General features: G+C 30.6%; 5 protein-coding genes across 7 annotated transcripts; 3 read left to right on the top strand and 2 right to left on the bottom strand.

Annotated features, from left to right (window-relative positions):
• The first annotated feature begins 3,559 nt into the window (after nt 1-3,559).
• LOC129289336 (LOB domain-containing protein 22) lies at nt 3,560-4,309 on the top strand. Its single transcript, XM_054926096.1, has one exon. It carries the CDS (start codon nt 3,560-3,562, stop codon nt 4,307-4,309), a length of 750 nt encoding a protein of 249 aa, XP_054782071.1.
• An 11,327-nt stretch (nt 4,310-15,636) lies between these two features.
• Nucleotides 15,637-17,829, top strand: LOC129289335 (LOB domain-containing protein 22-like). Its single transcript, XM_054926095.1, has 2 exons — nt 15,637-16,406; nt 17,674-17,829. Exons 1-2 carry the CDS (start codon nt 15,637-15,639, stop codon nt 17,801-17,803), a joined length of 900 nt encoding a protein of 299 aa, XP_054782070.1. The 3' UTR covers nt 17,804-17,829.
• A 21,087-nt stretch (nt 17,830-38,916) lies between these two features.
• LOC129288352 (receptor-like serine/threonine-protein kinase ALE2) lies at nt 38,917-44,270 on the top strand. 3 transcript variants are annotated; one of them, XM_054924875.1, is made up of 10 exons: nt 38,917-39,208; nt 39,320-39,402; nt 40,448-40,699; nt 40,806-40,919; nt 41,027-41,134; nt 41,248-41,619; nt 41,733-42,026; nt 42,331-42,723; nt 42,814-43,057; nt 43,275-44,270. In XM_054924875.1, exons 2-10 carry the CDS (start codon nt 39,324-39,326, stop codon nt 43,918-43,920), a joined length of 2,502 nt encoding a protein of 833 aa, XP_054780850.1. In that variant the 5' UTR covers nt 38,917-39,208; nt 39,320-39,323; the 3' UTR covers nt 43,921-44,270. The 3 variants fall into 3 exon arrangements, with proteins under 3 accessions (XP_054780850.1, XP_054780849.1, XP_054780848.1); XM_054924874.1 differs by having other exon boundaries at nt 39,317-39,402; XM_054924873.1 differs by having other exon boundaries at nt 38,917-39,402.
• On the bottom strand, nt 44,261-51,157 carry LOC129288353 (protein HOTHEAD). The gene is given in 8 exon segments (XM_054924876.1): nt 44,261-44,564; nt 45,201-45,405; nt 45,408-45,768; nt 46,033-46,220; nt 46,223-46,417; nt 47,015-47,325; nt 49,583-49,967; nt 51,023-51,157. Coding segments are annotated over 8 exon segments (1,773 nt in total). The 5' UTR covers nt 51,102-51,157; the 3' UTR covers nt 44,261-44,515.
• Nucleotides 51,158-59,708: 8,551 nt separating this feature from the next.
• Nucleotides 59,709-69,426, bottom strand: LOC129288577 (protein ROOT HAIR DEFECTIVE 3-like). Its single transcript, XM_054925219.1, has 23 exons — nt 69,203-69,426; nt 68,312-68,461; nt 67,871-67,937; nt 67,685-67,787; nt 67,392-67,462; nt 67,185-67,248; nt 67,034-67,099; nt 66,871-66,918; nt 66,725-66,787; nt 66,568-66,624; nt 66,229-66,387; nt 66,075-66,143; nt 65,888-65,979; nt 65,487-65,565; nt 64,790-64,955; nt 64,388-64,512; nt 63,179-63,441; nt 62,993-63,089; nt 62,742-62,906; nt 62,254-62,358; nt 61,615-61,709; nt 60,781-60,877; nt 59,709-60,126 (listed from the first exon to the last, which is right to left on the bottom strand). Exons 1-23 carry the CDS (start codon nt 69,204-69,206, stop codon nt 59,866-59,868), a joined length of 2,466 nt encoding a protein of 821 aa, XP_054781194.1. The 5' UTR covers nt 69,207-69,426; the 3' UTR covers nt 59,709-59,865.
• Nucleotides 69,427-72,089: the final 2,663 nt, after the last annotated feature.

Below are 72,089 nucleotides of genomic sequence, written 5' to 3'. Positions count from 1 at the left end.
GTATTTCCAGCAGTCCAACATTGTTGCTGGTTGTTAAATTCGTAACTTTAAGTAAATTTATTATAAAAATATAAACTCAAAATCTAGATTTGGATCGCTTTTGTTAATAAAAACCTTTCAAAGTGTATAATTAAATAATTAAAATATAAATATAACTATAATTTAATTTAAATATATTTTAAATATAAATCATTAAAATTAAATCTATCTATATTTATAAAATTATCATACTCAATATAGAAATTTTAAAATTGGACAATTTATTGTAGGTATTTTTTGTTTTTTTTCTTTTATTAATTTAGTTTTTTTTAGTTTTATTTTTTTTATTAAACTAGATTCTACTATTTCTACAAATCAAATTCTACATAATTTATATTTATCTTGTTCTATGAATTTATAAATAAATTAATATGATTTTATAAGTTAGAAACGTAAAAATAATAAACTCATAGAGTCATCTTATAAATTTAATTGAATTTTATCTAGTTCGAATTTATAAGTAAATTAACACAATTTTATAAATTAAAAATATAAAAATGATAAATTCATAGAGTCAACTCAAGAGTTTGATAACAATAATTACAAGTATTTTTATTCAAAACACTATATTAAATGTGCGCACTTTTTTAATAAGAATTGAAATATTAAGGTTTATTAGAAATACAGTACATTAATGTATTAGACTGGAGATTTGAAATTTAGTTCATTACATTATAAGATCCCTTCACTCCTTCAATTTTATTTTTAGTTAATAAGATGTGAAAAGAAAATTTTTTTTAAATTCATAATATTAAAATTTAAATTAATAATATCATGTCATAGCAAGTAGATAGAATTTGAATTTTAGCATATAATATTTAATTAATACAGTCTACGCTTTATGCTAATCAAGAAAATCCCATAAAAGAGAAAACCACATGTGTTTAGCATTGTAGTGACATATTATACATAAAAAAAATATATTAAAATTAATAACCATTCTATCCCATTCATTCTCCACCCCCCCCCCAAAAAAAAAAAAAGAAACAAATTATATTCCATTCATAATTCATTCTCTTGTATCTACATTGCCTGCCACACAGTACTCAATCAGCTCTTTTGGACAACCAATATATGCCCTAGATTGATATTTGATATTTGATATATTGACTTTCTTCGTCACACACACGCATGTATATTTCTAAACTTGAATACTTCATGATGTGATTTCTCGGCCCATTTCTGTGGTAGTATGTAATAGACTTCCTTTGTCAATAAAAAAGGCTGAGAAGTGGGAGAATCTTTTCTGTCTGAATAAAATTCGGCAACTCATTATTTTGCTTTTGTTTTTTTGGGCCTGAAACTCATTGATAAAGTTTAATGTGATAATAAAAATGCAATCCTTGGTTTTTTGTTTAAATAAGTTTACTTTTCTATTTACTTTAAACATGGTTGATACTTTGGTTCAAAAAAAAATGGCTGATTCAACTAATTTTTCTTTTTTGGAAACGAAAGTCAACTTTATTAAATTCAATTTAAAAATTGACAAGCCGTTAATTGATGATAATATCTGAAACTCAATGAAATATTAAAAACTGATAAAAGCCCGTAACAAATTGATAGTTTAGTTGGAAACTGAACGGATCGCAAGGAACTCAAACTGCAATTTCAGGTGATTAATTATATTAGACAGAAGACTTTAAAAAAATTGAGTTTAATTTGCTTCTCTTCTTATATTAAATATTAAAATATTATGTATCCGTTCTTTGACAAATATTTCTATAAATAATTAGAAAGGCGCTTTAGAATTCTGTCTTACGTCCATCTCAAAAAAAAAAAAAAAACCGCGAATGAGAATTGAGAAGGAAAAAAAAAAAGAATATATATAGTATTGTTATTAAAATATTTATGTCATTTAATTTTTACCAAAAAATATTTATTTAATTATTCAATTAATACAGCTTGTTTGATTACCAGTTAGATGACCCAGCAAGCTTTGGGCCTGTTTGGATACTCATTTAGAATCAATTTTGGGTTCAAAATCATGGTTTTAAAAATTTTTATCCAAACACCCCAATTTTCCCAAACTCCATTTGATTTCCAAAACTCCATTTGGAATAAGCTAAAATTTGTTCCATTTTAAAAAATCAATATCATAATCAATTTTTAAAAATTTATCCAAACACCATCACATTCTAATAATCAATTTTTTCCTTAATCAATTTTTTTCAATTAAAATCCAAACACACCCTTTCTAGTTTCTACAAACCCAGTTGTTAAGAAATTGGGTTTTGGATAACAAATCATTAAATACAATTAAAAAATGAAAAAAAAAAACAGAGAGAGAGAGTTAACAACCATAAAAATACTCCCATTAGTCCTGTTTACTATTTATAAGATGGAAAAAGAATGATATTTTAGTCATGTTTATAAAGCATGTTATTAATATTTTATTACAAGTCTTTCTTTTACTCCTATTAAATGTTGGAGAAAGGAAATATATTATTAAAATGTGTATACTTATTTCTTAAAAGATGGAATTAATGGTAACTAGGCTCAAAAAAATAAAAACAAATAAATTTCAGGGTTTCAATTGCAAATAAACGTAATTTTTTAAATCAATATCTGCAACTTGTTCTTTTAAAAATTTTTGTTAGAAACCTAGCTGTCATTGAGTCCTTTTTCTAGGACTTCATTGTAATTTTTTCTTAAATTTTTAAATATAGTTAACAAATTTTAAAGTTTTCTCAAGAGTGCCTTATAGAAAAAACTACGAATAGTTAAAAAAAAAAAAAATTTGCACACGTGTCCGTCTAGTGAAAGCAATCAAATTGCAAATTAGAGTACTGATTAAATGTAAATATCTCTTCCAAATAAATTTAAATATTGATTCATTACATTATAAGTCATTTAACCTTTTCTACTAGACCCAATTGGAGTCTTGGAGGGGAATATGGGGAAGCCGGATATTATATATTACTTGTTATGTTGTTGTTGTTTTTTTTTTTTTTTACTTATAGAGACCTGGTAACAAATTTAAAATATTTTTTTATAATATATATGATCTCAAACAATGAAAACATCAAATCGAATTAGTTACAAACTTGAGCGATAATTTGTGATTATAAACGTTAGCAAAAAAAGATAACTTGTGATTATATAGAATTTGAGAAACTTTTTTTATTTTATTTTAACGGTCATAATTAAAATATATGTGTCTTTAATTAATTAATTATTGTGCTTTCCCTTAATAAAAGAATATTGTGTGCCTAAATTTATCCCATTTTCAGAAGTGTGAGAAAAGAAAAATGCTATTTATAAGTAATAATGACACAAAGCATATAATAATATAAACAAACAAAGCAATAACCAGCCAATCAATCTGTCCCTCTGAATCTCTCTCTCATTATAATTGTATTATTCCCACACAATTATCTCTCTGAGAGGTTTGTCTTCAACAAAGCCCAGAAATTTCAGGAGATCCATCTCTGATCTTCTTCTTCCTCATCCTCAGCCTTCCCCGCCGGAGACGCTCTCTCCTTCTTTCTCTCTGAAACCCTAAAACCTTCTTCGCTCTGCCATGAACGTTCGCAACACCAACAATAACACCATCATCACCAATAATCAGGCCTGTGCTGCTTGTAAGTACCAACGTAAGAAGTGTGCTCCTGACTGTATTCTCGCACCTTATTTCCCTCACGATCGACAACGTCAATTCCTCAACGCTCATAAATTGTTTGGTGTCCGTAACATCACCAGAATCATCGAAAACCTTGACCCTCCCCGCCGCAACGAAGCCATGAGAACCATCATTTATCAGTCTGACATGCGTGCCACCGACCCTGTTGGAGGATGTTTAAGGCACATTCAAGACCTAGTAGCCCAAATTCAGTACCATGAGGCCGAACTTGAACTTGTTCTTCAGCAGCTCGCTGTGTTTCGTGCTCAAACTCATCGTCATTCTCATTATCACGAGGTTGTCGATTCTTCTCCCGATCCTTCCAGATTGTGTAGCCCTAATATTAATATTATTGCGCCAGTACCATCACCGGTTTCTCATTATCAATACATTCAACAACAAGGGCCGATGAATATGATGGTAGTGAATAAGGAACATCATGGTAATAACAATAATAATGTTCCTAGTGATTTGCGAGACGATGTTAATTATTGTATTGCCCAGGATTCAATGTCTTTGTCGTCCTTGTCGTTGCAGAACAGCACTAAGAATGGGGATGAACATAGTGGTTATGTGGGTGATGAATTGTATAGTGATCATAAGTCTTCGTCGTCATCTATGCTTGACATTCATCGTGATGACAGGTTTTGAATTACCTCAAGAATTATTATTATTATTATTAGTGGAATAATAATGTTGCAGGTGTATTGTGTGTTTTATCATCGTTAGTTTTAAATTAAGGAACACAAAGTTTTGCAATTTATTTGAAATTTTCCTTCAATTTCATTTTAAAATTTGTGCTTTAACGCATTGGTCTTCTTCAAATTTGGTTCAGAAAATATATAGGTTATGCAACATCCAGGTTAATATAACACTAGCCCCTAAAATATGGGTTTATTTGGGGACAACATTGTTTTAGTTTCTGGGCAAAATCAACCTTTTACTTTCATTGATTCTTCATTCTCTGATTAAATTCAAATTTTAGAGTTTAAAATGGATCCCTAAGCAACACGTACGAGATGCTAGATCTAGTTAATTAATTTCCATGATCATTCAGTTTATGATTATCGATCAATAAATAGTGGTGCAAGTTGTACTGTGAAAGCATCAAAATTAAAGTTTCTTTAAATGTTATCACAATCAGGCTCCAAAAAAAAATGTTATCACAAAATTAAATGATAATATGTGTGTGACAGGAAGATTGAGCTTTAGCATCGATTAGTATATTTGCATCTCCAATTAATTATGATACAAATCCAATCCAATTGAACAAATTAAAATAACCTATAATGTACAAATTACAATTATGATACATTGATACTTTTATTTTTAAAAAATACAAGATAGGGTTAAAGAACAAAAATGTTCAAGAATTATTTTCAATAGAAATGTTCAATATTCTTAAGTTAACAAAATTTTGCATGAGCATGATGAACTCTTTTAATGGCTTAACATCCGTTAAGATGAAAAATTGAAAATTATTACCCTTTAATCCTATAATGTATAGAGTTGGATAGAAAATTGAAAATTATTCTTGTATGGGTCTTTCTTTGTGCCAAAGAAACTTCGTTCCTACCTTTTTATTTAATCAAACATAATATTTATTTTTTAATCATTTCTAAAAAGATTATTTTCTAAAACAAATTAATCCTTTTGCTTTAAATATATTAGTTTTTCCATGTCATATAGAAGATAACAAAATATAATAAAAAAATCTGCAAACAATTTACAACCTAAAACCATGAAGTATTTTAATTTAATAGTAAAATATATTAGCAAAAAATAAAATATTTAATTTTTGGGAACATAAGAAACTTATTTTATAAAAAAAATATTTTTTGGGCAAAAAAAAAAAAAAAATCTTTTATTTAAAGGAAAATGATAAAAAGATATTATGAATAAAAAGATTAAGAGGTAAATAACTTTTATACCTTAGAATTTCTCTCAATTATTGATTTAATTTTTAAACTTGAACTTAACATAGCTCAGTTCATCCTTGTGATTTAGTATGTTAAGAAATTATAATAATTGAATTATATCAAATACAAAAAAAATATAAGAATTGAGTTGTTCATCATCAAAAAATTATAAGTATTGTATTATTACACGTCAACATTTAGAAATTGATGAATTGATAATTGAGGAAAAGTTTAGAAACAAAAAATTATATTTTTTTCAAAGATTACTATTGCAACCTTGATCAGAATTTAATCTTAAAAAATCTTGAAGTAACAACTTCAAAAGATAGATTTATAATCTAGAAGTACAGAATACATATGAAAAATTAAAAATAACATGTTCATACCTTTTATATGTATATTGAAAAAATATCGGTGCACATTGATATCAAATACAACACTAACACAAATATGTCAAGCAATTTAAAGTATCAACGCACAATAAAAAATAACTATATAAGTCTTTGGGAGCTACCACAGTAAATATATTTTTTTGGTAGAATATCACTTTAAATATTTAACTTCCCTTAAATGAACTTAATAAATTATAGTAAATGCAATAAATTATGGTCACAACTCAATAAATGATTTAAAGAATCGTTTCTTATCATCTTATTTACCATACCTTATGACTTAAAAATTATAGACTTATAATATTTTAATTACGAAATTAATAGTAAAAATAAAAAATAATATATTAATTTAGACAATAATATTTATATCAGGCCAAATTATTTTCACACCATAAACAAAAGATTATCTACTCTCATTCTTCAATTTTTGCATAATATACTATTAAATATTCACACAAAGAGGATTGAAAACAGAATTTGTCAAATTGGGCACAAAAATAAGAGGGGGAAAAAGAACTTCACAATTTCCTCTGGTAGCAATCTTTATCTGCTGTACCATTTCCAAATCTTGAACCTAACGTCAACCTTGTACTTGGTGTTAGAAGTCATTGCCATTGTCAACTTCTTCTTGGCGGTCGAAACAATAGCCCTGATTCCTTCACAAGAAGCTTGAAGTCCTACCTTTGGTGTGATCAATCTTTCCATCTTTGGCTTCACCTTCATGTCCAAGTTCACCTTCATGTCCAAGTTCACCTTCAAGTCCAATCTATTTTTGCTCTGCAAATCAACCTTAAATTAGCTAGCAGATTCACCATCCAACACTATACCATTGCCCACAATCAAAGCCCTCAAGAGCATTGTTTGTAGCATCCTAGAAAATTAACCTCAAATTAGCAAAGTTAAATGAGGTTGATTTAGTTAATTAATGTGGCATGTGGTTATAGAGAATTAATGAATGTTTTGAGTTTTGGTTTCAGCCCTAGAATTGAGTTTAGAGTAGATTAGGACACTTAGACCACAAAATGGGAGAAAAATAAAGAGAAATGGATGTATATCATATACCATAGCACGTTGCATAAATGTGAAGAGGAGCTCTATACCATATGCCATGGCACGTGTGACATGCACCACGGTGTACAGGCTAAATTTGACAATAATAAGGTCTAGTTTTAGTTTAAAAAACAAAGAGAGAATAGAGGTTTAAGCAAGAGAACAAAGAAGAACACTAAGGGCTCTACTAAAGATTGAAGATTTGAAGCTTTGTGAGCATTTTGGAGCTTTCAATCATTTAAGGTAAGTTTCTCAACCCCTAATTTTCCTTTCTCTTCCTTATAACAATTTTGAAAGTTAGAGCTTGATGGTAGAAGTGATTTTCAAACCTTTGAGACTATAGATCTAAACCGATTGACCTAAATAAAATGAATAAGAATTGTTTAAGGTATATAAACTTAAGATTTATGAGTTTACAAGTTTTGATAGCTAGGAAGGCATTAATGCCCAAAATTTTAAAATAAATAGAGAAGTTGGAGTTTATTGGGAGCCATTATGATGGTTTGAGAATTTAATAAAGCTCGTGGGAACTCAAGTGAGTTAATGAGCCCAATGGTTGAGCGTAAATGTTGGACACAAGGGCGTTGGAATATTAAAATATTGAAATAGGAAATTAAGATATTGTAAATGATAACATTGATGATTATGGACTTGATTAATCATCCCTTGCACAGAATGGCTTGAGGTCAATTTTTAAAAATATTTATGAGAGGTAAACCTTCGACCACTTAAAGGTTTAAGGTAACTGGAGGAATATATTTTGTGTAGTTGTGTGTCAATTGATTATTTGAATTCCTATGTGATATGTTTTCAATATGGATAGTTGAAATTCCTAATTTCCATTATGTAACATGTTTTATAAAGTACAATTGAGGCTATGGTGATTTTGTAAATTATGATACGAGGATAGCATGAACAAAATCATATGTTATATCATGATAATGAGAAATTTATAACAACTAATTGATAATGATGATTGTGATATGAGAATGAGGGAATATGTGATGGTATATGTGTATGGAGTAATGTTGATATGTGAAAATATATGTTGATTATGTTGACAAAATGGCATGGATTTGCACATTATGCTCACATGTTATAACTTGAAGAATATCTATAAATGAGCTTGCTATTATGAATTGTAAACATGTGAATATGTGAGTATGAGTCATTTGTATGATCATATTAGTGAGAGTTCGCCTAATGGGGAGTAGTGATAAAATTCATATGGTATTGGCTGCTTATCATTAAAATCGAAAGCTAGTCTAGTTACTAACTATTAGATTGGGAGGTAGCCATTGTCTCAATGTTTGTCGAGAGACCATCTCATTATTTGTTGAGAAACTCAAACTTAGCTATCTTTTCTTGTTCCCTGAGGAGACTAGCTTAAGATTTACGACATCTCAGAGATTTAAAAATGGAGAAAGTCATAGTCCAAGAGTAAGAGTAGTAACTTAGTCGAGTTGCTCCTCACAATTGGTGAGCTTGAATAGTCCATTCACATGAAAAGAACCCTATTTGATTTATAGCCCATGATTTCAATGGGTATAAAGAGCATATAAAGTTAGTTCGATCATGCACATTATCTGACGTGTCACATAATTGTTAAGTTTGTGACAAGTTGTGATATTTGATTGTGCTATTATCACATGGTTGTTATTATTATAACAATGTGCATTGTGATATTTGATTAGGCCATTATCATATAGTTGCTAGTTTATGGCAATGTGCCTTGTGATATGAATTTGTGAAAAAATAAGGATATTATGATAATATGAATTTATACAAATATAACTTGAGATTTATGAAATTTGTGATTGTATGCATTATACATGTTTTGTTTTAAAAAATGTCAATTAATATCTAATTGTATAGGGTAGAGAAACCTTAATTACTAATTGATTGTACTCACCTCTCTTTCTTAATATTTTATAGGCTCTAACTCATGTGTAGATAAAGAGAAAGCTTTTGAGGCATAGGGATTGACATTCTTACTATATAGCCTCATTTTATTATTAATGTGTAATTTATGATGATATTTACCAACTAGGGATTGCATTTTGCTATACTTGTACTATGTTATTTGCATGCCGTAACTGTTGTATTTTGGGCCCTGGAATTGTTGTATGAGAAAATTGGTTATTTGGAATAGGGCCAAAGATACTAGTGCTAATAGAGAGGAAAATATGATATTGAGGTAATTAGAGTTAAGAAATTAAATGCAAAGTTAAACCTCCCCCTCCTATTTTAAGTATTAAAGGGGTTGAGAAGTCAAAATAAGATTTTGTTGTCAGTGTGTGTATGTGGTGTGTTGCACAGGTGATCCTAAGTTCATTGAGTATGGTCTAAGTGTTAATAGTAGCTTTTGGTACATGTGTAAGGTTTTGGACACTCTTGTTATGTGAAAAAGTGTGAAAAGTTGAGAAAATATATTCGAGTATCCAACTTCCTTCAGTAAAATTATTTGGGAGAAAAACCCATGCCACTAGCTAGGTTATAAAAAGCATTTTCTATAAACACCTAGATTGCCTCAGTCAGTGATAAATGATAATTTTATATATTTTTATCCTTTTAATTTAGACTTTTAAATATGTATTTGAGACTAATTAAGTTTAATTAGATATTATTTGATTTTATCAGCCAATATTCAATTTTTGGATTTTAATTAAATAAATCTTTGATTTTAATATATAAATAATATCTTTAATATTTTTGGATAGTTGCTATTTAATTTTATCTTATTTGTGCAAATTTTTTTAGACTCAATTTGAAAGATATTGATAAAAATTATTTTGGATAAGAAGAATATGAGCATACTTGGATATCAATTCAAGAATCAAATCTTTAAAATTTTGTTTGAATTTATTTTGGATTATTTAGTATAGTTTTCAATTAGGGTTCTTTAGGGTAATTTAATATTTTTAATAAATTATTAGGTTTCATTAGAAAATAAAGAAAGAGAGACGTAACACAGTGTGTGTGTGTGTGTGTGTGTAAAGCAAGCCACAGAGGAGAGGAACGACTGGGACAGGAGAAAAGAAACAGTTAGCGGCGAAGAACAGTTCATGAGTGATGGTCCCTCATTTTCTGGTGCAGTGCTATCTGGTTTTTAGTTTTATGAAGAGCTAAATTGTTAGTGTGATCAATCACAAACCATAATCTTAAATTTTAATCAGAGTCTTTGATATTTAAGAAAGATTTTATTTTAGTTTTATTCTAATTTACTCTTCTTCACTCTACCTTTGAATTTTATGTTTTAATTACTATTATTGTTTAGGGTAGTTTTATTACATGATTTTTGAGTTATAAATTTTATCTAAAGTTTTGCTTATTGATATAGCATCGTAAGAGTAATTTGCTCTGACTTAGGTGATTATCCATGCTTTATTTCTAGTATGGTTAACTTAGAATAGTTGTTAAGTTGTAGGTTGAGGGAGATTTCAATTAATCAATAACCTAATTTATTGTTTAATTCTTGAATGATAATTTGAGAAATATATGATGAAACTAGAATAATAAAGTTAAATAAAATTAATTTATTTTGTGGACAAGAAATATTAAATTTAGGTGATTGGATTATGATTGATTGTGCTACTTGTGCTTGATAATTTTCTCAATTGAACTTGTTTTGATTATTTAATTTTAATTTACTTTTTTTAATTAATTTCAGTATAAAAAAATCCCACCATTATTTACCTTTTTATAATTATAATTTAAATAATTACTCTGTTGACTATTAGGGAGACGACCTAGGTTGTGCTTTGCTGCAAAATTTAGTTTTTATTAATTTTGGTGCTATTTAACTATAGTGTCAGTCAAACATTAGACAAAGAAATAAGGTATACCGAAAGTTGGCCCATTTGACAACAGCATTGCTGTCAATTCTGTGCAGCGTGTTACAACATGTTACACTAAGAGAAGCATGCTACGGTGCATACATGCCCTGCCATGGTGCCCACCTTTATTTCTTGATGTCTTGTTTTTCACAATTTTCTTGCAATACTTTTGGTGTAAAATGGCATCCTATGCTTCCGCATTTATTTTAAACACTTAATTAGATTTATTAATGTCCCTCTGATGATTTGAAAACTTGGGATTCTAAATTTGCAAAAGAATACAACTTGATATTTAAAGTGTTTTGAAATGGTTAACTATGGTATGGTAATTCGTTTAAGGTTTAATCCCATGATTACTCAGGAGTATGTAATAAGAAAGTGAATTAGTAAGGGTGATCTTACACTTGTTCTTCTTGCCATAGTCAAATGACAGTAATCTCCCATTGTCGATGTCAATAGCACTGAGGATTACCGAAATTGAGATCATTTCAAACTCAAAGGTGACCTTCTTGTTATGGTTTCTCATGGTGATATTGAGTTTGAATTTGGAGTTAAGTGCAAGAGAGGATCTATTAAGGTAAGAGAGTTTGAAGGAGTCGATAGTGAAAGAAGGGCATTTTTGAATCAAGTCATTTGATATTCCAAAAATTCATGTAAAATGATCTATATTTAGAATAAACTTCTTTCAAAACATGACTTTTAATTTAACATTTGAGAAAGCATACTTTATATAACCTAACTTGTGAACAGTGTTATGTTGCTTGCATTAATGGATTGTGCTTTTTGAGTATTTCAAAGTATAATTAATATGATTTTTCTACATGTGAAATTTTTTTTAATTAAGATGTTCTATTAAATAAGGTAAATTTGAAAAGAATGTATAATTTTAAGCATCATTAACCAATTTTTTGAGAATATATATAAATTAGTTAAAATTGCCTTATAATTATTCTAAATTGATGGAGTATATTATGAGTCACAATCAAGGAGCTTTACAAGTGAAATGTGATTTATAAGTTCAAAAAATTCTTCTGCCCAATAGACTAGTCTCTTAGTATGGCTCCTCTTTTGGATTGTTCTCATAATGTTAATATACTTTCATTGAGAGGCCTATCTCAACTACTTATCATAGCATTGGCATTGTTATGATCAGTTCATACCAAGGAGCTTCATAAGTCACAAGTGAAGTTTAGTTTATAAGTTTAATGACTTTTTCACCTAATAGACTAATTTTTTAAGATAGATTCTTCTTTTAAACTTATGCTCATAATTACAAAAAAGTAGGTTATGTGATAGGTGTATATTTTATAATTAAATAGGTATAGATATTGGTTTGGCTTTGATTATATTTATTAAGATTTCATATCTATTTAATTAATATTTATATATTTTCCTCTTATCATTTAATTATAGGATGAGAAATAATTTTGCTATATATGTGTGTGTAAAAGAGGAATGACGTTATCATTTGAAATCTCATTGTATATACATATATATGCTTAAAATAGTAATGAAAGAGGAGATGCGGGAGACATGGAATTCACAAAAAGAAAGAGACATACCCTACATCAACTAGAAATAAAAGGAGGAGCCTTCACTTTAACTATAAATAATCCCCTCCATTAAGAGGAAAGGTATCCAATCACTTATCTAAGTATCTTAAGAACTTTCTTTGAAATATTTGAAGCCCGTAAAAGCATTTTAAAGGCTAAAAGTAAGATCTTATTGATGAGTTCTATAAATCATAATTTTTTCTTTTCTACTCCTTAATTTTTTGTGTGATCATTTTTCATAACTAAAAATTTTAGAACGATGTTATTTAATTTTATTATATGTTTCTAAACATTCAGGTAGGGATGTAGCCCAACTAGGAGACTATTTTTTATTTTCTTTGTTTTAACTCTTTGCATTTATATTCATGAATATTTTTTCTTTTTTTAATTATATTTAAATCTATTGTTCTTCATATTGATTTAACTGACCATCATTTAATTAAATCTATAGGTAATTTTGATGAATTGAGAGGTAAAGAGAGAATCTAAATCTAAACAAATATAATAGATATAAATAACTGGGCTATAGATAGTTATAAAAATTTATGGTAACTTAAACTATAGTTTCATGATTTAATTAGTTATTTGGGTATTGTGGAAATAAATTTAATGCTAATTAAAAAGGGACTAACAATTTGAGAGAATATTAGAACATTTTAGAAATAATTGTCACTATAATATTTAATTAAAGAGTCAACTCAAATAGTAGAAAACTAGTAACCTAGAGGATGTATCCTAATTCTCAACGTTTCAAGTGATTATATTTTTATCATCATCATTTTCTTGATTTATTTTCATTTTTATTTTTTATATTCTAATCAAATCATCTATTTTATCTATTTTTTGAACTATTAATTATTTATTACTTGATCTCGTCCACTTGTGAGAGTGATCATTCTACAAGGATGAAAATGCAATGAGAGAATGGATGCAAAAATAAGAAAAATGCAATGTCTTAACATGTGAACCCTATTTGAAATCTCCTAATTAAATGGCCACTCATAAGTTATAGTTTGTGTGAAAGGCTGTCAAAATTTGAGGTAGCTTCCATTTGATACTCAAAATACATAGACCAATATACTATCCTTTAAAGGAGGGCAAGATTTGATGGAACAACTCCAATGAAAAAGTGAAGTTACCATAAACATATTTCTTTAAATATTTGAAGCCTATTAAATTTTTCATAATATTTTTATTTCTTTTCTGTATAGATAAAATATCAATATGTTCATTCAAAGTTTCTATGCATTGGAATCAATATCATATCTAGGTTTTTGCTTCACATTCTAAACAAGTGATATCAAAGTTTGATTTCATCTGAATTTTATGTAAAAAAGACATCGTTAAAAGTTGATAATTGTCTATATGGTATCAGAACTTTATTTTTTTAAAAATTATGTAAAAAAAGGCATCGTTTCATATAAGTTTGAAAAGAATTTAGTATCTGATACTACTCATTCAACTTAAAATATTTCATTTAAAAAGTTTCCTACTAGAATGTTTGTCTCAATGGCAATTTGCCCTAAGTAACATATTATGATTTGAGTAAATAGGAGGAGAAAATATGAGACAATTAACTAAGATAGACATCCTATTAAATATGAGTAAATATAAAAATAAATTGTAATTTTAATTAAAGACAATGAATTAACTCATTAGGGAATATGATTTAATCATATAAAAGTACTTTATAATATTGAACAAGGAGAGTATATATTGGGACTGCATCATAAGTTGTAAAGTTTTATATGCTAGTATATCATAGTATTTTATTTTATTTTCATTACATTTTCTTCTGAAACAGCAAATTAAATAAAAGATCAACTTATTATTTGTTGGCCTACTTTCCGTGTCACGCTTGCCTATATTCCCAAGTCTTTGAACAAATTAAAACCATATATATGGTAAATGAGAAATGGTCTAAATTAACTAGCTTAATAATTTGTATTGTAAAATTGAAACATAAATGTAAAAGAATGGAGATCTATCGGTCAAAATTCTAACCAATTTGACCAATTCTCTTTTTGATTAATTCTGAAAAGTTTTAAATGGATACCAATTAATTAATTTTCATTTGATTCAAATTTTGATGACGATGTGTTATATACTAGTCTTGAATGTTATAGTATCACTTTTTATCATATCAAAACAAAACAAGTTATATCATAATTTTTTTAATTAAAATTGAATATATTTTCATTTTTAACCCACATTAACACAGCAAATGTTCTCTATATATGCTCATTGGAAATTGCAATAAGAGCGTTTTTGAATTAAAGGCATTTGATATTCCAAAAATTCATGTAAAATGATCTAAATTTAAAATACGAAAAAGTATGCTTTATATAAGCTGACTTATGAACAGTTTTATGATTTAAAATATTCAATTTGATGGTTATTTTATTATGTAAGACATTTTGAGTATTTCAAAGTATAATTAATATGATTTTTTTAAAAAAATATCTTTAACTATGGAGTGTAATTAATAATTATTTCTAATTTAAACACTCTAATAAATAGAGGTTAAATTTGAAAAGAATTTATAATTTTAAATTTCACTAATGAACTTATTGAGTATGTATATAAATTAGGTAAAATTGCCTTATAATTATTCTGAACTGATGGAGTATGTTATGACTTCCAATTGGGGAACTTTACAAGTGAAACATGGCTTATAAGTTCAAAAAATTCTCTACCCTATAGACTGGTCTTTTGCTATGTCTTTTTTTTTTTTTTTTTTCGAATTGTGTTACATAGGGAGCTACTCATTATCACATTGGCATTGTTATGAGTTCCATACCAAAGAGCCTCACAAGTCACAAGTAAAGTTTAATTTATAATTTCAAAGGCTCTCTTATCTAATAGATTAGTCTTTTGAAATGAATTAATTTTTTATATTTATGCTCATAATTATAGAACATATATGTGTATAAGTTTTTTTAAAAATAAATTGACCCCATATTGCACATGTAAAATTCAAGTATAAGTGCTATGGTTGATAATTATGATTAAGATGTATAAGTTAAAAAATTAATTAAAATGAAGTGATATACATACACGTATTAGGTGTCCCATCTCATTTCACTCCATCCATGCATCTGCCATCCTCGAGTTTGCCTACTTTTTTTCTGTCTAACAAATTAAAGCCCAGAAATTTTAGGAGAGATTACACCCAAGCCTCTCCCGCCGGAGCCGCACTCTCTTTCTTCTTTTTCCTTTGCCATTGCCATGAACCTCTCTCACACCTCCAACACCAACAACAACGTTAACACCTCTAACAACCAGGCTTGCGCTGCCTGTAAATATCGTCGCAGGAAGTGCACTCCTGATTGCATTCTCGCTCCTTATTTCCCTTACGATCGCCCTCGTCAATTCCTCAATGCTCACAAACTGTTCGGTGTCCGAAACATTACCAAAATCATTGAAAGCCTTGAGCCTTGTGACAAGGACCAAGCCATGCGGACCATCATTTACCAGTCCGACATGCGAGCTAATGACCCTGTCGGAGGTTGTTTTAGATACATTCAAGAGCTCGAAGCTCAGATCCATTTCCACAAGGCTAAACTTGACCTTGTTCTTCAGCACCTCGACGTTTTTCGCACTCAAGCTCATCGTCATTATCATTGCCATCATTCTCATCATATCAATATCAATATGGATAATTTGGATTTATGTAACCCTAATGATAATAATATTGCATCGCCGCTACCTCCTGGATGTTATCATCATCAGTCGCCTCAACAACAAGATCCGTATATGATGGTTCAGGAGCATCACAATAACGATGTTGTTCCTAATTTGCGGGACGATGTTAATTCTTGGGCTGTGCAAGAATCCATGTCGCTGTCGTTGCATAACAAAAAAGGCAACGATGAGAGTGGTTATGTCGGTGATGAATTGTACAATAATGATCAGAAATCTTCGTCGTCTATGCTTGAAATTCAATGCCATGACAGGAACGACATTGGTTTTGAACCTGAAGAATTAGTTGAACGGAGGTTTGTTTTCATCAATGTTAATTTAATGTATCGCAGGAATATAATGGATGCAATTTATTTATTTATTTATTACACAATTCAAAGCTGTGCTCGATCATAACCTGGGTTGAAAATGCATAAATCTTACTGTTGATAATTTATAACAATTAATGATGAGAAAATAATAATCAATATTCAATATATTTGTGAAAACTGTCAGAAGCCATAAACTTCTTATAAATTATGAGCAATGCAACTTTTACAATGCTGTCTGTAACTCCTTCTTCATCCATTTTCACCTGGATAGGGTAATCTTGCAGTAATCCAAAAATTTTATATGGATTTCTTTTGGTTATAGATCATAAAAAACTCATTATTTATTTACATAATCAAATAATATTTAAATTTTAAATTATTAGGTATTTTTATAAATTATTTTTTGGCGTGATTTTTTTATAAACTACTTAATACTTAATTAATTGTTTTATCAAGAGATTCAAAATATTTATTATTTTCGGATCATAGTTTAACTTTGAAAGCTAAAGCGAAATAGTCTAACAATTTAAGAAAATAATTAGACATAATTTCCTAACTATATATAGAACTTAAGTTTAATTTATTCATGATTTGTAAGTATAGGACGTTTCGCTATAAATTTTATCATGTACACTAGGCATTTCTCATGTATTATATGGAATTTGAGGAATAAATTGTACTCCCTCCATCCCAAATTATAACACTTTTAGAAAAAATTTAGCGTCCCAAAATAAAAAACCCTTTGATAAAATTTTTTTTATTAATGATACTTTTCTAAAATTATTTTTCCTATATATTCTCTCTTTTCAATATTCTTTCATCAATGGAATATTAAATGAAGAATATTTTAAAAAATTTATATTTTTATTTTGAAAAAGTAAGTTTGTAAAGTATATTTAATAAGCTTTATTGGTATGTAAAATTTTGTCTAAAAGTATTTTATAATTTGGGACGGAAGGAGTACTATACATAGTTCAATTAGATCATACTTTCTTTTTCGATGAAAATATTTGATCATCCTCAAACTTTTATATGTTGATATATTAGCCAGACAGATTTCTTCATGTATTGTATGATTTGAAAAATAAACCCGTCATGCATATATAACTACTTGTAAATAATATTGCTTGATATATGTTGGATTGTATATTTTAATATAATGATATTTATTTGTTTGTTTACTTGTGTATTAATTGTTTTTTTTTTTAACGTGATCAAGCTTTTTTTATTTTTTGTTTACAATTATACGCAGTGATGAAGTGATCTCGTTCAAGATAGAGAATGCAGTAGTAAATGAAGAGGTTAATTGCATCCAACAAGCTCAAGACCATGACCTAAAAGGTGCTGCAACATTGTTCGCCCTCACAAATTGTACTAGCTGATAAATTTTTAATTATATAATATAGCATAGGCTGTCCTAGACTCCTTCACATAAACTCTTGCTTCAAGTTTCAGTTTTGCAACGTAACAGTTCCTTTTTTTTCCCTTAATTATCAATTAAGATAGAAAGCAAAAGAGCTTAGAAGCGGCTATAGGACCAATTCCCTGTAGAGAAAATATTATTTCTTAGTTTTTTAATTTTCTATAGAATAAATATCAGTATGCTCTCCAACATGACTAATATATTCTTATTGAAAGTTTTGTCAGGGGATGAATTCAGTTTGTAAAATTAGATATTCTCAGTTTGCATGTAAACTTATTAATGAATGAGACTTTTATTTAACATGTATTTTTCTCTATCAGTAGTTATTAACTTGTCACCTTATGGATGAAGAAAGAAAAAAGTTAACCTATGAATATAGTTGAAGAGGAACATATCTGCAATTTTTGTGTATACTCTAGTCAAAATTTTTGCGCAAGTGTTAGCGAAGTAATGTTAACTTGTTCAGAAATTAAAGCTCATTGCTATATAGATGATTTAATCTGAATCCTTTTCTAAATCATTATTAGTACATTTATTTAACATCAAACTTGATGCTATACGTACCTACCATAACTCCCAAGTCACAACTCATTAAATGATTTAAATAATCGTATCTTATCATCTTATTTATCATTACCTTATGCCTTAAAAATTATGGACTTATAATATTTTAATTAGGAAATTAATGATAAAAATAAAAAATAATATATTAATTTAGACAATAATATTTATATCAAGACAAATTATTTCCACACCAAAAATAAATGATTAACTACTCTCGTTCTTCAAATTTTGTATAATATACTATTAAATATTAACACAAGGAGGATTGAAAACAGAAATTGTCAAATTGGGCACAAAAATAAAGGGAAAAAAATAGCTTCACACTTTCCTCAAGTAGTAATCTTTGTCTGATGTACCATTTCTAAATCTTGAACCTAACATCAACCTTGTACTTGGTGCCAAAAGTTGCTGCCATCGTCGATTTCTTCCTAGCAGCCAAAAGAGTAGCCTTGATTCCTTCACAAGAAACTCAAAGTCCTGCCTTCGGTGTCATCAACCTTCCCATCTTCACCTTCACCTTCACCTTCATGTCCAATCTATTTTTGCTCTACAATCATCCTTCAATCTACTAGTAGATTCACCGTTCAACACTACACCATCGTTCACAATCGAAGCCCTCAAGAGCCTTGCATTCTTCTTGCCATGGTCAAATGATGGTAATATCCTATCGCCGATATTAAGGTCGCTGGAGATTACTAAAATTGAGATCAATTTAAACTCAAAGGTAATTAGGGTTTCTTGTAGTGATATTGAGTTTGAATTTGGAGTTAAGTGCAGAGGAGAAAGTGATGTTGAGGTAAGAGAGTTTGAAGGACTTGATGGTGAAAGAAGGGCTATGAGATGGTAAAGGAGGTAGAGAACGATGCTAGAGATGTTGATGAGGAGTAGGAGGATAAGAATAATGATGAGGAACTAGAGCAGAAGGTGCAATAGCATTTATAGTGGTAAGGTTAAGGATGATAGGCAAGTCTAACGACGCCATAGAGTTGGGCTTTATGGTGGGAAAATATCATTTATTGCCACCGTAGACGGCGGGTTTCATGGAAGGGTAGACCCTGTTAGTGATGGTGGTTGGAGAATGGAGAAGAAGAAGCGATCTCAACAAATGTAGAGTAAAAGTTGTAAAATGTTTGATTTTAGATTGTTAGTGTTAAGAATGAGATAGAGCTCTAAAAATGGAAGAGAATTGAGAGAGAAGGTGTTTATAAGTGTGGTTTTTTATGAAGAAAAGGGGGGAAAAAGCCCAAACTAAAAAAAATAGCTATAATAGTCAAGGTGTAAAGCACCCTCAATATCTATATAAAGCCACTGCAAAAGGTATCTTAGAGGATCTTCTAGCATCTTGCACTCATACTTTTGTGTTGTTCTAAGCTTAGCGAGCCAGTCTGCACACTTATTACTCTCTCTATACACATGGTGCATGATAACCTGCTAATCTTCATTAACAATATCCAACATCTTTCTTGTACACCAATTCTAAGTTTCCTTGAGTACCAAAGTTTACTATAATTCTTGTAAAATTGCAAACGAATCACTTTCCACAATCATTTTTGTTATTCTTAATTTACTTGCTATTTGTAATCCATGATAGACTACCCAAAATTCAGCCTCATTCACTGTGCATAGACCTAAATTATAAGTGAAACCCCCAATCCATGTTCCTTTTTCATTCTAAAATAAACCTCCACATCTCGAGGTGCCTAAGCTTCCTTTAGCAGCTTTACTGACATTCAATTTTGTCCACCTTATTGGTAGAAATTCCCATTTCGATAGTTCTTGTCTCATATACCCTCTAATATGTATGCCTTTCTCAAAACTTGACTACACACTATTAGTAAAATTTTGAATTCTAATTTGCAAATCAATTTCCACGACAACATTATCATGAAAATATGCTCATTTCTATTTTTCCACAAGCTCTAAATGGTGACTACAGAAACTATTGTCGAATTCCATCTATCAATACAATCCTTTCCTTTCAAGTTCCAAGCGAACCAATCATATTTGTTTAAAGAAAAGAATATATAATCATCAAAGGTGGAAACAAAACCAATCCAAATTTCTTTTACAAAAGGGCATTCCCTCAAAATATGCATCACATCTTCAATTTTATCATGGCAAAGCTTGTAACAATTAGGAGAGCCAAACAAATAACTTCTCCTCTATGTAGTCATGATTATTTAATAGAAAACCAACCACATAAACATTTGGATATGTCTAAGCCCCTTTCACTTCCAGATCAAATCTCATATTAGATCCTCTCCCCCTTCAGTAGGTGTACATAATGTTTTGTACATAAAGGAAACTAAAAAGATTTGTTAACCTTAAGACCCCACCTTATCCTATCCTTCTCATCACCATACCTTAGAGGGTGGTGCCGTACTAACAACTAGTAATCCTAAATCTGTAACATGTTTGTAAGAAAGGAAAAATTCCATTCCTCCCCATTAGTGACCAAGTCTGCAACTTTCATGTTAACCATCTCATCTGGTATTTGTTGGGCATAACGATCCCATAAAGCATTATTGTTTTCAAGCCATTTATATTTTCAAAATAGCATCAGCTTACCATCTTGGACATCCTATTTGAGGTGATCAACAACTTTAAGCCATAAATGCACAATATTCTTTCATAGAACAAAATCCCCATTTTTTTTACAATGGCATACTTAGTGAGTCAGTTTCCTTATATATTTCACCCGAAAAACTTTTATACAAAGATTATTTGCTTTAGCAATAACATTCCAAATTATTTTACATAAGAGTGCTGCATTCATAACAAATATATCTTTTAATCCATACCCCCAATACGACTTAAGGGTACACAGTTTTCTAGCTAAGAGTATGAATCTATTTTGATCTTGAGAAAAGTTTTATATAAAATTCTTGTTTGTCTTTTCAATTTCTTTGCAAACAAACACAAGAACCTTATTATGCATCATGTGGTAAATAGGAATTTGTGCTGTAAATAATTGTACAAGAGTCAATCTACCTGTAAGGGAAAGGGTCCGAGCTTTCTAGCGACTTAGCTTCTTCTGCACCTTCTCAACCAAGAAATTAAACTTTTGTTTCTTATTACATCCCCTAGTGTCCATTGATCTAAGATACTTGCCAAGCGCCTCGCTTCTTGTAAAGCCACTCCTTTAGATGATCTCCCCCTATACCACAACATTAACATTTAAAAAAAATACTGTAGTTTTCTCGTGACTTACCTTTTAACCTAATATAGCATTAAATTTATCTAATGCTTCCATAACAACTTCCAACTAAGAGACATTAGCTTCATAAAAAATGAGCAAATCATCTGCAAATAGTAGGTGAGAGATAGATGTTCCTCTTCGTCCCAAATTAATAGGTTTCCATCTTCCCTCCATAATTGTATCATTAAAAATATGTGAGAGTTTATCCATGCAAAGAACAAAAAGATAAGGGAAAAGAGGGTCTCCCTATCTAAGTCCTTTAAAGAGACTAAACTCTTCAATTTTAGAACCATTCCATAAAATAGATGTTTTAGGTATTGATATGCACTGAGCCACGACCTTATTGAAGTACTGAGTGTAACATCTAGAAAAATTAAGCACGATTAGTTAACCTAATGAGTGTGATTAGTGAGTTGATATGGTGCATGACCAGAGGGACCTAATTGGTGTAATTAACTATGATTTAAGCCCTAGAAGTGGGTTCGGATCAATAGCAGGCTATTTGACCAAAGAAAGAGGAAGAAAAAGTGAAGGAATACCCTCTATGTCACATACGACGACGTGTGATCAATCTGCCACAGCCCACAAAGGGAGATTTAAATGCAATGTGCCTCACTGTGCCATGCACTGCAGTGGTGTATGGCCAAAAATCTGATAAATTCAGTTCGTATCTGTTTAAAAATTCAGAAGAGATGAGAGGAAGAAAACAAAGAACACATTTAAGCTCTGCTAGAGCACACATATTGGGACCCTTGAAGACAATTTTAAGCTTCCCGACACTTGAGGTAAGCATAATAAGCTTCCTTTCTTCCTTTCTCCCTTACATTTATGATGGTTTGAGTTAGGATTAAGCATTAATAGTTATTTTCAGTCCATAAGAGTTATGGGTCTGAACCCATTAGTTAAAATGAATATAATAGGAGTTGTTTGAGGTAGTTAAACCTTATTAATGGTTTTGTGTATGGTTGGTTGAGTGAAACATTTAATGTCCAAAAATCAACATAAATATAGTTGTTGGGAGTGTTGATGGCTCATTAATGGTGGTTTAAAGACTTAATGAAACGTAGTGAACACATTGAGTATGAATAAGTAGAGATTTATGGATTGGTTGAATAGAAAATGTGAAATTGATGTTAGTAAATCCTTAAAAATAGGATTATGATGATACTCTTGATTATGTTTTTAGTGTGAATCATTGTGGCATCATTCAAGCTTATGAGAAGCTTTAGAAGTATTTTGTGTGAGGGGTAAACCTTTAACCTCTCAAAGGTTTAAGGTAATTGGAGAAAACCTAATTTTATATAGTTAAATATTAATTGGTTAATGGTTAAAAATAGGTTGATTTGAATCATGATTTATATTTTGAATTATAGATGCAATTTTGACAAATAATGAACTTGTGAATGGTTTGATAAATGAAAACCTCTTACATCCGATCCAATTATGATTTATGAATTTATCTTGGCCATGTTATTGTAGAGGTGAAAAATTATGATGTGTAATATAAAGTATTTAGAATAATTGAGTATAAGAATATGAGATTATATGACATGATATGTTTGATTTGAATGCATAAACATATAAGTTGTGCATAGCATGATCATTAATGAGAGTTCACCTAGGAAGAGGAGAAGTTGGTTAAATCCACATGGTATTAGCAGTGACTATTAGAATCGAGAACTTACCTTGGCATCAACCGTTGAAATTAAAAGGTGGCCCTTATCTCATGGTTGATTTTGAGACTGTCTCACTTGTTCAATGAGAGACTCAAACCTAATTAGTCTCTACCAGTTTATAAGGAGGCTAGATTAGGGGTACAACACCTCTTGGTTGTTGATATTGGGAAAAATCGGATTATATAAATGAGTTAACCCTGGCTCAGTAGCTTTTGACAAGTGAAAGGCTAGGTTAGTCCATGAAGGATGTAGTTATGTGATAGCCACCAATTTTATGTCAAAGATAACATGAGGATATAAGGTTAGCATATGATCATACATATAAATCCAGCCACATAGTTGTTACTATTATGATCTGACATGTGTTGGGGGTGCATGGTTGGTATTATCATAACCCTATGATATGCATTGTAAATTAATATGAATATAAGTATTTTTGGGCCCAGTCACATGGTTGTTAGTATTGTGAACCGCAGCCAAGTTCGTTATATATGTTGTAATAGTGTGTTTTTGCCTATTTGCATCTGTTTATAATTGATATATAACTATATAAATTAGGTGAAACTTAGTTACTGAATAATTGTACTCACCCCTCAATTCTCAATATTTTCAGGGCCTAACTCATCGGATCTAAGTTGGAAAAAAACACACAAAGGCTTAGGATTTGTAAAGTAATCCTTTTATATGCCTCTCTTTGTTGTTTTTAATGTATAAATGTTGATACAATTGCCAACTTGGTTTCATATTATATTTTGTACTACTTGTATTATTATAGCATATAACTTGTGTATTTTGTACCTTGAGTTAGTGAGTTTTAGTTGTAAACTCGTTGATAGTGTCAAAATACTTGTACAAATAGAAACATGTGTATATTGGATGAATTGAAATGAAAATTATGGTTTCATGTATGAAATTCCTCCCCCTTATGTTTTATGAAATGTGGAGTTGAGTGGTGATTTTGAGATTTATGTATTTTTGATTATGTATGGTATGTTGCACGAGTCTGCTAGAGTTTATTGAGTATGGTCAGAGGGTCAGTGTAGGCTTTTAGCACTTAAGGTTGAGTTAGGACACTATGGCTTGGAATTTTAGAGAAAAAGTGGTAAAATGAGTTTTAGAGTCCAATTTTTTGCAAAAAAATGAATTTGAGTATGAAACCTATGCTATTAGTTAAAGCTAAGAGAAAGCTCCATGTAGACATCGAAACTATCTCAATCGAATGTCAGATGAAGATTTGGGATGAGTTTGAAGTTTGCTCCTTATACGTCATTTTAACAACTGATATCTGTCAAATTTGTGGAATGCACTATGGCACATGACGCCTCACATCATGGTGCATGGCATAGAGATGAGTGCGTCACGATGCATATGTCTTGAGCTATGATGCATGGGTTATTTTCTGCACAAAACATAGTTTTGAGTTTTAAAACTCAATGTTTTAGATTCCTAACGTTTTCCAAGCTTCCATCTTGTTTGAAAACTTTGATTTAAGCATATTCAGTATTTGTTAGAAATTGAAGATGTTGAAATTTGAGATCCCATTATAAATGATTTGAGAATTATTCTCATTTATGTAATTTTGAAAACTTGGTAATCCTTTGAGAGTTTAGTCTGTGATTACCTTGATATTGAAGTTAACTGTGGTTTTGTAAAGGAGACCTTGCACTAAGGAAATCCAATCTCTTTAAGGATTTTGAGGACAAATTCCAATTAAATCTGTCATAAGCTTTTTCAAGATTGATCTTAATAGCCATAAAACCCTTATTGCTAACCATTTTCATCATAGAATGTTCAATCTCTTAAGCATTTAGAAGGGGTTTAAGTCTATTGTCAAAAATTTAACTCAAACCCTTATAAAGCATATTATATAAGGATATTAGTCTAAACTAATTAACTCTTTCAAGAGAATCCACTTTAAGAATAAGCACAATCTAGGTTTTATTAATATCCTTAATTTTATGGGGCTCCCCCACACGGTAGACAAAAACTCACACATATTATTACTAATGATGTCCCAATTACTTTCATTGAAAATGGCTTGGTAGCCATCCTCCCCCAAGCTTTTAAACCCATTCATAGAAAAGAAAGCTCTTTTTATCTCCTCCCTATCCAGTGGCCTGTTCACCTTTGCAAGTCTAGCTTCAAGAACTTTTCCCCATCTTTGTTAAGTAGTCAACCAATTCTTGTTCAGATTGTCTTCACGAAAGAGATTTCTAAAGAATTTTGTGAAGAGTCTGCTAATTTCACATTCATTATCTATCCAAACTCTCGCATCATTCTTTAATAAAGAAACCCTGTTAGCTCATCACCTAAAGAGAGTTTTCGTATGATAGTATCTGGTGTCACCTATTCTGATCTCAATTTTTGAAACTAGAGAATTTCCTCTTAAGCTAGAACATCATCAAGTTCCTTAAATAGCTCATTCTCCAATTCTTCCACATACAGGTTATGCCGGTGTCCTAATGTTTTTTGACTTGGTACACTCATTTCCTATTATTTAGTTTAAGTTTTTTGAATTGAGCATTCCAAATTACATATTTAGTTTTTAAAGTGTTTTTAAATTATCTATTTCCTAATATTTGATTTGGATTGGAACAACTTAATTCATCATGTAACATATGTTAATTTAGAAAACTCGGTCTTTGTAATTTTTGTTTGATTTGGTACACTCATTTCCTATTGTTTATTAACTTAGTAATTTATAATAATTGAGTTGTTTTAACTCAAAATTTAGATATTAAGGGCTCGCTTTGTTTAAAATTAAAAAATAAATAATTGTAAATAGTTTAGAGATTTTATAAAAATATATTTATTTTGTAAATATTTTATAAAAAAATAGATATTACTTTATGTTTATAATAATAAAAAAAGTGATTGCTAATTAGTTATTTTTAAATTTTATGATATTTTTCTTAATTTTTGTTTTATAAAAATGTATTATTATGTTATTTAAAAATTTTATGATATTTTCATATATTTCACTTCTTTAAAATACTCTTTCTTATTTATTGCATTAAATTATTTTTAAAAACTACTCAAAACAACTTCTTAAAATAATCAGAAATATATTTTTTTTTGAAAATTTTGATTATTTTTAAAATTTAAAAAAATTATTAAAACTCATAAAATAAATTTTTAAAAAAAATAAATGATTTTTTCATGAAATAAACTAAAACAAATGGGCTCTAAATTCATTAATAATTGAGAAAAGTTCAATCACTAAAAGATATATTTTTTCAACAAAACAAAAATCAAGGGTTAATTGTATTAAGGATTATAAGACTTTTTTATTGAATCAACTTTTAAAATGAATTAAAAAAATATTATATTAAAATAAGGTAAACAAATTACACTGGTTGTGTTGGGATAGATGAATTTAGGTTAAGGATTTAGATTTGAAATTTATAAATTCTAAATTCTTTATTTGGATGATATAAAAATTTTAAATTATAATATTAAAATCTTTTATTTGAATCTTTAGTAAAATTCCAAATTCAAAATTATATGTTTGAATTTAAAAGCAACTCGGATGATGGCAGCAGTTCGTTCCTAATCAAAGTTAGTGGTCCGGATAATTGACTTCTACTAATACTAGATATCCGACATCGATCGAGACCACACTGCCAACAATGATCAATACCAAACAGCTAATTTCTACTGGGATCAAATTGCCAGCATCAACTGGGATAGGATTACTAGCAAACACCAGGATCAAGTCATTATTGCTGACCAAGACTAGATTGCCACTTGAGACAGGGATTGAATGAATGGTTCCCATCGTGATTGGGATCGACGACTTCGATCAGGACCAAACTAGAGACTTTAATTGGGACCAAACCATTGATAGTCTGATCCTGATTGCAAGTAGTTCTTTAATCCTCGTCGTCATTGGCAGCTTGTTCTTGATGAAAGTTGGACGTTCGATCTCAATCAACGCAGGCAATCATCCAATCCCAATCCCGGTGGCAGTTGGCCGTTAGGTCCAAGTCATCGCCGGTGGTCTGGTCCCGATCGATGGCGACAACAGTCCAGTCCTGTCACTATCAATAGGCCAATCAAATTACAAAAGAGATTGATATAGTATTTAAAATAATATAGGTTTAGAAAGAATTTTAAATTATAAAGAGATTAAGGTAGAACTTGGATTTGAATTTGGATCAAATCTAAATACATATATTTGTAGTTACCCAAGCACTGTATTTAACTCAAATTTAAATTTAAATCTAAATCTAAATCTATATACATCCAAATATAGCATAATTAAAGTTGAATCTCATTAATCATGTGTGTGTGTGTGTAATGATTAAATTTAATCCCTATTTGATTAAATTAGATTTGGGCATTGCCAAACTTAATTAGGAATGGCTCTTTCAAAAGTGAAATCAAGTTATTTTATTTGATTTGACTAGTTTAAGAATAAAACTTAATGCATTTAAAAAGTTGATTAAATGTTTGATACAATTAAAATAAATAAATAATTAAATATAAAAATAATTCAAATTAGTTATGTACTCCCCCCACTTCTGAAGATGGGAAAAAAGTCACATGGTTTTTTTTATATTCAATATTACATATTTTAATAAACATTTATCACAAATTTTCCTAAATTAACTCCCATAAAATTATAGTTTTTATTTGCTAGACAAAACATTACTTAATGAAAATTTATTTGATTAATTACAAGAGTATTTTAATCCATTTTTTAATTGTACTCAGGTATTTTAATCTATTTTTTTATTTTTAAGCATAATTATTATACTTAATTAATTTTCTTGATTGTATAAGTTGGTTATTTTCTCAAAACAGATTAGTATTCCTTTCCTAATGAATTACTGGTACTTAATTTAAACTTGCCTAATCATGTTGAAGGGAAAAGGCGCTTGCATCATTAATTGCTTCACTATTAATTAATGGCAGAGTTAATTACCGATCCTGAGTATACCAAATATAAAAGTTGCGGGTGTGCATAATATTATTCGTATAAGACTATTATTAAGTTTATTTTATTATGAGTATGTTTTAATTTTCAATAGCACAATATTTTCTGATATGCTTGTTTCAATTAAAAATTAAAAAATACAACAACAAAAAGGTTTTTTTTTTTTTGGAGTTGATAAGGCCCACAATTAAAACTATGTAATTATAAATAAATTGGAAACACTTGAATTAACATAAAAAATCATTATACCCTAGCGGTGGATCATTAAAAAAAATCTAATACTAAAACTATTCCTATCGGCTTAATGATAAGCCAGCCAATTAGTAACGATATGCCTCTTTAAAAACATAATCAATGGAGACTCTTGCCAATCATGTAACATCCTCAAATTTACAAACTGATTTTTCACAAATTATTAATTCAACAAATTATTTTTTTTTCATTGAACCCTTATCATACCCTTATCATGGTAGAAAAATTTCTACCATGATGCATCCAAGACAATATACCACAGATCTTAAAATATCTCAAAAAGCAATTAGAACCATGAGAGACAGACAGGATCCTCATGGCATGATATTCAAATCAGGTCATGAATCAAGAGGGACAAACATAATCCTCTTGGTCATATAAATGCATTTAATAAAAAGGATTAAAGTTTACATGTTGTCAAAATAAGATATGTCCTAGGTTGGCACAAGATACATTGCATAATACAAAATGAGAGACAACGTAAAAGATGGTGTCTCATACACCAAAGTTATGTCTCTGGTGCTTTCTCGGCCGAACTCGCTCCTGTAAAAATGTTAACCACGGGGAATGAGACTTAAAAGTCCCAGTAACCAAAAATTAATATGTAATGATGCATGCGGATGTAACTAATCATGCGATTACTAAGTGGGCACACAAAACATTTAACCGAATAATATTTTCAAACAAACCGAACAAGTATTTAATTGCATGACTGCACCTTATATCCCCCTTTCGCCATGCTCGGATGCTAAATCACCCGGACAAAGGTGAGTTGGACCAAGCGACACGCCACTCATTGGGTCTAATGAGGGCTTACCATATGGTAATAATTAACCGAACAAAAATTTTCATTAACACTATATATTAAAATACCCTGACAAGTCATGCATTATTCAAATATCCAAACAGAAATATATTCGAACAAAATATCTCATCATGATAAACAAAAATAAATTTTTGACCCACTTGACAATAATTTCAAACAAGTATGTAACAGTATTTATTTTTAATAATTCATAATTTTTCTAAACAATAAAACAATACATAACTATTCACAAACACACTCATCACAACACATTAATAATGGTTACCTTGTGTCTTAAATAACAAGTTTTTCTTTACAACTCCTCTTTTACTACTATCTTTGTCAACACAATCTACATAGTTATTTCATAATACTATATATTAATTTTACATTAAAATAAATAACTCTAATTTAAAAAGTTAGAAAGTCTTAGATCTATAATCCATATTAACACTAATTTAAGATTTATGCCTCATTTAACTTCTCAAATTCTTTTCTAAAATTCTCGTACCCTGATAAACTATTTTTAAGCCTCAAATCACTTCTAGTATCACAATTTCATCCTTCTATATTCTAAAAATTCATCCAAAAATAAATTAAAAATTTTAGAATTATTCTGAAGTCTCAAATCACCTTTCTATAACCTCAAAAATACCTATTCATACTTAAATAAATATTTAATAATCAGATGTTCATCCCTATATCTCATATTCAACATAAATTCAACCATATAGATCTAGAGTTTAACTCAAAAATTCTTAAACATGAGTTTCAACCTCAAAAAAATATTCTATAATATTTATTATATCCCTAAGAACTTTAACCTATATTTTTAATCCATCGTATCATCAGATTAACTATCCTATAGAAAATTTTAATCAAAATATTTGCTCTATTCTATAAAATAATCATATCACTAGAAAGCTAATACTATTTAGAAAATAACTATAAAATTAATTTTATAATTAAGTAATTTTTTAAATGCTAATCTAAACAGGAAAGTTGGAGCATACTTGAAGAAAAAGAAAATAATCCCCCCTTGTGAGAACACGTCAAGCAACGTGAGAGGAAGAGAAAAAAATAATATAAAAATGAGATTGTGGGTCCCACAATTATATTAAAAAAATTATAAGTTTGAATTTAATTATTCAAACTCTTGGGTCAAAAGTTACAATTTCCTCTAAATTGCATCTTAATCCTTCATACTTCCTAATGCACATACCCCCTCCTTTTTATACATGAAGGCACCTCTTCTTTTTTCATATCTAATCAATGTGGGACTTAAAAACAACAACCTTCCACCCCTTTTTTTTGTTCCTTCTACCTTCTCTTCTTTTTTTTTAACACACACATAAAAAAAATTATTTATATATTATATCTTAACTAAATATTGCTTATGTGGTTTTAAATTTAAATTTTTAATTCATAATTAAATACCTAACCATAATATTATTTCTAAATAACCTCAAATAATATAAATTCCTATTATTATCATTTTTTTCCTCAAAACCTAAATTCCACAATTTCTTTATTATATAAAAATCAGGATGTTACAAATCACACATAAAAAAGTTCTTGATGCTTCTAATAAGATTGATAAGAAGGTGATTAATCATGCATTTACTATATATATAAGATTGTTAACTTTCAAAGAGTCACACTGAACATTGTTTTCAAGTTCTTCAAAAATTGCTAAAAGTTTGCGACAATATTGAAGTGATATTCTAAAAATTTTCTAAATCTCTTTTTCCTGGTAGCAAACCTATAAAAATCAATAGTTATGATGCACTAATATTTCAAATTGCCTCATGTATATATCATGTCTGATACCGATACTTCTTCAATATGTATCCATAAAGTATTGAAATATTATTTTTTTAATTTAAAAAATTTAGTTTTCGATACATATTCGATACTCTAAGATTGTGAGTCGATACTTCTTTTAACCCCATAAAGATAGGTAGATATTAGATTCCAAATCTTGGTGGGTGATGCATGATTCTTCAACTCCTCTACTTCAAAAACTTGCTTTGCTCTTCATCATAATATGAAAGGACTCAAAATACTTACTTATTCATTCATTCAATGAAAAGAAATAAGTTGAATCCCAAAAAGGCAAAAGCCCTGGTTTATATCCATATTAATTTGTATCTCTTTGCTAGAAAAAAATGAAGAATACAAATAAGACAAGTCTAAAATATGGGACATTAGTAGAGATGAATGTGATGACCTTGATGATGCTAAAATTTTAGGGGTGGCAAACTTATCTCTTGATAAATCAGATATGAAAGCTATCTTTTTTATAGATGATGGTCAAGGGGGAAAAGGTATTGATACTATACCTATTAGCAAGGATTAGGTGGTAGGTAATTAGGTATCAATTGAATAAAAGTACAATTAATGATTATATTTTTTTGGCATTACTATAAAGGATTATATACATATATATATGAGCTAGTTTGGATATTTTCTGGATTGAAATTATATTTTAATGTTTTTATATTTTTTTATAAATATATTTATGTATATCATATCTTATATTTTTAAAAATAAAAACATCAACGCATAGGATATGTATCGTATACCTATATTGGTATCCATGCATCTTGAGTCAACAGAGCCATCCACGTTTAACCTAACCCAACATGGAACAATGAAATGATTCGATTACAAGATAGCAAGTTCAAAAGTTATAATCACCGTATGAACATCAATAATAACAATAATTGATTGATATAAATGCAATGAAAGTGAAGTAAGCACCTAAAGTGAATGTATTTAATGATTTATTGCCATTAATTTTTAATTATTTTGGGTGAAATGAAATGGAATTCTCACCTTCCAATCCCTTACTAATTTAGTGCTCATCGATCATTCTCAAACATGCATTGAGAGTGCTCTGTGTCAAAATTATTTTTGTATTTAGTGCCTTAATTGATCTTCTGCACCTACACTTCTTCACTATCATACGTCTTTTATATCCTAATTTGAAATTTTGGGACTTTGATTCCTAACAAACTTATATATATGTCTGTGGAGCTATCTAATTAGGTCAAATTTAAATATTATTAGGCCCAATTAAAAGTACTTCTTTCAAAAATATTTTTAATATGGACTTAAATTTAAAGCCTCGTATTTAAGTGACTACATCCCTTTCTATTAGGATCACTACATGTTGATGGGATAGAATCAGTTTAGTTAAGAATATTATATTAATTACTCACGTTATATCACAAGTAAGACTAGTTTCTTCTAGTGTAAATAGTATGTTTAATGGTGTGAATTTGAAGCTTGATCATGAAATACTGTCAACATAAAGAAAAATAGAAAAAATGAGAGAGCTAGAAAAATGATATTCGAAGATTCAATTTAAGTTTACAATATTTTGTAATCCTTTTTTAATGGATCCAATGAATAGACTCCACTATCAATAGAATTTATTTTCACTTGGTATTGAGAGGGGTTATAATTCAAATCTCTAGGTTTTAGCCATCTCTCTAAGTAATAAGAGCTCTTATTACTCACATCAATTTGAGTTGGTCTTATTGTTATTATTATTATTATTTTGTCAACATGTTTTTGAGAGTAACGATCAATCCTCTTAACCCCTAATAATCCTTTCATGGGCTGTTTAGTACCAAAAACAACAATTCAAAGCCCATTCTATGTGGGTTCAGCGAGGACGAAATCTGAGCCCCAATCCAGGCGCATATTACAATATTGGGAATACATAAGCAAGTGATCATCACTATCCTTTGAATAAGAACAACGATATTAATTACTACGACAATCTGATGCGATGTGATCATCACTTGTAATTGTAATGTGATGGAATGCACTGATGCGAAATCTCTTCACCAATAACACAGTAATAAGTTGTTCACTCGCTGCCTCTAAAAAAATCTCTCTTTAACTTCTTGCCTGTAGAGTGAAAATAGATTAAGACAGGCTTTAACTAAATGAGCCAGAGCCTGCAACAAAAACCTGAAGCTTGAACCTATGTTCAAGTTTTTTTATATACTTAAATTTGAACTTGTGATAAACTTAAATTGATAGGAAGCTTTCTTAGAGGCCAACGTATTAAGCAAGCCTTTAAAAGATTTTTATGATTGGGCTTTAAGACTTTAAGTATAATTCATATTTCAAGACCTACAATGTGTGGGTTTTAAATAGGTATATAAAATTAAATTTGAATTGAAAATAAATTTTCTAGAGTGCAGATGATTACAAACAAGCACATACCTACCTATAATCTATAATCATTTCCTCTGCAAAGAAAACACATGCGCTCTCCTCACCTACCATGTGATTCAAATCCATAATGTTCATGATGTTTATAGAGAAGATATAACTTTTTAATTCATGCACTTTACTCATATTTTATTATAAGTTTTTATACTTTTTTTCTATTCTAGGTTCCTATATTTTTATTTTTCAATGCTTTAGGTCCCTAAATGAATAAAGTATAAGACCTTGGAGGGATCTAAAATATAAAAAAAGTACATGAACTTATTACAGAACGGAAGCAAAGTGTAAGAATTAAAAGTTATGTTTTTCATATTTCTATTACAAAAGGTGCATAAGTGCCACTGCGTAGAGCCAATAATTCAAATCAAGTTCTAAACCTCCCAAAAAATGTTAGGGCCAGGTTTGACTATATTTGCTTTTTCAAGATAGTAATATACTTTAAGCTCGGCCTGAATTGGGCCCAATCTGAATAAGCTTGACCATTAAATTTATAACTCTATATGTATATAAAGCTGATATTTTTGACCAAACCTGATGGATCAACTCGAACTAATTTGAAAAAAGTTAAGATCAAACTTGATCATATAGACTTTTTTAAAAAGATATGATATTTTAAATCTGATCCAAATAAATTCAATTCAAATTAAGCCCACCTCACCCGAATTACTGACTATATCACTGTGTCACATGAGGCATCTGTTTTAATTTTCAATTATATTTTATATCTATTACATTTTTTATTTAAAAACCCTCCAAAATATATTGATATGAATATCTATATATAGTTATATAACTATTCATACCATACGCGCCTTGTCATTTTCATTTCTCAATTCTGTTCTTTTCCCCTCTCTCTCTCTCTCTCTCTTTCTCTCATGCAGAGTACTAAACATTCGCGGACCGGTCTTTAAAATTGAAGTTAATGACCCACGTGGAGGTATTGGCAAATGATGTGATTTGTCGTTTTATTTTTAATATGCCACTTGTCTCATGTATCTTTTTTTGGGTGCCCAGCTTGGGATCTTTATATTAAATCTTTAAGGATTTACTTTTTCATTTTAAAATATAAAATATTTTTAATTAAATCTCACTTTCTAATAAAATAATTATTTATTTTTAAATTAATTTTATATTATCATATTTATTTCTATTAAATATCCTATAATAAATATAAAATTGTTTATCAACATGAATATTTAAAAAAAAAATAATAATTATACCTCAAAAGATTAAAAATATTTTATATTTTTTAACATCTAATTTTTTTAAAAAATATCTTATATTTTTAAACATAGGGAGTATCATGAAGATTAAATTTGTTGGTCTTGTCTCATTGATCATCCTCACCAATTTACTCTTAATAAAACTAGATATTTGCATTGTATGTTGTATAAATTATAAAATAAATGTGCAGTTTCATCATGATCATTTATGCTAGGAAGATGTACTCAATACTCATAATAATATAATTATAGCTTTAGAAACATGAGACCCATGATTTTTTTTTTTTGGGGTAAAACATAAGACCCATAATTTAGTCTTGTTTGAAATCAAAGCTAAGTAGCATTTTCCACCAATTTCTTAAATACAATTAATTTTATCCTCATACTTTACAAAGATCTTAAGTTAAAATACACTACCTAATTATGACGTGTGAATAGTGTAATTTTTTAATAAATTTTTTATTATAGCAAGATGTGAAAATTAGATTTTTTTTACTTATAGAATTATGTTATGAATAATGAGAATATTCCTTTTTTATAGATACCAAGCTATGTCATTTTTAATATATTATAAAAATATAAAAGTACTATTAAATTTTGAATATAGTCAAAACAATAGAAAAATAATTTTCATTTAATTAAAACACAAATTATGTTATATATTTTAACTTTTCAGTTCAATATTATTATTTTTTTGAAAATAGGGATAGAGTTTGTGGGAACTAGCAAGGGTCACGACCCTTTTAATTATTTTTATTTTTTATTAAAATATAAAGGTTATATATTTTTAATCTTTTTAAATTGGCACATTATAAAAGCTTTAAAATATTAGATAGAATTTTTATTTCAATTCTATAATAATATTTTATACATGTATAGTCCAACTGTTTCAGTAACTTAAATATATAATTGTCATAAAATCTATTTATTTTTAATAAAATAATATTATAAGTGCTCTTAAAGCATTGATGTTATTTGATTTTACTTTCATTTTATATTTGATTAAAGAAATTATGAGAATTATTAATAACAAATTTTGTCAAATCTTGTGAGAAAAATTTCAATATCTATTGAATGTTATGTGCTTGATATCTACTATAAAATTATTTATTCAAAAGTTAAGATGTTATTGCTAATATATGTTCTTCTTTGAAAAAAAAAATTACCTTTTTATGTAATAACCAAACTATTGAAATTTATTATATAAATAATTTTTATTATGATATACTTAAATCTCATCAATATAAAAAATTTGTGATAATTGAATATCATTACTTTGTTGATATATTTATTTGATGTAATTATTAGTTGAAAGAATTAAATAGTAAATTCAGTTAGCAAATAATATAATTTTTTAAATTGAACAAAATTTTAAATCTCAATGATACATTTAAATTATTCAATATTCATAAGGAATATGAAATCTTTGCCAATTTAATAATATTTTATTTTGAGAATGAAATTGCTACAAATTTTATGATAGACATAATAATTAATTATTCTTATGTCATAATAAATTAATGAGTAAAACTTGAAATATATATATATATATATATATTGTATATATGTAAAATTAAACATAAATATATATGTTGAAAAATATATATTATGTTAATGATATACATAGATTTACTTTTCTTTTGATTATTATATATGTCTTATCATCTCAACCTTCAATAAAATTTTCTAGCTTCACCCCTATTTAAAAATATTATAATTCTAGTTTATGCCAGTGTTAATAAATTGAAAAAATCAACAAAAAAATAAATTAACCATTTTCATGTGTCTGTGATTCATCTTTTGATATATGGCCAATATGCATATAACACACACACACACACACGAAAAAAGAGTATAAAATAAAAAAAAATCATATAATTTATAAATATCTTCAAGCAGACACTCCTTCTGTTCAAAAATGTAAAATATTTTTAAAAAAATCTCACTTTTTAATAAAGTAGTTACTTACTTTTAAATTAACCCCATCTTTTTATATTTACTCCTATTAAACACTTCACAATAAATATAAAATTATTATCATTAAAAATACTTTTAAAAAAAAGATAATGATTATATTTTAAAAAATTAAAAATATATTATACTTTTAAACATTTAACTTATTGTATTCTTTAACGGGAGGGAGTAATCAGACTTAATCTATGTATAAATGATTTGTCTGATCCCAACATAACGTCCGTTGGAAGTTGGAACTTATTAAAAAGGGCGTGATACAATACTGAATCTTAAAAGAATAAAACGGAGGTGCTATACATGATGGCATGCTCAGAGAAAGTTGTTATAATTTATTAATTATAAAAAGCTAATAATACTAATTTTATATTTAAAAAAGTTCTCGATCATTTATCATGTTCTTGGTTAAAGGGACCTCTTGCTGGTCCAAAAAAAAGGAGCAACTTCATGTAGTTATAATTTATTAATTATAAAAAATTAATAATACTATTAATACTAATTATAAAAAACTAATAATTTATTAATTAGAGAAATTTTTTATACTTAGAGAAAGTTGTTATAATTTATTAATTATAAGAAAACTAATAATACTAATTTTAAAAAAAGTTCTTGGTCATCATGTTCTTAGTCGAAGGGACGTCCTGCTCGCCCCCAACGCCCCCCCCCCCCCAAAAAAAAAAAGATCAACTTCATGAAGTTTTTTGTTTTGTTTTTTCTCTCAACAGAAAATAAAGTGAGACTCTGTTAGATTATTTGTTTTTGGCTATCAATGACATTGCTTTATGGTTAGATATCTGGAAAAGGAGTTTCGTTACTAATGGGAATCAAGCCATCAACTTTTCAAACTAACACAAATACTATATATATATATATATATATATATTAAATATATATTGGGTTTAGTGAGGACCTCCGAATTAAGTCTTTATGGATTCATCATAAAGGCTAAATTTATTGGTTAAATGAATATATCTAATTCCCATCTTGCTTTAAGTAAATTATGTGGATAAAGTAAAGAGAAAGTCAAGCATTGTGATGTTCAGCTAAGCACACTTACTTTTTAGTCAAACTTATCGGATCCAAGCATTATGATATTTTTCTGAGCCTAGATTTGGGAGTCCACAATTTCATAATGGAATATATTGTGTTTACATTTTTGTTATGAAACAAATTATGCATTTAATAAAAGTTAAAAGGAAAAAGAATTAACAAGCTGTAATTTGGATCATTGTTTTTTCCACACAATTTAAATAATTGGTTAAATATAGACAATTTATATCAAATGTCTACTAACATGTGGAAACAACTGAATAATATATATTTTTTTTCAATTGAGAGGATTTAAACTCTCGTTTGACCAATTTCTTCCCATTTCAAACTTGTAATTTATTCATTAATTTCAATAAATCACTTGTAATTCTAGGTTTACATTATGTTTATAAATTTCAATTTTATTGATAATTCTGTCATAAATTTTACCATTATCTCCTAATTTCATTTTATCTATTTTGTCCTAATCTAAGTAATACTTTTTTTTAACCATTGAGTCATGCAAGAATTTTCTGCTTACCATTTTAATCTAATAGTAATAGAAGAAAAATATTTTAGTTTATATGAATAAAATAAAAACTAACTGTGGTTGTGTGTCAAGTGAACAGAATCTGATTCCTCCTAGACAAGATGAAACCTTTAAATTTTAAGGATAATTATTAAAAAAAGGGAAGGATTAAAACAAAATTTTATTGATAAAAAATTTAAAACACAACTTTCACTTAGTCAAATGCGTTATTGATACAACTTACACTTAGTCAAATGCGCTATTAAGAAAATAAATTATCGAAGGATTATAAATTTATTATTACACTATACTCCCTCCGGTTCTATTTATAAGTCATTTCTACCAACCTCATCAATACCAATACAATAAAAGTACAAGGAATAAAAGTAAGTAAAATTCCAAACATACCCCTATATAACAAATCTAAAAAATAATGTCCTGTTACTTTTTCTCTCTCATGAAGGGTAATTTTGGAAATACCTCTCAAATATTACCTAAAAAGACGCACCGTGACTTATAAATGGAACCAAATACACCTTCTAAAATTGGACTTATAAATGAGACCGGAGGGAGTACTGATGAAGTGTTACGTTTACGTGTCATTCTTTACTTCAGTTGCCTCTCTCTCCCCCTCTCCCCATCATGTAAGCTCCCACACGTTTAACCCCACCAACTCTCACGGAGAAATCATTGCGCTTTGCTGCTTCAGAGTGTACCGGTGGACGAGCATCTCACTTTGCTTTGTGATTCGATCTGTTCCTTAAAGAACGCTAACACTGTCCTTTCACATTTCTCGCGTCTGAAATATGGCTCTCTTCTGATAAAAAGGCGAAAACTTTGGTGTCTCCCACCAAACCATTCTTGTGCCACTACCCATCTGTGATCTTCTTTCTCACTCCTTTACTCCCATTATGCGTCTTCTTTAAACGGTAGATTCAACTTATGGCTGTCATGTACTGTGATCTTCACGTTTCAATCCAGCATATGCTATCTCTGCTTTCACTCACTTCCTTTCCATTTTATTCGGAATTGATCAGCAGAAAAATGGCGCTGGGGCTGTTGTTTTTCCTGATAATTAACCTACATTTAGTTATCAGTGCCACACATTTTCATGGATATGCAGGTATTAGCTTAATTTAGGTGTTCTTTGACTTAGTTTTTGCAATGGGTGTTTATGATCTGTTTGTGTAGTGGATAAACTAATGGAAATCAATGATGGGTGTACAATGTGATTCAGATTTTGAATTTGGGGTTTTTGTTTGCTTGGATAAGTGTTTCTCTAGATGAACAAGTGGGAGCTCGGAGATTAGTTCAAAATTAACTTTTTGAGGAAAAATGTTTGGTACTATACATAGTCATCGCAAGTGATTCCTAGTTTTCTACAACATGTCTTGGTGTCTATACTCGATGCCATTGTTTTTTTTGAGAAGATTCGCTACTTGATATTGTTGCTTATGTTAGTTTCTTGTATTTACCTTCCTTTTTAGCCGAAGATCAAACCCCTAATCTTGTCAGAAATCATACTTGAATGATCTGTATCCTGAGTAAAAGAAGAGGTTTAAACCATCTGTATATAGCTGCGGACCATCATTATATACAGAAAAGATTTACCATTGATGTCAAGGAACCTATGGTTTTAAGTATAATATAAAACTATGCTTAACAACGAGTTTAATCTATGTTCACAGACATGATATAAACAGTGATCCCAATGTATTTCAGAGTCTTGTAGTCATATGGAATTCTAGGTATTGACATTTGATATCTTTGTTGTAAGGGCTATGGAAAATGATGATTGTATCATGCTCAGGGCTGTACTATCATCAGGTCACATCTTCAGGATTGTGAATGTTTTTTGGCATTTTCTACGAGTAGTGCAAAAGTGCTAGCATAATCAAAAAAAGTTGGCCAATGAAGTATGCTTTTCTGATGTGAATTATACCAGTCACCCTATGAAAAAAAATTACTGGCTGCAAGTACTACTGCAGAAAATCTCATGAAAAACAAAATTCTTTTAGCATCGTTGTTCTTGTCTTGTCACCCTCTTGCTATTTATTTAAAATTTCCTGTTCTCATCCATCTTTCATATTTTCTGTGACACTTAATATGGGTTATGGATAAAAAATGGTCTATATGATAAATTAGATGTTCTATGTTTTTCGCTGTAGTCACCAATCAACACCATTCCAGAAGCCACAAAAGTATTGCTCTTCCCCCAACCAAGTCATCTTATGGAGTTCTTGCAAGTATTGCACTTCCACCTTCTAAGTCATTATCTAAAGCTCCTATAAAGGAACGGACCCATGGTTTAGTTGATTCTCCAATATTACCTCATAAGCATCACCATTCCAGAAGAAAGTCCAGTGAACCAGCACCAGAGCCAACTTACTCGGTTCATCCCCCTACCTACAGTCATCAAGGTTAGATTCTGATTTAGAGAATAGGAAAACATTCTTGTGCAAATTAATTCATTTTGGCATTAGTTATTAATATAATTGACAATTATTATGAAAACTTAACTTACAGGCATAGGTCCTTCTGTCTTCGAACCACAACCTCCTTTCTCTTTACCAACAGGCTGGAAATTACCTGCACCTGCACCTGCACCATCACCAGCAGTTCTATCAGGCCACTTAAATGGTATGAAAAACATCTATTGTGACCTTTGCTATTACCTGTGTACTTATTCTTTATCCACCATAACAAGTGATAGGTATCTCAGATAGGTTGTTTCCTTTGTCCATTAGTGCCCTCTCCTTCCCCTGGAATTTCATCTCAAGGTTCATCATCGAGGAAGATGAAGACTCCACCAATAGCACCTGTTTTGGGTCTGCCACCTCCACCTCCTAATAAGGGTACTTTCAACTTAATCTGCTACCCTATCTGTCCTAGAAGATTAATTATATTACTTTGGTGCCTTCTTTTCTACTCATCGTAAGAAATCCTATGATGTTGAATTTGGCTGTAGATTGTATATGGGTGACTTGCTCAGAGCCCTTTACATATGCACCTCCTGGATCACCTTGTGGTTGTGTATGGCCACTTCAAGTTAAGCTTCAACTTGGCATTTCAATATACAAGTTCTTTCCATTGGTGTCAAAGCTAGCTGAGGAAATTGCTGTCAGTGTTTTACTGAATCATAACCAGGTTCGCATCGTGGGAGCTGATGAAGCTAGCCAGCAACTGGAGAAAACTATTGTTCTCGTAAACTTGGTACCCAAAGGATCAAGATTTGATGATGCAACCGCATTTTCAATATATAAGAAATTCTGGCACCGGGAGATCCACACAGATGCTTCACTTTTTGGTGCCTGTGAAGTACTATATGTTCATTATCCAGGTTACAAATTGATTTCCAGTTCACTTGGACTTTTCTTTCGTTTTTTTGGTATTTATTTAGTTTTATTAATAGATTTCCGCATTGGTTCTTACTTTTTGTTAACATATGCACAGGTCTTCCTCCTTCTCCACCTTCAACTCCTTCAGGCATTTCTAATGCAGATGATAGCCCATTATTCCCCGATCATGACAACAATGGAACAATGATGAAACCTTTGGGAGTGGCTATACCAAGGAAAGAAAAGACAGGGAGCGGGAAAAGCACAATTTTAGTAATTGTGCTGTCATCTTTTACAGCTTTTATTATATTTCTTGGATTTGCTTGCCTTTGTCTGATGAAACGTTGCCCTTGTGTTCATGAATCTAAACAAATTCCAAAAGCTGTTCCATCCTCTTCAAAACTGTCAGGTAAAACAAACTATCTATTCATTCAATTCTTTTGGCAATGATATATTGCCAAGATGGTATAGTATTATGCACTTGTTTCTAAAAATAATTCTGAAGCATCTTACTTATTTGAATTTCCTTTTAATAGAAATGGTTTTGATGCCTTCCTAGTTAAAACTTGTGTCTGGTTTTATGATCTTTTTTTTATATTTTACTTTCAACTCTCCATCTTAGTTTATCATTTTAAAGAGTCTAAATTTATTAGTTGTCTCTTCAATCTTTGGTTGCATCAATTTAAATATATAACCATATTTGCACTTAGCAGGGACGGCCACGTCATTGACTAATAGGAGCATGCCAAGCACTGGTTCTATGCCCTCAAGTTCTAGAACAGTAACATATACAGGATCTGCCAAGACTTTTACTCTGAATGACATAGAGAAAGCAACTAATAACTTTGATGCTTCAAGAATATTAGGAGAAGGGGGCTTTGGGCCTGTTTTTAAAGGGGTCCTATGTGATGGAAGGGATGTGGCTGTGAAGATTCTCAAGAGAGATGATCAGCATGGTGGCCGTGAGTTCTTAGCAGAAGTTGAGATGCTTAGCCGTCTGCACCATAGAAATTTAGTTAAATTAATAGGTATATGCATAGAGAAACAGACTCGGTGCCTCATCTATGAGCTTGTCCCTAATGGAAGTGTAGAATCCCACTTACATGGTAATTCATGGGCGTTATCCACACTTTTAGAAGCCAAAATCTTTGGATATTCTTCATAGGCTAACTTTTGAGTTCTTTATATGTTCTCAGGTGCTGACAAGGAAACTAACCCACTTGATTGGAATGCCCGGATGAAGATTGCACTTGGAGCAGCTCGGGCCTTGGCTTATCTGCATGAAGATTCAAATCCATGTGTCATACATCGGGACTTCAAATCCAGCAATATCTTGTTGGAACATGATTTTACACCAAAGGTTTCAGATTTTGGATTAGCAAGAACTGCCCTGGAAGAGGGAAACAAGCACATCTCCACACATGTTATGGGAACATTTGGGTAATAAATGTCATCCCCCTTTTGGCCTTCTTAAATTTTTCAAGCATTGTCATGCATGTAATAGTAAAAAAGTATTTACAATGTTCTTATTTGGATCCAAAGCCTTATGTTTGATGGACTATTAAATTTTTTATCAGGTGCTTTACCATCTTATGTGCATTTTGTTAACATGGAGTCACGAATACTAATTTAACCTTGCTGATATATTGCCTTGCAGCTACCTAGCACCCGAATATGCAATGACGGGCCATCTTTTGGTCAAAAGTGATGTTTACAGTTATGGAGTTGTACTCCTTGAGCTCCTAACTGGAAGAAAGCCTGTAGATTTCTCACAACCACCTGGTCAAGAAAACCTTGTTACTTGGATTCGTCCACTTCTCACGAGTAAGGATGGTTTACAGATGATCATAGACCCGGTTGTAAAGTCTGAAATAACTGATGATTCAGTTGTAAAAGTTGCAGCAATTGCATCAATGTGTATACAACTGGAAGTCTCTCAACGCCCATTCATGGGCGAAGTTGTTCAGGCTTTGAAGTTGGTTTGCAGTGAGCTTGAGGAAAAAAGCACAAGAAGATTAAGGAGTTTCCGAGAAGAGGGCCCTCAAGCCAACGTTGATGAACAATCTTCTAGAATTTCAGGTGATATAGTGGACTTTTCAGATCATAAATCCAAAGTAGCATTATCAACGTCTGAGTTTTTCAGCACATCAGGCCAGTATTTTAAGTCCTTCAAGAGGCATTCAACTTCAGGGCCTCTCACTACAGGAAAGAAAAAGCATTTCTGGCAGAAACTGAGGAGTTTGTCTCGAGGGAGCATGAGTGAGCATGGTTCTTCAGCTCAACGATGGTCTGGTTCTCAGTAACTTCTCAGCCGCATGACTGAAATGTTTTTCTAGGTAGGCAGTGCCTATCATGTTATTTATAGGTCATACTTACAAATGAGTGAGAGAAAACGTACAACTTAGATGTGATGAAAGACTCTCGTTGAAACTTGTGTGCCGGCCCTTGTTGTGAGTATAGTCCATGAATAACATTGTACACACGGCCTACTAAGCTTGAGAAAGCAAACTACAAGAGAACATGTTCATTGATGACTTTTTTGCTTTGGGTGAGAATTAATTACTTGATTTTTATTCTAGAATTGTATTCAAAGGGAGTTTCATCCGTGAATGGTGAATTTAAAGGATTACAGATCATGGGATATATAAGTAAATTTGATGTTGATCTCTACATGGGATATATAAGTACACTTGTGCAATTGTCAACAACCAAGATTCCACCAAAACAGAAGATAATAATACATTACACCAAAATGATTCTTCCCAGTAAAACTAAGGCATCTTTGTTTACTAATGATCATTTTGTTTACTGACCATTTCAACAAATATATACCACATCAACTTCCAATGTTACAACTTACATAGCTCATCTTATATCATCATACCACTGTATTCTTCCCTAACCTGATTTGCGCACCCTATCTCCTAAAATCTTCAGTCCCATGTACCTGTGATAAACATAAATTGATTAGTTGACAAGATATGGATAGTATGAGCATCAAAATAATTTTAATGGGTTCCTGTTGCATATTATTGATGCCCAAAATGGTATGCCTATTTGTTGGTTGGCCAAACTAGTAGGCCGTTATGCTCGAGTATGTTAGTCTAAGGCTATGTGTATCAAAATATTTCTTGATGGAAATCTAGAGGATATTACAATTTACAGGTTCCCTAAGTGCTTTTAGTGCGTGTTTGGTTTTTCAGAAGAAATCAGCAAAAACTAGTTTCCAGCATGAAACTAAACATGTACCTAGTTTTTTGTGGCTAAACCAAACTTGTGCTAATAGCTAAGGAAGTTTTTAGGCTTTGAAAACTGTTTACAAGTAATACGCGCATATGTACATGCACATGTTTAAATCAAAAGCGAATAATCAAAATAAAAACAGAACTATTTAATTTTAAAATTATTTTCTATTAAGCTCAACTATCAATTTTTGATTTCAAACGATGATTGATGATTCACCTTACTTCTTAACGACTCCTCTCAATATATGCGTCTGATGGGGCAGTTTATTGCAAGACGTATTTATTACTATACATTGCAAGATGTACTTATTACTTATGTATGGTCTCTGAGTGCATACCTGCCCATCATCATGACAGTAGCTTGAGGATTAGTCCCTGGTGATTCTGTAAATGTTGAGCCATCCACCACACGTAGTCTGTCAACTCCAAGAACCTTATATTCAGAATTAACAACCTTGCCCACGTGGCACCCACCATGGTAGTGCCAGATTGTGATCACAGTGTCTCTGCAAAACTGCTCCAGTGATTGCGTGTCATTGAGTGCTTGGGTATGAGGTTCACATTGGCCTTCACAGTGAGGTTAAGCAGTTTCTCTGTGGTTTGTCGGGCACACATGGTGTAGTTTGTGAAGTGCTCAGACTGCACAACCTTGGTGGCTATTCTGATACCCTCAACACAACGTTGGAGATCATGTGGGTGACTGAAATAGTTGAAGGTAACAGAAGGGTTGTCTTCTACATTGGTGTTGATCAACTTGAGATCACCTACAGACCAAGGGTTGGCCACTTTTGACAATATGAAACCTCCCCTGAATGCTTCAATCGGGAGATTGCGCTTGTTCTTGGTAAAAGCAAGAACAGCTTCTCTTGATCTTTGCTTGGGAGGGATTGTGGAGAGCTGGCCAATCTGATTTATCATGCAAAGGGAAGAAGAATGAATTCCGATGACGTATGTAGCTTGGAAGTTGAATATTTCAAATTTAGAAGTGAAAAGACAAGAAGTAAGTTCCATGCATATATTCACTTTTGGTATTGGTACTCTCTTAGTACAAAAACACTTTAACTTTTGAGAAAATCTCAACAACATCAGCAAACGGTTGAGCACAATTTTTTTTTTTTATTCTTTCCTTCATGTCATTGAGAAAATTTGTCAAATATATTGCACGCATACCTCAGCAGACAAGATTCCATGGTGACAGTGAATGCTATCAGTGGACTGACTAAACCCACAGCTAGCTTCTAGGTAGACTCCACGTTTAGTAATACCCACAGTCTCAATGAGTGACTGATGAACTGGTCTATTGGAAGGAACAAAAATGGTGTTCATGGGGTTATCAGCCATGCCTTTCCCAACAAAAAGTTATCAAACACCACTGGGATCTTAAAGTTCTGGAGCTGCTCTTTTGGGCCAATCCCGCTTAGCAGAAGCAATTGAGGAGTCCCAATTGCCCCACTAGACACTATTACTTCATTCTTCCTTCCATTCCCCAGATTTGCCTGATGGATTTTCCCATTCTCATCTTTGAATATCACTCCCACAGCTCTTGGCCTCTTACCTGCAAAAAATCCCATTTCAAACTTTGTTGGGTTCAAGAGTGGTAAATCAGTCAACGAATATGAAAAGAGCAACTAGAATCAACAATCCTATCAGTTCTATTCCTACTGTCAATAAAAGAAACAAACAACAAAACATCACTATCTAAATAAGTCCGTCTCAACAACACTAGCTTTAGTAGAATTTGGAGATTGTTTATTTTTTTCCTTCTATTTCCAACTTATTTTTAAGCCTTTAACACCGAAAAATTCCATGGCCTAGCTTCTTGCAATAATTACACGTTTTATTATCCTTTTTATATTTATGTTTCTCAGACTTAGATTTTTTTTTTTTAATATTTTCCCCTTATTCACTTCCTGCATTTAAACCTTTACCTTTATCTTTAGAAAGGGTCTAAGATCAAAAAAAAATTTTAAAACAAAAAATTAAATTTCACATCTTCAAAAGCTAAGCTGCCTGAATTTCTATATAACATAATTTCTTTAAAATGTTTATAAGAGAGAGCCAACGAGATAATCAACAACGCAGCTTTATCTTAATGGAGATCCTCTCTCTTCTTTCAACGAGAGACTCTTAAAAAAAAAAAAAAAAAGCTTACCTTTAGTATCAAAGACGATTTTGTGGACGGTGGCGTAGGTGAGAACAGTGAGTTTATATGGGTTGGCAGAAGCGAGAAGCTCAGCAGCTGTGTGGCGACGACCGAACCGATCAAAAATGGTGCCACCAACCTTGGTGCCATAAATATGATCATACGTGAAACCGTTGAAAGGAGAGATTCCTACGTCCAGAAGGCTGTCCTTTACTGCTCTCTGAAACGCGGAGAACTTAGGCCAATGCACTATTTGCTTCTCCACCCACTCGTATGACTCGTTCACCACCTTCGCATCCCACCCCACTCTCTTTATAAACCTGCATTAGTTCAGCCACCGTATCTCATATTTCTATGTAATCAGGAACTAGGGCTTGTTGGGATTCTAGAACTTGCAAACTGAAATTTTGGAATTCAAGTTACAAGAAGTTTGGAAAAAGGCACTTGGAAAAATTACCCAAAGAGTCCCGCAAATTTATTTAAATACAAAAATACAAAACAAAATTAATATTCTTTACTAAAGTTGTCAACTGATCGTTAATTATTAAACTTTAGTTATGAATTGAGCAACTCTATTAACAACTATCCGCCAGTGAGCAGCTAGTAATTGATAATTTTGATAAAGGATATGTAACTTCAAATTAATTGTTAATTTTTATGGAATTTTTTATATTGAGATTTTTTATATGAAATTTTGCAGCAATTTTCTCAAAAAACTTTTATTAAAAAAAAAAAAACCACTTCAACTAAGTGTCCTATACTTCTATCCCTACCATGGTTTTGGCCCCTTTGACTGCAATCCAATCAGCTACAAGCACCGACTCATGGGGTCCAGTAAAATGTATTATAAATTTTATCATATATTCTACTATATTGATGTTAGTATATAGGATGAATTAAGTAATATTATTCACAAATCATGCATATGTTAACTCTTTTTAAATTTCATATGATGCATAGAAAAATATATTTGGCTGATATCAATGTCAATAGATCATCAATATATCAATATACAACAACAACAAACAGTATTTTAAATGTGGAATGTGTTACTGGAAAAAAAAAAATTAAATTCCTTATTTGATAAGTTCCAGTTTCCTTCGTGACCCTGACAAAAATTTGATAGAAGAACTCATGAGTGTACTAAAGTTATTGTTTTTAAAATTTGATTACATACATGATAGCAGGATTTAAAAAAAAAAATTGACTCTCTTAATGTTGAATTATCAATTACATAAATTATGAATTTTTTTTAATGTTACTTTCTCGTTGGATAGCATGATTAAAATTATGGCTTATTTTGACGTTGACATAGATCTGCTCTTTTGTCGTTTAGCTGCACGAAGGTTGCAAGTAGCAAGCGTCAACATCTACGTTCCCTGCGTTTTGAGGGACATTACTTAAAATGGTTAATGATTGTGCTTATTGTTTTTTAAGATCCGGCACTTGAAAATGTCCCTGTTATTTAAAGACTAACTAAACGGGGCAGCCCGAAATTCATTTGCAAAATTTAATGATAATTTAAGACTAAAAAAGAATTGTGGCCCCAATGAAAATTAATGAGCCATAATCTAGTACTGTTTATTATAATTATAAGTGGTTCCAATACAGTTGAGAGCAGCGAATTTAGGTAAAGTTCACCATACTAAGAAAGAGAACAAAATTGGAAAAACAATACTCCCACCAATTAAAAATATAGGATATTTTTTATTAAATTATATTTATGAATTAAATTTTTTATATTTATTTTTATTTAATAATTTGTTTCACTTAAAAAAAAGGGCTGAATAATTTATTTATTAAGGATATTTTAAAAAAATTATTAATTACATATTAAAAACTAAAAATGCCTTATACTTGCTCCATTTCATATTATAAGACACTGTTTAACAAAATATCATATATTAATAGGTTTTATTAAATATATTTCATAACATTTTTTAAAAATAAAAATATAAAATTTTAAAAATATCATCCATTTAATATATTGAAAAAAGAAAAATATAAGTAAAGAGGGAGAGAGAAAAGAAATAATATTAAAATAAGCTTATTTAACAAAATATTAATATTTTTAAAGTGTCATGCATATTGATATGTCAAATTTTCTCTAAAAATATTTTATAATTTGAGATGGAGGGAGTAGTATTTTTTTTTTTTTGCACATAATATTAAAAAATATTTTATATTTTTTAATAAGGGAGTAACTTTTTATTTTAAAATTTTGTAAAATCCACCCAACTTTATCATCCCTTGATTTTAAGGAATCCTGATCATATTTCAAAGCTATGAACACAACCATGTCACCAACTCTGGCTAAAAGTAATGAATATACATGTTCATGTTATTAGTAGTTAATTTTGTTAAGTGTGATTCATACTATGTAAAAGACAAAAATAAAGGAGAATAATTATTGTTGAGAAAATCAACAAAGTCTTTTTTAATAAATGCAGCAGTGCTTCCTTTGCCTTAAAGAGAATGAAAATTTTGTTAAAAAACCATAAGTGAGAATACTTAAAAAGCCATCAAGTTTGGAGGCTTTTATTTTATTTCTTTTCTTCTAAAAACAATTTTTCTTACCTTGAGCTTGCTCTGGTGTAGAAGCCAGCATTAATGGAGCTCCCACCTCCCAAAACCCTAGCTCTGGCATTAAGAACACCATCAGTGGAAATGAAGTACTGGGAAGCTGAAGATGGTGAAATATCAGCCAAAGTGATATGAAAATTCTCCAGAAATGACACATTAGGGTTTGTGAAAGGTATGCCCCCTCTTTCAAGAAGCAAAACCCTAAAGTTTTGGGACAGTGTTGAAGCCAGAGGGCAGCCCGCAGTTCCACCTCCCACAATTATATAATCATAAGCATTGTTGCTGGGAGTGGTTGATGTTGATGATGATGATGATGAGAACGAGCTTGCCTTTTTCAGAAATGGATATCTGTATTTGGTATACCAGTTCTGCTTGTTACCTGCAGGCAGGTGAATTTTTCAGTCACTTTTTTTTTTTTTTTTTGTGTGGGTGCAATTATAGCTTCTTGAGGTGTCCGTTGCTTTCTCTCTTGAACAATTTTTTGGAGCCAGACAAAAAAGGAAAGAAAAATCAAAACATGGAATTTCTGTGAAGATTATAATGTGTTTGATTGAATGTCACAATGAAACAGCAGCTGATGATCATTATGGACACAACCCATTAATTATTAGCCTTTCAGTCAGATTTGTCTGGTTTATGATTTAGCAGACAAAAAAGTGGAATTTTAGTGAAGAATATAGTATGATGTGTTTGATTCTATACCAGAAGGAAGCAGCATATTATCATCATAAACAAAACCCATCATATCTTTCAGTTTCAGTCACACTTTGTTCAATTTCTGACTTGTTCATGATTTTCTGCTTTGATTTAATAGAGTTTGATGAGAAGCAAAAAGGAAATCAGGATCAAAAAGAAGAAAACAAACAGGGCTATATATGGTATCTATATCTGGGGCTGGCAAGAAGAAACAGCACAAGATCATCATCACATCACAAGCAAAACCTATTAGACGTAAAGTTCACACCTTTTTCAATTCGTTAGTCTCCAACAAAAGTTTTGGACAAACCCAAGTAAAATTACAGGCAAAAAGAGGAAAAACATGAAGCTAAGCAATAAAGCACATGACTTTGTCTCTGTCTGGATGTGTTGTTTTCTGAAAATCGCAATGAAAAACATAGTGTGCCTGTGTTAATGCCAAAACCAAGCAGCATAAAGTTTTTCATAAAAAGAAAAGAGAAACTCAGATTGATCCACCACATTCCCAACAAACCAATGATAATGTAGAGAATAGATAGACTTTGGACTTTGGAGTTTTCTTTCTAGCCTTGAAAACAGAGGACCCTTTAATTGATATTGTAATGAAAGTTAGCATTCTGCGCAGAGAAGTCCTGAAAACAGAAGCAGAATGCTAGTAGAGAAGAAGAGTATAATTTTATTATTATTAATATTATTATTATTTGTGAAGAAGAAATAAAGAAGAAGAGAAGAGAGCACCTTGTGAAGGAGGGAGAGAGAGGAAGAGGCAGAGGAGTAATGAGCAGAGAAAGAAGTTGACTGCAGAAACATAGGCCATTGAGTCTCACAGGGCAGAGACTGATGAAGCTGTTTCTTTCTCCTCTCTAAGTGGCTGCCTCTGGTTGGCCTTGTTTTGTGTGTTCCCGCCCTTTATATATACAGACAAAATTAAATTATTAAAATATTACAGAATTCATTCCTTTTTGTACTATCCTTCTTTCATATGTGGCTAATTTCTATTCTGTCTTTATTCATCTAACAAAAGTTTTCCTAAACTTGTTTTCTTTCTTCTAAAAGCAGTTCAGCTTTTTAGTTTCTACCTAACAAAAGAGTATGCTTTAATTATAATATGAATGTAAATACCATAAAGGAAAATGTATCTTTAGGATGGATATGTATCATGCAAAAAAAAAATATATATATATATATATATTGACTAAAACAAGTTATATATACTTAGACATACTCCCTTTGGTCCCAAGAGCACATTTTATAATTTTTATTTGGTCCTATTTATATAAGTTATGATGTGAATTTTTAAGTAATATTTTTAAAATTATCCTTTATGAAAGAAAAAAATAACATGATATTACTTTTTAAATTTTTGATATAGAACCATATTTTAAAATTTAACGCTCTTTTACTCTTTTTATTTTTTTGCATTGATATTAGTGAGATTGATAGAAATAATTTATAAAAAGAACAAGAGGAGGAAATGTTTCTACCAAAGTGTTTAAGCATATATGAATATATTATTATGTGATTACGGTATTTTCTATATGAAACAACTTTCAAAATATGTGTACATATCATCGAGACTACTCTCTAAGTGTCATTTAAATTTTGAATAATCATGGTACATATATATGTATATATATAAATATTTATAAATATATACTGTGTAAACAAACCCAAAAAACATAGTTTTTAGTTCTTATAACTGTAGTCAATTTAGGTCATGACTATTAAAGTTTTATCATTAAAGAATCAGTTTTAAAGTTAATGTGATCAACTTTGGTTGAACTCTAAAACATCATTATCATATCAATGCTACATCATCTTGAAAGACTATAACCAAAGTTGATTGTAATTTTAAAATCTTTTAATTAAAAATCTAGAGAGTGTCTCACTTGACAAAAAACTATGACATCAATTAATGAAGGTTGGGTCTAATATAAAAAATTAGTTTTTCATAATGTGGCGAACTAATATTTAAATCTCTATTGAAAAACGTATTTGCATTTAATGCTCGATAGTATTTTAAACATAATTATTTTTAATAAAAAAATGCAAAAAAAAAAACTATGTTATCAATACATGTGAAAGTTAGATACTCTTTTGGTTAAAAAGAAGAAGAAGAAAAAACTATGTTATCAACACATGTGAAAGTTAGCTACTCCTTTGGTTCCTATTACAAAACATCTTTAACTATCTCACTAAAACAAAAACAAAAGAGAGAGAGAGAGACAGAGAGAGAGAGATGATTAAATCATCAAAATTTTATAAAAATAGTATAAACTTCCAATTTCATGCTTGTTTAAATGAAAATTTTTAAAGTTTGCATTATCTTCTATCTTATAACTAATGAGTTTAAATAGAGATAAAATTTAAAAAAATATAATTAATATCTTATCAAATGTCTTATATTAAAAATAAAAAAATTCTTTTAAAAGATATCATATAATAGGGATTTAATAAAAAAATTCTTTTAAAAGATATCATATAATAGGGATTGAAGAGAGTACATTTACGTGTGTGTTTAATTTTTAATTTATACATGATAAAAGTTTATTTAGAGAATTTAACTATTGATTAAATTTGACAATATTATATCTAAAATATCATTTAAATGTGTTTTTAAATGTTACCAAATAGACCCGTACATCAAGGCTGAAGTGAGTAGGAAGGAAATGGCTTATGTTTGGCCAAAAAAATAACCAAAAAAAGAAACAAATTAGAGAAGAAAAGTGAATCATTAAAAAAAAAAAAAGAATAGAAAGGAGTGAAATAGACATGCAGAATTAAGAAGAGGAACGGAATTAGAGGAAGTCATTTAATGGCGAAATGAATAGGTCTTCCACGTGGAGATCTCATGGCCGTTGGATCTGGCAATGCCTCCTATCGTACAATGACAGCTCACTTATCCCTCCATATTCATTCTCCCATCCCATCCCATCTCTTCTATACTCTCTTCATTTTTATATATAAAATATTTTTTAAAAATTTATTTTACTTTTAAATATAAAAGATAATAATAATATTTTTAAATAATTAAATAATTTTATTCTTATTTTAAAAAAATAAAATAGATCATTAATTATATATTTTTTTATCACCATCATGATATTAATTATGATATTATTAGAAATAAAACTGAAAAATCATTGTGTTTATATATGATTTTAACTAAATAATAAATTTTTATTGTTATGTAAAATTTAATTAAAAATACCTTTTATATAGGGATAGAGGGAGTATCTCCTTCCACCTTCCTAATTATAAATCCAAATTTTTAGGCTTGTTTATTGTATCCCTAATGCAGTTAATGTTATTAACTAATTTAAATTTAATATAGGAGATGAAACAAAATAATTTTTTAAACATAACTTTCTTTCTTTCTTTTTTGGCACATAAGTTTAAAATTCAAAACCTTTCTTAAAAAATATTAAATTGCTGGTACCATTTAATTCAATCCCATTCTGCAAAAGTTTAAAATTCAAAACCTTTCTTAAAAAATATTAAATTGCTGGTACCATTTAATTCAATCCCATTCTGCGGCGGTGACAGTGATATCTTGTGCATACATGGACAGGCATTAGGAGAAATAGGTATTTGGCCAACAAAAAAACAAAAAAAAGGCAATAGGTATGTCCATGTTGACCGGTAATTATGACAATATTTTTATATTACTATAATTTTTTTCATGTGACTGTAATATGATTCAATACTTTATGTATTACTAATGATTAATATGTCTATTTCAGTGTTTCACATTATTGTTCCTTTTTCTTTTTAGCATAATGCCATTCGATAATATATTTTAATAATGAAAGATGTTGCAATACCAAGAACACGAGAATTTTGAATTTCTCATGATCATAAAAATAATAAAATATAATGGGATAATCCAAATGGAGAAAAAAAACAAACTTTTATAAATGATTTTTTTTTTTATTATTCATAGTATCTTCTTGTAGAAGATAATTTTATTTTAGGTGTAAGTATAACTGAATTCTAAATATGAATACTTATGTCATATTCAAATTTTGGCTCATCCATCATGTTGTGTGGACACATGATTTTATAATTTATTTATGTATATCAAATTATCAATAACAAAGTGAAAGATAGGTGGGAAGCCCTTTAATACATGTGTACCATTAAGCTAAACTCTCAAATCTGAATTTATTATTTGTTTTTATTTTTTCGTATGTTAATTTGCACATGCTTCCTTACAGTCAAATGTTAGAAAGCCGTATTATTAATATGATATATAACAAATTCAGAACACATTATAATGCTATGTTTGGATATATATGAAGTTGGATTGAAGCCAAATTCATTAGTTGAGTAATTACAAATTTATGAAAATCCAAATTCAAGTTTCACCGTAATCTCTTGATAATTTAAAATTCTTTTCTAAACCTCTATTATTTTAAATTATAACTCAATCTCTTTTTGTAGTTGGACTGGACCATCGAAGTTAATGGAAATAAGCTGCCACCATTGACCAAGATCAGAAGGCTAACTTCCATTAAAACTATATTGATGACAATGATTGGGACAAGATGGCTGGACTAGACTAACGATGATGTCAACGACGAGGACCAGACGATCAACTTGCATCAATACTAGATCAATAGTGACAGTGGGGACCTAACGGCCAACTTCAATAGGAACCGAACCGATGGCAACGACAATGACAATGACGAGGAGCGAATAGTCTAGTTCCATTAGGATTGGACTGATGACAACAATCGAGATGGGACAACCGACTTCCATCGGGACCAACCCAACTGCGATGACCGAGACAGGATTGCCTACTTTGACCAAAACTAAACGGAAGACTACTATCAAGATTGGACGGCTGACTTCTATCAGGTCCAATCTTAATAGAAGTTGGCCATCCTGTTCAAGTGAAAGTTAGCCGCCGTCCTATCCCAATGGTTGCCTTTAGTTTGGACACAGTGAAAGTCGGTCTTGATAATCTCAATCCAGTCCCTATGAAAGTCGACCGTTTGTTCCCTATCATCGTTGTTGGTTTGGTCATAGTGAAAGTTGGCTGTCCTTTCTTGATCACCCGTGCTATAGTTCTAGTTAGCTTTGACTGTTTGATCCTAGTGAAAGTTGGCGATTCTGACTGTTGACTTTTATTAGTTGTCTAAGTTTCTTTTAAATTTAAATATAAAATTTAAAATTTAAAATTTTTCTTTAGATCCAAACAAATAATTTTAATATTATAATTTGAAATTTTTTATATCATCCAAACAAGGAATTTAAAATTTATGAATTTTAAATATGAAATTTTAAATTCAAATTCCTAATTTAAATTCACCTATCCAATTGCAACCCAATATTATTTATGAATAATAATAAATACTACAAGTTGCTTCAAATGCCGGGTAGACATGAGCAAATATGTTTAATCAAGAGATGGTCCCCAAAAAATGTTTGTTCAAACAAAGGAATGAAAGAAAAACTTGTAATGAAATTGAAAACTTAGTTGTCCCAAAATCCCACCCAACATTTTTGCAGTAGACGTTTGGTATGAGTAATATTTTTTGTTAAATTAGTTAAAAGAGGAAAGAGAAAAATAATAGATGAAAACACCAAAATTTCAATAACATTTTAATGCTCTCTTAACAACTTTAATATTAATTATAAGTTACTCTTAAAAATTTTGTTAAGGGTAGGAGGTTTTACAGTCTTGAATTTTTCTTAAAAAATTCAAAATTATCCATTAATATATTTCTTTGATAAAATCCATTAATATATTTCTTTAAAAAATTCAAAATTATCCATTAATATATTTCTTTGACAAAATCCATTAATATATTTATTTACCCTAATAATTATATAAAGGAATTATATAAAGGGTAAATTTTTGTTAAAAACATTTAATACTTTGTAGGTTATCCAAGCTAACTTATATTAAAATAAAAAAAATTAAGAAAAATAACTTATAACTAACATCAAACATTTTTTTTTTCATTTGCTCCATCTTATTTAGTATCAATGTAAAAGAACAAGCTTACATCAAGAAAATAGGGCATAAATTCATTACTTGCTAGAAAACCACTTTGATCTTGTTTATAAGACTCTTAAGTTCTTCTTATAAGAAATTTATAGAAGGAATATTTGGTCCTTGCTATAAAGTATTAAAAGAATGTATTTAAATATTTGCAAAGTTAAAAATTTGTTTCATTTCCAAACATAATTAATAGGTTATTATTTTTTAGATTTGCCCTAAAATTTAAAGGGGAGGGAAAAATGAAGTGAACATTGTGATTAACGATATACGAGGATAAATTTAGAAATCAAGTTCAATACTATGAACTAATCCTAACTTATTATCTTAATCTTAAAGAATTAGTTAAAATAGTCAAATAAATAGGATTGGATAGACCAGTTAAAAAAACAATTATTAATATGTTAAAAATTAGTCAACAAAAGTTACAAATTACAATGATTTGTTTTCTCCCTCTACATGAAATTTCAAATTATAATCGAACTATATTACCAACAGGAACAATCTGAATTTTCATGCTTTTATTATTAGAGATGAAGAGGAGGACAACATTTACCGGACGAGACTTGGATCAAAAAACATGTCAATGAGAGTACCCATTGTGTTTCTAAATTGTCTGCGACTTTACTCAACCCACTCTCAATTATATTCAATTTGTCCAAATTGATATAAGCAATTTTTAAAATAAAAATAAATAGAATAAAGAAGCTGAAATTCAAGCTCAAGCTGTAAAAGTGACAGCTCATTATTAATTGGCTGTCTCAATCTGCTCTCCTGCCATCTAGTGCAAGCTGCTCTCCCTGCCATCTAATGCTTTGCCACTGCTTCATTGGTTGAATGAATACATATATACATATCTGCTGCAATTGCCATTAAATTAAAACGTACCGTTTTGCAGTCATTCACATTAATGACCACACATCGCATTGTGCCTGCTCTGTGTGTGTGTGTGTGTGTGTGTGGGGGGGGGTATATATACACATCTAGTTAGTTGGAGAGTTAATTCTTTCATCACTAATATTTACCAACTTTTTCTTTGCACTTTCAAAATTTTGTTCAACTCTTTATACTCTCCTGCCTTTGACTTGCAGTTATTCCCTTCACATTCTTTTAAGGGAAACAAATTGATATTTTTAAGGATGCTCTAAGGATATTGATGACAATTAATAATTTTGGAAATTTGAAAAACAAAACGATGGTCCTTTGTTAACATTATTTAATTTTTAAATAAATTTCTCTAGTATTTATTTTTCATGTTTTTAGTACCTAGTTTTCAAATTTTCAACACTTGTATTTCACATTTTCAATACTTATTTTTAGTATTTTCAGTACTCAATTCTTTTTATTTTTTTAATAGTCATGTTAGATGTTTTCGATGTCCATATTTCATATTTTCAACACTTGTCTATAGTAAAAACATGGCAGATGAATATTAAAAATATCTAAAATGACTATTGATTTTTTTTTTTTGAAAACTGAGTACTGAAAATGCAAAAAATGAGTACTATAACTATGAAATATAAGGGCTAAAAAAATTAATTCAAAAAACTTTAATTCCAACCAAGGAACATGACCCTTATATGAAATTTTAAAATTTCTAGTTCCTTGAATGTGATTAATATTCTTAAGTGGTGTTTAAATGTCATTTCCCTTCTTTTAACACACACACATCTAAATGAGCCTTGGTGCTTTGTACAAGATATCGTTTGAATTTCATATTATATACAAAAAGACATCATCTTCTCGTTAATATGTTATGTTTGTGGAAAACAAAACAAGAACAAAAACTTTCGAGACGATGATGAGACATATACAGAGCAAAATAAGGAAGAATCGGAGGACAGCATGTGGTATAACCTCACACTGCCCTGTGAATACTATTTGCAGCAATTTATTTGGAAGCTGTACTTCAAGTTCAAAGTCGTGAACACAAAACAGGGTCATGTCCCGAGTGTTAGCAAAACTTAATGTTGTGCACAAACTTAACTGTCACAATGAGTTAATGCAGACATATGGGGTTGCGTGATGTGAGAGGAAAACAAAAACAACTTGAGAAGCCTTGGATATCCGAAGCTAGTGTAACCTAACGTTCTAACAATGTCGGTGGATAATACCACATCAAGGGTTTCCACTTGACCAAAATAGGAAAATCTGTTGAGGATTCCAACCTATTCAGATGGAACAAAAGTGTAATACCTAAAGAGGAAGAGTGGTTGAAGCAGTCAGATTCAAATGCTAGAATAACCAATTGCAATACCATTTCTCGGTGAACTTAGATCACTGGTTGGATCCCACATGCTACCACCTGTAATGTGAAAAAGGACTGAGAGTGGCATTTTTTTTTTTTTTCGCCATTTCTTTTACCAACAAAGTTCAGCTTAATTGATAAGTATTTGACCCACACCTTACAAGGTCATGGGTTCAAATCATACTATCACTGTGAAGACGTTGTTTGTAGATGACCTGTAAATACAATTGTAAATGCTTTTTGAGTCTAGAGGCATGCCTTGGCATTTATGAGCTCCAACAATCAACTCACCTAAACTTTCATATATAGAGAAAGAGGGAGGGGGGGAGAGCTTTTCAAGGAAATGAAAGATAGATTAGTAAAATCCTAACATTCAAGCAACTTTAGCATGAGTTACTATAACAATTTTATCAGCAACAATGATAGCAAGCAGAATCTATATCTTCTATCACAGACAGCCCGAATCCAAGGATACAAATTCTTATCCACAAATTGGGATCCAGAGACTAGCAAGATCCGAACGATGAATTTAAATTTCTGACAATCATAAATCCATGAAACCCCACAGCCATCAGTCTAAATTTAATGGTGTCCAACCACAAAAAGTACGACTTTCCAATTATCTCAGAGCAATTTACTGGATAATAAATCAAAATCAATTCTTTAACTCAGATCCCATATATATAACAAGTCGACCAGTCCAACCTTTAAAATTATACCATTGTGATTTGTGACCAGCATAGCTTTCAATCAAACTCGTGTCAGTTTCTTGCATGTCTATTAATAACCGATCCAGTTTATCTATCTTTTTCTAAACATCAAAAAATTTTGGCAATACTTATATCTTCAAATTCTACGATGGTAAATAATATTTTCCCTCTTTCATCATCATGTTACTTGCAATTGGACAGTTCATGATACCAGTAGTGTGAAAAAGATCTTGCAAAGTGAAATGGGGATGCCTGTGCATCAAAATATCAAGATGGTGATTTCAGGGGAAAAAAAAAATACAAGAGTTCGATAATAAATTATACAGCTCTTGCAACCAAAACTGAGCGCAAACCAGCAAAACCATCAAACTATCTAAAGCACCTAAATTTGAATTTAAAAAACTATATCATGGGAGCTACCTCAGAACGAACCATGCCCCCTGTATTTGGCACTTGCACTAAAAAAACCAGTGCCTTTGAATAGCTTACTCTTTGAATGCTCACAAAATCATGAATTCGTAGACATAACCAAAAACCCAACATGCAGCCAGCAGACACCATCTTCACAGGGGAAATAAAAATAAAAATTGCTCGTCATAATAACGAGTTTCTGTGCCTACTCATTGTTTGATGAACTAGAGTATTCGATACCATTTTCCAGTGAAGTTATGTTAGACGAAGCTTTCTCGGACAAAGCTGCAGCAGAAGAAGCACTAGATGACATATTGCTTCCAGCTGTAACAACATTGTGATTGCCTCCTGATGGGTTTCTCTGTGCACTGTTAGGTGCAGGGTTCTGTGCCTCCTCCGCTAGTTTTCTGATAATGTTCATGACAGTAGGAAGAAATCTGGCAGACAAGGATATAAGTCCCGGAAGCTGCAAGCACACAAGAAATAAGGCAAATGAATGCTACTGAAAAACAGAAAAGAAAAAAAAAAAACAGATGGCAAGACGTAGGCTTGTTGCCTAAATTTCGCAACCCAATAAAATACTCTGGCTAGATGTAAACTACATACACCATACTGGTTATAACAAAACAGGGCATAAGAGAACAAGCCACATGGCAATAGCATACAATATGAACATCAGATTTTCTCTTGAAAACGACCAGTTACAAATTAGAAACACATAATCAAAAAGTTCAAAACTTTTAAGATAACTAGAATGTTCAAAAGTTCATCCAAGACCGAGATATGGGGATGCCTAAATCCCTAGCAGTTTATTAAACTTCTCTTTTCCTTTCAAAATCAAATAAAATTTGATAAATAGTTGATATACCATAATTTTTCTACCCAATTAAATGAATGATGTATATCTATTATCAAGTTTTCCTAAAGACGAATGACACCTGAACCCTAATGACTCGGTGGATAAAACCTGCAAGAAAGCACAGCCACTCCAAGCCAAACTTCCTACTACTGAAAAAGATAGCTATACTAAGCTAGGGGAAAAAAAAGGGGCGTGGGTTGGGCAGGCGGGTTAAAGACTCCACAAAATCAAGAATTGAAGGGTTGGAAAACAAATACTCACAACTCCACTGCTGAATTCATTAGAAATGTCCAGCTGCACCCATAGGGCTTTTACAAGAAGAAATCCAACAAAGATGACACCCAAATACAATGGATTTCTGCCATAAAAGAACACACGTGGGTGAAACCAGTTATGGCTGAAAGTTAAGGCTTTCTTGTCAGTGCATTCAGGTAAACATAATATGTTCTTCAAATACTCATTCAAATACTCTTTTAAATCATTCTTCTTTACACTGTCCAGCTGATATATATTTATGGTGTAGACTCTAACTTTTTTGTCAACATAAAGCTATTCTGGCAAGTTAGAAGCATTTTCTCAGTTAAACTCTTCTGCTACCTGCATTACTGTTGTTTGGTGTATTACTGTTCTTGGAGCATATGGTCATCTCATAATGTTCAGAATTAAGTTCACTGCGTGACTTCTTTTATTGGATTAATTGGCCTAATATGGTACAGGATAAGGCCTTTTAGGGGAGTTTAAACAGAGGGCATGAAGAAGGGTGAGCTTTGCTCAGTTGATGATAGGTGATTTTTGTTTGCTGCTCTAGCTTTTCTGAATTTGGATTCTTTAAGGAGGATAACTTATCCCTAGCTGTTGTACTTTACCCAATTTCTTTCTCAAACTATTTCTTCTTTTATATCCCAAGGAGGGGAAAAAAGGATTTTTAGAGAGCAAATTTTATGAAAACATCCAGCATTCCATCAAATGAAGTCCAAATTTCTCAGTCTTCCTAAACTTTCTTATGGACAGGTGTGAGAAGAGTTAACAGCAAGTGAAACAGCACTTCACTCCTTAAAATATTGAAAGATATCAGAAAAGCACGTCGACAAGTACCTTAGAAGGGTCATAAATTCATTAAATCCCAGAACAACCAAAGCAACAATGGCCCATGGAGGAGGTAACCAGTTATTATTACGCCTGTTGGCCTCCTGAAATTGGATGAGATTACATCAACAAAAATAACAGAATATATACAAGCATCCATGACAAATACATCCACAGTATGGTAAATCAAAATGCATATAACACATGGAGCCTAAACAAGAGAACTAAGAAATAGAGCATGCTTCGGACCATAAATTACATAAATGCATGGTTTCAGCTACAAGTTTAAATGAAAGTGTTGTCTACGTCTCCCAAGCTGCATTTATCCAATAAGTTAAGCTGCATGGTTTCAGCTACCAGTTGAGATAGATGAGAGAGAAAAGAAACTAAAAAGTATCAGAAAACTCATGATTAATTCACAGACAAATATCGATAAACATAAATACAACAACAATAACAAGTCTTGTCCACTAAGTAGGATTGGCTACATAGATTGCACAATGCCATTGTGTTCTATCAACAACCAACTCTTTAGATATACTGTTCAACAAAAAGTCCCACTCAATAACTTCCTTGACAGTTCTTTGTAGTCTTCCTCTACCTCTCTTCACAAAACTCAATAAACAAAAACAATGTGAAAAATCTTACCTGTGCAGATATGGCCTGAGAAACATGATACTCTGTCTCCATCTTAAATTGCCTCCACAATGATTTGCACTGTACAGGTGTGATCAATGTTTTTGAGGAAGGAACCTGCAAAGAGATTGTAGTCACGACTGATCAATTGCTCTATCAAAGTGATCCCAAAGACCCAAACCGTTAGAACAATAAGAAAAAAACAAGAAATGACAGGTTGTGCACTAAAGTATGCATCAAAGCAATTCACATGTTGACATTAAGTACCATTTACATGCATTTAATTAGTGAATATAAGCATTAAAAGAATAGCTCAACTACTCAAGGACCTTAACATGCTGAAAGAATTAGGGGAATGGTAAATTCATAGAAAAAGTTGGCATTCATGCCACATTTGATTTTCTAGGCATCTAAAATCATTTGATGTTCAATGAGATAACCTATCTCTTAAATTAGGGTACAATTGAATACAATTGTCAGGCTCAACAATAAAACTTGACCTGTTCCCAAGTGCTTGAAGCCAGTGGATCAACCACCGTGATGCTCCTATCCTTAGTAATAGTTCCTGATGAATCGTCCAGAGCAAATGCTAATGTTTTCTCAATATTATCAAAATCTTGGTCATCCAAACGAGTTGCAGCCATAACAGATAGCAACTTCAAGGACTGCAAACAGTTAGCTTTGTTAAAACAAATATCCAAATGCAATACAAGCTCAAGCTACAAACATTATATTCATAATCATGCCATACAGCAGAGCGGGAGGTCTTAGTAATTGCTCGAATGTCTTCCTTCCCCGTCCAGATTCGAGGCATTGAATCAGAATCACGACTAAATAATGTTGTAAACCTGTTTTCACATTGAAGGTGAGTTGCTTAAAATGTAGAAGTTTCATGAAAGAATAACAAGGCAAGTCAAATGTTGCAGAAGGTTTGTACCTATCTTTCATACGACTTAGAACCCTTCCAGATTCTTCCTTAGCCTTTGCTTCCACCACACCCCTTGCATAGCCCTCTAAACTTTTAATCATGTTCTGTCGTGTTTGTTCCTCCATATCATACCCAGAAATTGCAGCAGAGAAACCCGAAACAGCTGATTCAGTTTCACGCCCAAGAAGTTTTCTTATTGTTGGCCAAGTATGAGTGTTAGCTTCATCTAAAAGAGCTTCAACAGGTCCAGCTAAGGCCTCCTTCAATTTTTCCTGCAAGTGAACAACCATCAGCATCCCGGTAAGTATTTATCCTGTCAACTACATAAGTATACCAATTGATGCGACCAGGAAAAAATTCAAGTTTTAAATGCATAAATCATGTATTCATGAAGCATAAGAACAGTCAGATAATTTTTTACTTGCTATAATCAATACACAAATGTCAACAGCATAAAGTATAGCAAGTGTATTATGAGCGGAAACTCTTGCTTAATTCATGCTATGTGGGAACCAGTGAAGTTGAAATCAAACCAACTGGGAACTAAAGTCCACAAATCAAACCAACTGTCAACTATTTGTTTTTTTGTGTTAAATGCAATAAGCCTTCAGTTTTTTTCCAGCATAGTTATCAAGTTTACTCTGATAGTACATTTGAGTTCTCTTCCATAAAATAAACAAGTATAACTATTATTTAATGTTCAGTGATTTATTTGAGCACTCTTCAGTAGATAGTTAGTGTAATTAGAAAACAGGACCTAAAAAATAAGAGAAAATTAATCTTCAAATAACTGGAGGATTGGGTGGATGTTAAAACAGGTCAACCGATAACATGATTATCATCCTAGCAATAGGATGTGGATGGATTGGGGTTATATTTAAAACATTTTCATGAACTATAAATAGGCTAATCCATTATTTTCTACCAGTCCAACAAAATCCAATTCAAAATCTGCCCATTACCAAAATTTCTATCAATGATTACTTCAACTCAACAGTGTAAGTTGTTCAGAGAAGGCATGAGAAAAATTTTATTATAATATCTAGCAATTTCAAACAAAGAATCCTAAAATTTTGTACGAACTTGTAAAGTTTTAAATAGCAATTTCAAACAAAGAATTCTAAAATTTTTGTACGAACTTGTAAAGTTTTAAAAACTGTACAAAGCTTAATCAATATGCATTCCACAAGACATGAACTATCACTGTAAGGCATGCACCTGATACGATGATGTCAATTCAGACAGCTTAGCTGCACGCACAGAAGCCACATGGCCATCAATGTCACGACGCAATTTCTCCCTCACTTTAGATGTATCCCAGTTTGCTTTTTCAATAACAACATCTGCAAAGATAACATTAGCAGCCTCACATTGCAACTCACTTGAGCTAGAAAGAAACCTACTTACAATAATCATTATAATAGCATCAAGCTCAGACGTTCTCACAGTTCTTAGCGGAATGAACCAAGAAGGTAGAAGGTTTTTTTTTTTTTTTTACACAATCTGCTTCATTTATAAATCTCTTCCAGGTATTTTTTTTCATTTTAAGAAGTGATTATGTCTTTGGGCATTCAAGTTTAATTATATGTTGTCAAACACAATAAACAGATTTCCAAATACCTGCACATGCTTCATCAAACTGAGCCATACAAGACTCAACACAGTTTTTAGCAGCAGCAGAAAACCCATCCCCTCCATTCAAAGCTTTGTCAAATGCTTCCTTGAATTTATCAAAAGTTCCCGACCTTATATGTCCCAATGCAGATTGGAATGCTGGTTGGACAAGCTACCAGAGAAACATATAAATATTAAAGCTCACACAAATAAGCACAACTTAATAGCATTTAAAGGGGGAAAGTAAACACATTGGCACACACAACTAAAGATTCAAGATCATATAATTATATTTATATTGTAAATCTCAATTGTTACTTTTTTCTTTCGCTTAACCATTATCATTAATTTATCAATATCGATATCGAATATAAAACCCATATTTCATTTTTAAAAACTGTAGAGCCGCACTATTTGTAAGTCATGAATAGTGAGATAGGCTCCATGTTAATTTTTTTATTTGTTGATCTCTCTTTACACATTTCATCAGGCTTCGTTTAACTTTTTCATTTATTCAATATTTTTCCATGCATTGCAACAAAGTTTGAATAGAAATAAGTACAATCTTCCAAAAACATTGAAGTTACTATCTATCAACTATCAAGTACATTGCATCAGAAAGAGACATCTAATAATGATGAAAAGGGAAAAGAAATAAATGGAAAAACCAAGACAGTGCAAAAATCAAATTGAGAGAAATTACTTGCAACAGTTTTTCTTGAAGCTGCTTTTGTTTTGCAGATCTGACACCTTCATCAAAATAAGTGGCTTCTATATCATACCTGCATTAAAAGGAAATGCAATAATTGAATATACATGAAACCAGCATCAAGATGTTTCCACAACATTAAACATGAACATACAAAATAATATCAAACTACAATTTAAGACTTTGACTCATAAAAGTACACAAACACAAAAAGATAAAACAACAAAATAAAGGAAAATGCTCATCTAGTCAAAAGTTCGAGATCAAATATTGTCAAAACACGTAAAATGTCAAAGAGGGTTAGTAAAAAGTTTATGTAGCATACACATGGTATTCAATGCTCAATAACTGATCCACTCCAAATAAAGATGTCACATAAAGTGAACTATACTCACTCTGAAAGACAATTATTAAGGATTGAATTCAGCCTTTTCCCAAATCCAGGAATTGGGCCAGATTGCACAGCCTCCTCCAACTGACACCATTCCTGAGTAGTGATTACAGAACAAGTTCCATTATGTCAATAATTTAGACAGCCCAACTGCCCATGGTTTTGGGATTGAATGAAATAAATTTTCATACCTCGTTTGTAGTAAAAGCAGCATATTTTTCATTGGCAATTTCTTCACAGCGTACAGTAGCAACCATGACCTGCAGAGTGAATCATGGATAAATGACTGAATTAAATCAATCAATATACACGTAAAAGAAAAGCAGCACCATATTTAAACAACACCTTGTGGGCAGGTAGGTCAAGGTCCTTGTTCTCCTTAATGACTCTCCAAATTTGCTGTGCACTGAAAGAAAATCCAGAAGCAGGAACTACTCCACGTCTATCCCCAGCAAGTCCACCAGGAGCGATAGAATGATGGAATTGTTGCCTCAAGCTGGCAACCTAAATTTATAACAAACAAAAATAAAAGATATAAGCAAATTAGAGGACATCATATGAAAGGCAAATTAATAGAATAACTTGTCTACACAGACAGGAAGACAAAGATGATCAGTAACATGCAAAGGCATAGATAAAATCATCAGCATGTAAACAAGAAGACATCAGATGCAAAATGAATACCTGTTCCTTAAATTGCTCTTCCTTTTCTTCATAACTAGAAAGAGCAACAACTTCGACCTGGCATTTGTCACCATATATAAGTAAGTACTATAAAAAACCCCCAAGAAAATTCTTAAGATCTGTCAATTTACTAACACGAAAAGGGATAATGGATTACATTGAAAAATTCACTTAGTGGGGTTTCCTTGTGAGCCTGTGGCTTAGGAACAGAGTCCCATATCTGCAATGGGAAAAAAGTGAACAATAACAAACAAAATTTACATTAATCAACAACATTGAATGAAGATCAAAGCACCACCTTACCTTCTGAATATCCTCTCGTAAAACAGGCTCTAAATTTTCAAGAGGCGTCTATATTTGGAAAGTTAAACAAATTAGTAAAACTGATATTAAAGATGCTCTCATATTGAATAAAAATATATAGATATGAAAGGGCTATGCTGAGATGATGAATTTGCCTACACACCCTTGTTTTATCACGAATGACAAACATCAATGTCGTTTTGCGCGGACTAAACAACCTCATCATGACCTGAAAGAAAATAACAGCTTGCCTTGTAACAACTTCTGAAATACAAGAAAGGCGTGCAGTCAGTCAATAGGTTGGCAATAGATACCTGAAAGACAGTTTTCAAAAGAGGTTTATTTGCAGCTTGCTCACGCCCAATGTCATGACACCACCTTTACAAAAATTGCAGGGAAAACAGCTAAGTTACACAACCATTGGAACAAGAATTTCAAGTATCTGCAGATTCCGGACTCACACAAAGTTCATTAAATCAGTCCCCGTGAAAGATATACAAACAGAGAGGAAAAAGACTCACATGTTTATCAGCACTATATCCGAAACAGCAAGAGCAAATAGAGCACTCTGCTTTTCAAAAGCAGTATCATCCTGAGAGAAAGACAATTTCAACATGTGAAGATAAAAAATGAAAGGGCGGGGACAATCCATTTCTCAATTTTCTTTTATTTTTGGCAAAGGAACAGAATTTATAGAGACGTTGTCATATGTGCATTTTCAGTATATAAAATTGAAATGGGACTAGAAATTGGCAATAAACTCCACATCACAATCATGGTTATTGAAGCTGAGGTATACTTAAAGGGTAAGCACCTCTCCACGTTCTCTTCCATCCGTGCCCTCCAAATCCATCACTATTGTACAAGGCTCCAAGCCAGCACATCTAGCCATCCAAATTCCTTTAGTGGTTTGAGACCTGAGAGCAAGCATATGTCATAGGGTTAAAACCTTGATAAATGAGAACAGTGAATGTGATGTGTGAGAGTTGCGATAACATGCCTTCCCCTGAAAGCATCCATCTCCCTGAAATTAGTTCTGAACAAATGATTTAATAGAGTGCTCTTACCTGTCCAGACCAAGGAAAAAAATAGTTTAGATATAGTGTGTTTTGGTTTTTAAAAAAGTAGATCATAATCAAAAAGAAGCATTGAGGAAAAGATGAAACTCTGACAAGAAAAGTTAATGAGGAGATAAGTCTAAATCAAGTGTCAAGTGGATTAAGTTGTTACTAATAACTCCCACTGAAGACATGAGATTCGACTTAACCTTCATGTACTTGAATACCATAAAATCTAGCATTCAGTGTGAATTGTAAAATTAAAGAAATTCGTAATCATAATTTATAGATCCTTAGGAGCAAAGACTGGATAAAGGAAGCATGATAAACACTAAGCTAATGAACAAAAGAAGAAAAGGAATTTTAGAGGCATAAAAGCATACCACTACTTTGTGGGCCCATTATAGAAACTATAGCATATGAAAGTCCAAATTCACCCAATTTCACCTCCTTCATAAATTGTTCAATTCCAGCAACATTGAATGTACCATCTCCATCAATAAGTTGAATTGAACAACAGTTCTCGCTTGCGTCTGAAAAAGCAGGTATTCAGCATAAGTTGACAGGAAAAGTAGAAACAGAAGAGATAATGTAATTATATCACTGCTAACCCACCCTCAAATTTATTAAAAAAAAAAAAACCTCTTCTGATGGATTTCAATCACAATTGAACGATAAAAATTATTATATGAGCATTTGGTTACCACTTTAAATTTGCTAAGAGGTGACAAAATTGCTTTCCCTTTACAAGAGATAAACATTTTTTCATGGCGGTTTGTTGTTTCCTGAATCCTGAAATTAGATTACTCCATTCATCAATCTGTTCCCAATAATTTCACAAGTAATGAAAAACCGGGGAACAAATCTTCAACATTAGACAATTATAACATAATAATAACTAAACAAGCTTCTAATTCGCCTTCTCTTTGTAACTTTAGCCTCTCAAAACATAAGTTATGGATCAAATTGTCAAAATTGTTCACATCAGACCAAAACCCATAAGCCTTGTAAAGTTTTCTACTTTAAACTGAAAATAATTTGATTAAAACAACAGTTTTAGAGAACAAACCATAGCGCATACAAGAATAAATGCCAGTTTCAGTTACGCGTAACGTTCATCGTCTATTTTTTAAAGATTTGATGGAAATCAAAATCACAAGTCACACAAAATTTATAGAAATCGATAACTGAAGAAAGCTTAAATCAGTGCATACAATGCATGAATCAGACATGTAAACAGATCGATAAGGGAATTAAGAGTAGAATACACCTACCCATTGCGATTGAAATGGGCTCAGCTGCAAATGACTGTTGATGGGTAATGCACCAAGGAGATCAAATTGAGGCAGAGGATCGTGGGAAAGAGAGACGATGGGCGATCTCAGGAGGGTCTTCAATATCTGGCTTTGGCTTTTAAAAAGTAGGATTGACTGTTTGGACCTTCGATTGAAAACGCGAAATCTGGACTGTAAAATATATACACGTATGCTTTTTTCCGCTGTGGTGAAATATTTAGGCGTTCGAGAATTCATCTTTTTCCTTCATCGATAATAAATTTCTTTCAGATTTGGCAGACCAATTTATTGAAGTTTTTCATTTTTGGCCATTTTATGCATCCCAATGTGTTAAGATACCACCTTTTCAACGCTGCGTTGATCACCTGATCTGATACCTTGATGTTCAATGCATCAAATTTAAAATAAGCATGAATGAATTTCATTCCTTTAAATTTTGTTTGTATGATTTGGTCAAAAAAATTTTGTTTGTATGAATTTTCCTATTAATTTTAAATTTTAATTATGATTATGGTTTCAGCCATTCATCATCTATTGTTGGCAAAAACAAAAACAAAAAAAGAGTCATTTGTCATCTATTAATATCTACGAATCACCAATATCAATGCAAAATATAACCTATATCATAAATCATATTTTTTTATTAATTATAAATCAATTATAATAAAGAATAATTGTGTTCTGTCATACCATATCTTTATCTTTACATAAAAATTAAAAAATAATACAGATATTTTTTTAAAAAATCCATATTAAGTGTAGAAAATGAATAACTTAACTTCATTTGAGTTCGTATATTTTCTTGGGGCTGAATAATTCACATATTACTTTATTAAAAAAATATAAATCCCCTAGATCATTGCTCCATTTAAATTTCATGAATAAATACTGTCAGATACGTATAGTTACGATTGGCCCAAAGAAAAGGACCACGTGATTATGAGTTTCACAGCAGGAACATAAAAATAAATAAATAAATAAAATGAAGGTTTTATATTTTGTGATCATAATATTGGTATTTTTATTAAGAAATTGATGTCGTGGAAAAAACTACCTGCAAAATGTTTTAATTGATGGGAGGTCATGTGAAGTAAGTTATCAAGGATGTTGGCTTTGGAATAGAATAAATTATTTTGAGTATCACATCATTAAATTAGCAAGAATTAGTAAGAAAAGTAAGACTTATAAATTTAAAGAGTTTTTCTTATTTAATAAGGAAAAACATAATTTGTTGTCCCTATAATTTTATTAAATTTTACTCTAAATTCATGTAATTTTTTTAGTATTTTTAATTTTTATAAGAACTAAAACTATTAAAAAATAAGACTTATAGAACTTAAAAATAAAAACCGTCCAATCTTTTTAAAACCATAGAAATTAAAAATAGTAAAAAAAATTATATGAATTAAAAGCAAAATCTAATGAAATCATGAAGATCAAAGATCATATTTTTCTTTCAATAGTCAGTCTTTTTAAAATTGACTTTCTCTTTAAACACGCATTCATAATATATGCATATGCATGAATTTCCACTTTTCACTATAAAAAAATTTGATAGCTGGTGATAAAAAAACTGATAATTGACATTAAGATAACTTTAATTGTAAATTCGTATCTTTTTTGCCAGAATTCATACCATATTATCTAAAACACTTGTCTAAGAATACATAGATTTGTTTGAAGAATTTCAGGGACTAATAATGGACCTTCAAAAACGTTTCTATGAAGATATTATGAGTTAGAGATGTCTAATGATTACTACGAGGTTTTTTTTTTCATGGGTCAAGTGTTTTTTTTTCGGTAGAAATGGGTCAGGTGTTTTGTAATGCCAAAACCCAAAACATAGTTTTGTTGCGAGAAATATTAAAAAGTTTCATATTTATATTATCAAGAAATATTGAAAACTATTATATTAGATGGTATAAATGAGAATGTAAAATCTGGCCAAAAATTCAGAACACTATAAAATACGAGGGAAAAAAGGAAAAAGAATATAAAACATGTATTAAACCTTTTCAAGAAACTGGCTTCTCATCTGCATACTCAGTCTAATCTTAAAAGTTAAGGCTATGACCATTATTAGTTATTAATTGTTAATTGTTATTTTATTAATATTAATTGAAAGAGGGAGACCATTATGATTAAAGTAAACCGTAGTGGCCCCATAAAAAAATGTCAATCACACTTTTTATACAGTTATCTATTATCAGGTTAAATTTAAGAAGGCTTATTTGAGGATTACTCTATATTCAAGCTCTCGATACTTAGAAATAATAGTTTTTTAGTCCATCATATTCTAAAAAAAATCGACTGGTTTAAGAAGCAGAAAAAACATTTGATTAGGCAAAATATTATCAACCAATTTAAGTTAACATAAGTCAATTACGCAGGTGACCAAGATAGTAGTATGTTTTGTTTATTAATAAAAAAGATATGACAGCGTCATCTGTTTTTTCCTACAAACAGGGTCATCTTTTTTTTTTTTTGCCAATAGGGTCATCTTAATATATCAAGTTAACAACATTTTTCTATAAAAATGCTCTGGTATTTTTTTTATAAATTAATATAGGCAAGATGAAAATAAGCGTAAATTAAATCAATCTCTGCTAATAAAAAAATCAGTCTCTTTTAAGGTAAAATAAAGAAATGAGTCTTTAATATGAAATATAAAATTTGGAAAATACTAAGAGCATGTTTGGTTTTTGTTTTTAAAATAAAAAATAAAAAAAAATTTGTTTGGATAGGTATTTTGAACCTAATTATTTTTAAAATTGTTCTTATTTTCTGTTTTTAAAAATAAAAATAGAATCATCTTAGAGTTATGAATTATTTGTTTTCTGTTTTTAAAAGCTGTTTTTTGTTTTTG

Source organism: Prosopis cineraria, unplaced genomic scaffold (assembly GCF_029017545.1).
Source record: "Prosopis cineraria cultivar Desert tree isolate PC_DT_omini unplaced genomic scaffold, ASM2901754v1 PC12, whole genome shotgun sequence".
NCBI lineage: Eukaryota > Viridiplantae > Streptophyta > Magnoliopsida > Fabales > Fabaceae > Prosopis > Prosopis cineraria.
This window is presented reverse-complemented; position numbering and strand designations above follow the sequence as displayed.

Excerpts from the sequence above, each read along its gene's own strand:
- LOC129289336 (XM_054926096.1), top strand. The coding sequence starts at position 3,560 with ATGAACGTTCGCAACACCAACAATAACACCATCATCACCAATAATCAG.
- LOC129289335 (XM_054926095.1), top strand. The coding sequence starts at position 15,637 with ATGAACCTCTCTCACACCTCCAACACCAACAACAACGTTAACACCTCT. Across the intron at positions 16,407-17,673 it reads GAAGAATTAGTTGAACGGAG|TGATGAAGTGATCTCGTTCA; the intron begins GTTTGTTTTCAT and ends AATTATACGCAG.
- LOC129288352 (XM_054924873.1), top strand. The coding sequence starts at position 39,222 with ATGGCTGTCATGTACTGTGATCTTCACGTTTCAATCCAGCATATGCTA. Across the intron at positions 40,700-40,805 it reads CCCTACCTACAGTCATCAAG|GCATAGGTCCTTCTGTCTTC; the intron begins GTTAGATTCTGA and ends CTTAACTTACAG. Across the intron at positions 41,620-41,732 it reads ACTATATGTTCATTATCCAG|GTCTTCCTCCTTCTCCACCT; the intron begins GTTACAAATTGA and ends ACATATGCACAG.
- LOC129288577 (XM_054925219.1), bottom strand. Across the intron at positions 67,249-67,391 it reads GATATAGTGCTGATAAACAT|GTGGTGTCATGACATTGGGC; the intron begins GTGAGTCTTTTT and ends ATTTTTGTAAAG. Across the intron at positions 63,442-64,387 it reads AATTGACATCATCGTATCAG|GAAAAATTGAAGGAGGCCTT; the intron begins GTGCATGCCTTA and ends GTTCACTTGCAG.